We start from the raw sequence: 72,089 nt of genomic DNA, 5'->3' as shown, positions 1-72,089 counted from the left end.
TTTCAGATAAATCAATTTTTTGAGAATCTTCAATTTTTAATGTAAACACAGAAGTTGGCTCTTTTCAACCTGTTTTCTGTTGTTTAATATAACATTTCTATTCAGGCCATAGTTGATCTTAACATTACAATCATTACTTCATGGAAATGGTATGAATAATAGCTTTTTATGTGAGGAAAATACCAGGGGGAATAGTGAACTTCAGGAATGCATATTTTGGGAAAACTCATTATGGAATCTTTGCTCATTTTTCATCTTTTTATTTCTTCTTAATTTGGATTTACACAGGTTCTATAATTTTTAGAGGGGACAGATGTGGGAATTTCTCTAAAATTTATAAAAATACAATATTTTAACTTTTAAGTTGAGTATTGGGTAAGTTTATCATACAATTGTTTGCATCTATAAACAAAACAAAATTTAAAGATGTAGGTTCTAATGAATTTGATTTCCTGTGAAGTGAAGTATGTCTTTTTGGTGTTGTATTGTTCACCATTTCTGTTGGCATTATTCTGCTATCGAAACTGGCAGATACAGAGAATCAGAAAACAATACGAAATGTTTCTTTTAAATCTGAAAACTTTGAAAAACAGTTACCTTTGACAAAATACAAGGTCCACTAATTAAATTCTCTCTTCCCTTTTATTCCTTTCCTTTTTTTCCCATTTCTCCTTTTCCTTTCTTTTCTCTTTTCATCTACTATTAAAAAAAAAAAAATCAAACCAAACCCAGAGTTATCAAATTGATTCGGTCTCATAGCAACACTATAGGACAGAGTAGAACTGCCCCATAAGGTTTCCAAGGAGCAGCTGGAGGATTCAAACTGCTGACGTTTTGGTTAGCAGCCTAACGTTTAACCACTGAGCCACTAGAGCTCCTTCATCTGCTATAAAGGACTTGAAAATACCATGCAAAATGAAATAGATATGTTGAGTTATAGAATTTGTTCAACAGATGTAAAGATTATAATCTTTTTTTTTTTCCATTCAAGCAGGGATCAATCAATTTTCTTCTAATATATGTGCTTAGAGAGTGTAAGTCCTATTTAAAAATGACTTTAATTATGTTTAAAAATCTAGATTTACCCTGATAAGTTTTGATACTTGTCATGTTCATTTGTTCTAAGTTGCTCAAAGAACACAGAAATATAAGTAGAGAAATAGGGATTTCAGTTACAACTAACATCTAAATTTAATGTGAAACTTGCAGTTTATGACTTTAGGAACCATCTTATTTATCTTTTGAATGCATATTTTATATCGGGTGATTTTTAAGATTTCTTATAGCTCTTAAGCTTTAGGATCCCATGATACTGAAAAGCATTTTGTTTTGTGTTAAAAAGTGGCATTGTTTAATGTAAAATTTTCATTGAGCATCACCTGGTAATACAATTTACTCCTTTTATTCCTTCAACCTACCATGTCTGTCAGTTTGTCATACTGTCATGTGTTGCATGTTGCTATTCAGACAGGGCTAGAGCTATTTTCTTAAAATGGTTGTCTCCTCAGGTTAGCCCCTTATGCAGTCCATTTCCTGAAGCTGTTTTTCTCTTCAGAGCTTCCTTGAAAAGAAATAGCCACCAGCTAGCTGGAACTGACTGAAACGGGTTCTGCCCTCCATTTTGGCTTTCCAGATAACATTTAGCTAATTAACTATTTCACACGTAGTAAATTCTCTGCTCCTGGGTGGACAGCTGACATGCTAATGAACAAAAATGACTAACTTCATCCTGCGTGGGGAATCAAACTCAGGCCCTAGAAAGTGTTTACTCATTCTGGAATGTTCTGCCCGTGTGCTTGTAACATCTTGTAACTGATCTTACCTGTATAAGCCAGCATCAACAAGCTGCCTGCAAGCATGTCTTGGAAGACACTTAGCCCCACTGTCTCCTTGCCTGACCAATCAATAAAGTTGCCTTTCATTCTCCCCAACTCAATCTCTGTCTTTTTGGCCCCAAACGGAGTCTTGCAGCACCACTGTGACACTGGAAGCTTTGCCACTGGTATTTCAAATACCAGTAGGGTCACCTTGGTGGTCAGATTTCAGTGGAGCTTCCAAATAAAGACAGACTAGGAAGAAGGACCCAACAGGCTACTTCTGAAAAAAGTGGCTAGCGAAACCTTATAAATAGCAGCAGAACATTGTCTGATATCCTGCTGGAAGATGAACTCCTCAGGTTGTAAGACACTCAAAATACGACTGAGAAAGAGCTGCCTTCTCAAAGAAGAGTTGACCTTAATGACATGGATAGAGTCAAGCTTTTGGGACCTTCAGCTGCTGTTGTGACATGACTCAAAATGAGAAGAAATAACTGCAAACATCCATAAATAATCAGATCTTGGAATGTACGAAGTATGAATCTAGGATAATTGGAAGTCATCCAAAATGAAAGGGATGGCATAAAGCTCAATATCCTAGGTATCAGTGAGCTGAAATAGTCTGCCATTGGCCATTTTGAATCAATCATGTGGCCTATTATGCTGGGAATGACAAATTGAAGAATGGCATCACATTCATCATCAAAAAGAACATTCCAAGATCTATCCTGAAGTACAGTGCTGCCAGTGATAGGATAATAGCTATATGCCTACAAGGAAGACCAGTTAATAAGACTATTATTCAAATTTATTCATCAACCACTAAGGCCAAAGATGAAGAAATTGAAGATTTTTACTAACTTCTGCAGTCTGAAATCATTCAAACATGCAATCAAGATGCACTGACAATTATTGGTGATTGGAATGTGAAAGCTGGAAACAAAGAAGGATTGTAGTTGGAAAATATAGCCTTGGTGATAGAAATGATGCTGAAATCATTTGATAGAACTTTGCAAAACCAATGACTTCTTCATCGCAAATACTTTTTTTTACCAACATAAACAGTGACTGTACACATGGACCTTGCCAGATGGAATACACAGAAATCAAATTGACTACATCTGCAGAAACAGACTATGGAAAAGCTCAAGATCATCAGTCAGAATAAGGGCACAGGCCAACTGGGAATAGACCATAGTTTCTCACATGCAACTTCAAGTTGAAGTTGAAAATTAGAACAAGTCCACAAGACCCAAAGTACAACCTTGAGTATATCCCACTTGAATTTAGAGAACATCTCAAGAATAGATTGGATGCATTGAACACTAATGACTGAAAACTGGGTGAGTTCTAGGATGACAACAAGGACATCATTCATGAAGAAAGCAAAAGATCAATAAAAAGGAAAGAAAGAAAAGGCCAAAGTTTATGTCAGAAGAGGCTCTGAAAGCTGCTCTTGAACAACTTTAGAGTAGCTAAAATGAAAAGAAAAAACAATGAATTAAAGAACTGAACAGCAGATTTCAAAGGGTAGCTCAAGAAAACAAAGTGAGGTATTATGATAAAATGTACAAAGACCTGGAGATAGAAAACCAAAAGGGAAGAACACGTTTCACATTTCTCACTCTGAAAGAACTGAAGAAAAATTTCAAGCTTTCAGTTGCAATATTGAAGAATTCTACAGTGAAAATATTAAACTACACAGGAAGCATCAAAGGAAGATGGAAGGAATGCATAGAGTCACTCTACCTAAAAGAATTAGTTGATGTTTAACCATTTCAGAAGGTAGCATGTGACCAAGAACCACTGGTACCGAAGAAAGAGGCCCAAGCTGCACTGAAGGCATTGGCCACAACTAAGGCCCCAGGAATTGAAGGAATGCCAATTAGGATGATTCAACAAATGAAGCAGCACTGGAAGTGGTCACTCTCTATGCCAAGAAATTTGGAAGACAGCTACCTGGCCAACTGAATGGAACAGATCCATGTATATCTCTATTTCAGAGAAAGGTGATCCAACCAAATGCGGAAATTATTGAACGATGTCATTAATATCATACACAAGTAAAATTTTGCTGAAGATCATTCAAAAGCAGTTGCAGCAGTACATCAAAAGGGAACTGCTAGAAATTCAAGTCTAACTCGGAGGAGGACCTGGAACTTAGGATATCATTGCTGATGTCAGATGGATATTGACTGAAAGCAGAGAATACCAGAAAGATATTTACCTGTATTTTATTGGCTATGCAAAGGCATTCAACTGTGTGAATCATAGCAAATTATGGATAACATTATAAAGAATGGAAATTAGTTGTGCTCATGGGAAACCTGTACTTAGACCAAGAGGCAGTCACTGGAACAGAACAAGAGGATACTGGGTGGTTTAAAGTTAAGAAAGGTATATGTCAGTGTTGTATTCTTTCACTATACTTATTCAATCTGTATGCTAAGTAAATACTCTGAAAAGCTGGACTATGTGAAGAAGAATGTGGCATCAGGATTGGAGGAAAACTTATTAAAAACTTGTGTTATGCAGATGATACAACCTTGCTTACTGAAAGTGAAGAGAACTTGAAGTGCTTGCTGGAGAAGATCAAAGACCAGGGCCTTCACTATGGATTATGCCTCAACATAAAGAAAACAAGAATCCTCACAACTGAATCAATAAGCAACATTGCGATATTTGGAGAAAAGATTGAATTTGTCAAGTATTTCATTTAACTTCGATCTACAATCAACACCCATGGAAGCAGCAGTCAAGAAATCAAAAGATACATTGCACTGGTCAAGTCTACTGCAAAAGACCTCTTTAAAGTGTTAAAAAGCAAAGATATCACTATGAGGACTAAGGTGTGCCTGACCAAAGCCGTGGTATTTTCAATCACCGTGTGAAAGATGGACAATGAATAAGGAAGACTGAAGAAGAATTGATGCCTTTGAATTATGGTGTTGGCAAAGAATATTGAACATACTATGGACTGCCAGAAGAATGAACAAATCTGCCTTGGAAGAAGTACAACCAGAATGCTCATTAGAAGGAAGGATGGTAAGACTTTGTCTCACATACTTTGCATATGTTATCGAGATGGACCAATCCCTGGAGAAGAACATCATGCTTGGTGTCTTAGGCTGGGATCTCTAGAGAAGCAAAACCAGTATAGTGTATAAATGGATATATAGAAAGATTTATATCAAAGAAATGGCTCATGCAACTGTAGAGGCTGGAACATCCCAAGTCTGTGGATTTGTATAGAGGCTTCTTCTGATTCACATAATCACCAGGGCTGGTGAATCCAAGATCGGCAGGTCAGAAAGTAGGCCTCTTGATCACATGTTGTGAATATCGATGAATCCCAAGACTGGCCGGCAAGATTGCAAGGCTTCTCCTGATACATGTAGCTGCAGGGGCTGGTGAACCCAAGACTGGCAGGTCGGTGAGCAGGGCTTTACTCACAGGCTGTGAAGACTGACAAATTTCAAGATCAGCAGACAAGCTGATAGCTCAAGTCCCAAGAACCAGAGGTCAGATGAACAGGAGGCAGCTGCAGGATCCAGAGAGAGCAAAAAGCCAGAATGTATGCTTATATTCAGATGCAGGCCACATCCCCCAAGGAAACTTCATTTCAGCTGATTAGCTACTCACAGTAGATCCCATCATGGCAGTGATCACATATAAACACTGAGAATCATGGCCTAGCCAAGTTGACACACAATCTTAACTATCACACTTGGTAAAGTAGAGGTTCAGTGAAAAAAAGGAAGACCCTCAGTGAGATGGATTGACACAGTGGCAGCAACAATGGGCTCAGACATAACAATGATTATGAGGATGGTGCAGGATTTGGCAGTGATTCATTCTGTTGTACATAGGGTTGTTATGGGTCGGAGCTGGCTCCATGGCATCTAATAACAACTATATTCCTTCAACACTTCAGACAAACAAAATTTTGAAGGCCAGTGTAGTTTATATCTGTTGGTATCCTTTGCAACCACCCTTTCCTTCATCCCTATTCCAAAAAGTCATAAATTTCCATTTGGACTTCCAGTGGTGGAGCCAAAATCGCAGTCCAAGCTAATTAGAACACTCATTTGTCTAGATTTTACTGAATCCTTGAGAGTATGGTGGGCTTTACACTAAAGTAGTATGTATAACTCAAAATTCACTGTAAGAAATCCCTGTTTTCAGGAGTCTTGTTGCTATTTCTGTAAGTTAGATTCCAAGCTCCCTGGTTATGTATCTTGGGCCCCTTGTCCAAGATACACATTTTTGTTCAGGGATTGATATCCCATTCCCACATCACCTAAAACCAAAATTCCCACATCACCTAAATTTGCTTAATCAGAATGAAATTCGTGGTTTTCCTGGGAATTCTGGAGCAAAGATGATCTGTTTTGCTGCTAGATTTGAATGAGGATGTGTGTAGCCCTAGGATATTAGCAGCCACCTTGAGATTACAGAATAAGTCAATTTTAAGAAGACTTAAACATCTTGGAGGAGTCCCTGGTTGGATAAATGGTTAAGCGGTTGACTACAACTACTAGTTGAATGGTTGGAGATTCAAATCCATTCAGAAGCACCTTGGAAGACAGTCCTGGCAATTTGCTTCCAAAAGATTACAGCCTTGAAAAGTCCATGGAGCGGTTCTATTCTGCATACATGGGGTCACCATGAGTTGGAATTGACTCAACAGCCACTGCAACAACAGCGTCTTGGAAGGCAGAGTGGCGGTGCAGAAAATACATGCTCATGCACAACTTTTTGGTACAGTCGAGCCTTGACTTTTTAGATATGTGAGCTAATAAAGTTATTTTATCTTTTAAGCCAGTTTGAGGTGGGTTTTCGTTTATTGGTGACTAAAACTGGTGTTTAGTTTTTCAGAGCTTGCTAGCTAAAGAAAGTGCACGAGGTTAATCACAATTATAGGATGGTTAAAACAACTATACAGTTGAACACAACTAGAAGAGGCCCCTAAAACACCACCACGAAGCATTTTCAGCTTGATAATGTAATAGAAAATGCATGCACTTTGGAATAAGGTAAATGTCACTTTAAATTATGACTCATTTACTTATAGCAAATATTAGCTAACATTTGTTGATTATTTACTATATGCCAAGTGCTTTAAATTCATTGTCTCATGTAATACTGCTAATGACCACATTATAACCACAAAACCAAACTCACTGCCATCAAATTGATTGCAAGTCATAGTGATTCTATAGAACAGAGTAAAACTGTCCCAAAGGGCTTGCGAGGCTGTAATCTTTACAGAAGCAGACTGCCACATCTTTCTTCCAAGGAGCAGTTGGTGGGTTCAAATCACCAGCCTTTCGGTTAGCAGCTGAGGGCTTAATCACTGCACTGCCAGGGCTCCTTGACCCTATTATAGATATTACTTTTATCTTCATTTTACAAGTGAAGAAAATGATAATTAGGGAAACTAAGCCAAATTGGACATAGTATGTGGCACAGCTAGGTTTCAAACCCAGGTATGTACTATCCAGAATCTTCACTTTTACTCACTGTATCATTAAAAAACAGTGATTTACAGGTGTATTATATTTTGCCTATGCATTGTGTTTTTAAAATGCTTGAGTCAGCATTTAAAAATTGGGAGATTGCATGTAAGAATCCAGACTTGCATTTTTCCTTGAAAAATCATGTCTGGACACACTAGGCCTACATTCCCACGGGAACTATCAGCTGGGGAATCACAATGGCAGCTCCACTAGCCCAGGCACACCTTCTCTACTTTGCCATAGTTTCTGCCACTCTATATTGTTGCTCTGACTTCAAAACTGTGTCAGTAACCAGTGATCATTTCTTTTACATAGTTGCTTTTCTTATATTTGAGAAATATTCATTTGTGCAAGGAGACTGAACCATTGATCTGGAGGGTGGGAGCTTGAAAAAAAAGGAGTCTACTCTTAATTGTTGAGTCAAAGAACATTTCTTCTTGTTTAATATACAAGTGCCAAACCTTATTTGGAGCCTCTGGATGGTGCAAATGTTTAATGAACTCAGCTGCTAACCAAAAGGTTAGAAGTTCCAGTCTACCCAGAGGTGACTCTGAAGAAAGGCCTGGAGATCTACTTCCCAAAACTCAGCCATTGAAAACCCTGTGGAGCACAGTTCTACTCTGACACACTGGATCACCATGAGTTGGAATCGGCTCCACAGAAATTGGTAGTATAAGCTTTATTTAGAGCCCTGGTGGCATAGTTGTTAAGAACTCAGCTGCTAATGAAAAGGTCGGTAGTTCAAATCCAACAGTCACTCCTTGGAAACACTATGGGGCTATTCTACTCTGCCCTCTAGGGTAGCTATGAGTCAGGATCAACTCAAGGGCAACATTTTTTGGTTTAAGCCTTATTTACACATTTATATTGTATATACTTGGCATTTGTGGGCATTTGAGTTAGTTAATCTTTCACTAAACTATACATTTTTTTTTCTGTGTAATTTTGTGAAATTTACTTCGATTTTCTTAGGCTCCTTTCTTCCTTTAAAAATGCAGATTTTGGGACTGGGCTGAGATGGCAGAATAGCCAGACACTCCCTGCCATTCCCTCTTACAACAAGGACCCAAAAATAAAAATGAAACGATTATATTTATGACAACCTAGGAGCTCTGAACTTCAAAGGCAAAGATAGAAAATGGACTGAGGGGCAGGGGAAGGGAGAGATGGTTCAGAAGTGGAGAGGAGTAGTCCAACCTGAATCACTGGGAACCCTCAGGCACCATTCCAGGGAGAGGCTGCAGTGGGCTGGTAGTAGCATTTGGCAACAGTTTCTGCAGGGAGAACTAGCCAGCCACACAGCCTATTCGCACCTCCGAAACCAGAGAAGAACAGTGCTCTTGGCAAAGGCTAAGTACTTGCATATATTTTACCACACCCCCAACCCAAGCCGGCTTCAGAGGCTGTTGATTTCCCTGGGCCTGAGATAGACACTGTTGAGAGCCTAGAGCCATCCTCCTGGACTTGGAGAAGGAATAAATTCACAATTCAGGGAAAAGATAATATGCTAGCTCCACTAACCTGGGGAGTTCAGGACAGAAGCAGCTCCTGTCCAGGCGTAAATGGACCATGGACTTTGAATACATTTCCCCACTGCATGGACCAGTGTGGGCCTATTTCAGGAGAATGGGCACTTGTTGGCAGATTACAACTGTTTCAGCTGTGCGGTGGAGAAGTGGGTGTTTGATATTTGATACCACTTTGCCTGGTAAACAGGGTCCTCACCCACATCAGGGGCCTAAGGACTGGTGGCTCAACTCAGGTCACCCAGGCACCTGCAGCAGGGGTCCAAGGATAACTGGTACCTCGTAGTCCATAAAACTAAAAACATTGTGTGCCCATGGTCCAACTGCAGAACCCACCCACCTATACACTCTAGGGAAGAGGGACGTGCTTTCCTCAGAGACACTCTGGAACAATTCTCAGCCCCCTGCCTCATTAAGAGCGTGACCCCTTGCTGCAACCAGATGCGGTACCTACACCAATCACCGCTGCCCCTCTGAGACTGTAGGACAGAGCCTGTACCACACACTTGATGATCAGCTACCTGGACACCTCAGCTGAATTCATATGAGAAGAGTGAATGGACTCCTAGACTGATATGCCATCTGGTGATAGGATGTCAGAGCCCCACTGGTGAAAATAATCAAGCCAGCTCACTCAAGCAACCCATTTGGGCATATCAAAACAAAACAAAGCAAGAAGCTAGGATATAGTAAGCAAACATAAAATAAACTAATACAATAACTTACAGATAGCTTGGAGACAACAGTCAATATCAAGTCACATAAAGAAACAGACCATGATTACCTCAACAAGCTCTCAAACCAAAGAATCAATGAATCTTCTGGATGAAGGTGCTTTCCTGGAGTTACCAAATGCAGAATTCAAAAGATTAATGTACAGAATTCTTCAAGACATCAGGAATGAAATTAGGAAGTAGATCAGGCAATATGCAGAACAAGCCAAGGAACACACAGATAAAGTAGTTGAAGAAATTAAGAAGGTTATTCAAGAGTGTAATAAAAAATCTAATAAGCTGCAAGAATCCATAGACAGCAATCAGAAATTTAGATTAACAATAAAATTACAGAATTAGACAACTCAAAGCCAGAGGAGCAGAATTGAGCAAGTGGAAGGCAGAATTGGTGAACTTGAAGGTAAAGCACTCGGCACCAATATATTTGAAGAAAAATCAGGTAAAAGAATTAAAAAAAAAAAATGAAGAAACCTTAAGAATCATGTGGGACTCTAGAGAAATAACATATGAGTGGTTGGAGTACCAGAACGGGGAAGGATAACAGAAAATACGGAGAAAATTATTGAAGATTTGTGGGCAGAAAACTCTCCTGATATCGTGAAAGATGAGAAGGTATCTATCCAAGATGCTCATCGAACTCCACATGAGGTAGATTTTAAAAGAAAGACACCAAGACATATTATAACCAAACTTGCCAAAACCAAAGATAAAGAAAGAATTTTAAGAGCAGCTAGGGAAAAATGAAAAGTCACCTACAAAGGAGAGTCAATACGAATAAGCTTGTATTACTTGGTAGAAACCATGCAGGCAAGAAGGCAATGGGATTACTTATAAAAAGTATTAAAGGAAAAAAAATTGCCAGCCAAGAATCACATATCCAGCAAAACTGTCTCTCAAATATGAAGGTGAAATTAGGACATTTCCAGATAAACAGAAGTTTAGGGAATTTGTAAAAACCAAACCAAACTACAAGAAATACTAAAGGGAGTTCTTTGGTTAGAAAATCAATAATATCAGGTATCAACCCAAGACTAGAACACTGGACAGAGCAATCCGACGTCAGCCCAGTTAGGGAAATCACAGAAGTAAATCAAGATTAAAAAAGGCTCAAATCAGGGAAACTGTGATGCTATTATGTAAAAGAAGATAACATTAAAACAATAAAGAGGGACTAAGAAATGTAGTCATAGATCTTTCATATGGAGAGAAACACAAGGTGATACAAACAAATAAAAGTTAGGTTTAAATTTAGAAAAATAGGGGTAAATATTAAGGAAACCACAAAGGAGATAAACTACACATCAAAATAAAATACAAGAAAAAAATACTCAGCAGAAACAGAATCAATAACAATGATTATGAGGAAAAGGTAATATATAAAGATAAACTACTGAGCACAAAAAGTTAAATGGGAACAAGAAACTGTCAACAATACACAAGAAAAGACATCAAAATGGCAGCACTAAATCCATATCTATCCATAATTATGCTGAATGTAAATAGACTAAATGCACCAATAAAGACACAGCGAGTGGCAGAATGGATTAAAAAACAAGATCGGTCTATATGCTGCCTAAAAGAGGCACACCTTAGACTTAGAGACACAGACAAACTAAAACTCAAAGGATGGAAAAAATATATCAAGCGAACAACAATCAAAAAAGAGCAGGAGTGACAATATTGATTTCTGGCAAAATAGAATTTACAGTTAAATCCACCACAAAGGGTAAGGAAGGACACTATATAATGATTAAAGGGACAATATACCAGGAGGATATAACCTTATTAAATATTTATGTGCCCAATGACAGGGCTGGAAGGTACATAAAACAAACTCTAATAGCATTGAAAAGTGAGATAGACACCTCCACAATAATACCAGGAGACTTCAACATACCACATTCAGTGAAGGACAGGACATCCAGAAAGAAGCTCAGTAAAGACATGGAAGATCTAAATGCCTCAGTCAACCAACTTGACCTCATAGACATATACAGAACACTCAACACAACAGCTGTCGAGTATACTTTCTTTTCTAGTGCACGTGGAACATTCTCTAGAATAGACCACATATTAGGTCATAAAGCAAGCCTAAGCAGAATCCAAAACATTGAAATATTACAGAGCATCTTCTCTGATCATAAGGTTATAAAAGTAGAAATCAATAACAGAAAAAGCAGGGAAAAGAAATCAAACACTTAGAAACTGAATAGTAACCTCTCTCAAAAAAGACTGGGTTATATAAGACATTAAGGATGGAATAAAGAAATTCATAGAATCCAATGAGAATGAAAACACTTCCTTTCAGAACTGTTGGGACACAGTGAAAGTGATCAGAGGTCAATTTATATCAATAAATGTACACATCCAAAAAGAAGAAAGGGCCAAAATCAAAGAATTATCCCTACAACTTGAACAAATAGGAAGAGAGCAACAGAAGAAACTCTCAGGCACCAGAAAAAAAATGAATAATAAAAATTAGAGGAGAATTAAATGAAATAGAAAACAGAAAAACAATGGAAAGAACTAACAAGACCAAAAGCTGGTGTGTTGAAAAAATTAACAAAATTGATAAACCATTGGCCGAACTGACAGAAGAAAAACAGGAGAGGAAGCAAATAACCTGAATAAGAAATGAGATGGACAATATTAAGACAGATCCAACTGGAATTAAAAGAAACATATCAGATTACTATGAAAAATTGTACTCTAACAAATTTGAAAACCTAGAAGAAATGGATGAATTCCTAGAAAGCGCTACCTACCTTAAATAACACAAACAGAGGTAGAACAACTAAATAGACCCATAACAAATGAAGAGATTGGAAAGGTAATCAAAAAAATCCCAACAACAACAACAAAAAAAAGCCCTGGCTGGATAGCTTCACTGCAGAGTGCTACCAAACTTTCAGAAAAGAGTTAACACCACTATTACTAAAGGTATTTCAGAGCATAGAAAAGGACGGAATACTCCCAAACTCATTGTATGAAGCCACCATATCCCTGATACCGCAAGCAGGTAAAGACACCAAAAAAAAAAAAAAAGGAAAGGAAAAATTGCAGACCTATATCCCTCATGATGCAAAAATCCTCAAAAAAAAATTCTAGCCAATAGAATTCAACAACATATCAAAAAACTAATTCACCATGAACAAGTGCGATTCATACTAGGTGTGCATGGCTGGTTCAACATTAGAAAAATAATTAATGTAATCCAGCACATAAATAAAAGACAAGAATAGCATGATTTTATCAATTGATGCAGAAAAGACATTTGACAAAGTTTAACTCCCATTCATGTTAAAAACTCTCAGCAAAATAGGAATGGAAGGAAAATTCCTCTACATAATAAAGGGCATTCATACAAAGCCAATAGCCAACATCATCCTAAATGGAGAGTCTGAAAGAATTTCCCCTGATATCGTGAACCAGACAAGGATGCCCTCTATCACCACTCTTATTCAACATTGTGCTGGAGGCCCTAGCCCCAGCAATTAGGCTAGATCAAGGAGTAAAGGACATCCAGATTGTTGTGAAAGAAGTAAAATTATCTCTATTTGCAGATGACATGATCTTATACACAGAAAAACGCTAAGGAATCCTCCAGAAAACTACTGAAACTAATAGTATTAAGAAGTTCAGCAGAGTAACAGGATAAAAATGTACAAAAATCAGTTGGATTCCTCTACACCAACAAAAAGAGCATTGAAGAGGAAATCACCAAATGAGTACTATTCACAGTAGCCCCCAAGAAGATAAAATAATTAGGAATAAATCTTACCAGAGATGCAAATGACTTACACAAAGAAAACTACAAAACACTACTGCAAAAACCCAAAAAAGACCTATATAAGTGGAAAAACATACCTTGCTCATGGATAGGAAGACTTAATATTGTAAAAATGTCTTTTCTACCAAAAGTGATCAATAGATACAACACAATTCTGATCCAAATTCCAATGGCATTTCTTAATGAGATGGAGAAACAAATCACCAATTTCATATGGAAGGGAAAGAGGCCCCAGATAAGTAAAGCATTATTGAAAAAGAAGAACAAAGTGGGAGGCCTCACTCTACCTGATTTTAGAACCCATTGTACTGCCACAGTAGTCAAAACAGCCTGGTACTGGTACAACAACAGATACCTGGACCAATGGAACAGAATTGAGAATCCAGACATAAATCCATCCACATATGAGCAGTTAATATTTGACAAAGGCCCAAAGTCAGTCAAATGGGGAAAAGACAGACTTTTAGACAAATAGTGCTGGCCTATCTGGATACCCATTTGCAAAAAAAATGAAGCAAGACCCATACCTCACATCATGCATAAAAACGGACTCAAAATGGATCAAAGACCTAAATATAAAATCTAAACAATAAAGATCATGGAAGAAAAAATAGAGACAATGTTAGGAGCCCTGAAAGATGGCATAAACAGTATACAAAACATTACTAACAATGCAGAAGAAAAACTAGACAACTGGGAGCTCCTAAAAATCAAGCACCTATGCTCATCCAAAGACTTCACCAAAAGAGTAAGAAGATTACCTACAGACTGGGAAAAAGTTTTTAGCTATGACATTTCCAATCAGCTCCTTATCTCTAAAATCTACACGATACTGCAAAAACTCAACTACAAAAAAACAAATAACCCAATTAAAAAATGGGCAAAGGATATGAACAGGCACTTCTCTAAAGAAGACATTCAGGTAGCTAACAGATACATGAGAAAATGCTCAAGATCATAAGCCATTAGAGAAATGTAAATCAAAACTACAATGAGATTCTATCTCACTCCAACAAGGCTGGCATTAATCCAAAAAGCACAAAATAATGTTGGAGAGGTTGTGTAGAGACTGGAACACTTCTACACTGCTTTTGGGAATGTAAAATGGTTCAACCACTTTGGAGATCAAGTCAGTGCTTCTTTAAAAAGCTAGAAGTATAACTAGCATATGATCTAGCAAGCCTACTCCTTGGAATATATCCTAGAGAAATAAGTGCCTTTACATGGACAGATGTGTGCACACCCATGTTCATTGCAGCATTGTTTATAATAGCAAAAAGATGGAAGCAACCAAGGTGCCCATCAACAGATGAATGGATAAATAAATTATGGTATATTCACACAATGGAATAGTACACATCGATAAAGAACAGTGATGAATCTGAAACATTTCATAACATGGAGGAATATGGAAGGCATTATGCTAAGTGATATTAGTTGCAAAAGAACAAATATTGTATAAGACCACTATTATAATAACTGGAGAAGTAGTTTAAACAGACAAGAAAGTATTCTTTGATGGTTAAGAGAGAGGGAGGAAGGGAGGGAGGGAGAGGAGTATTCACTAATCAGATAGTAGATAACTATTTTAGGTGAAGGGACAGACAACACACAGTACAGGGGAGGTCAGCATAACTGGACTAAACGAAAAGCAAAGAAGTTTCTGGAATAAACTGAATGCTTCGAAGCCCAGCGTGGCAGGGGTGGAAGTTTGGGGATCATGGTTTCAGGGGACATCCAAGTCAACTGGCATAATAAAATCTTTTAAGAAAACATTCTGCATCCCACTTTGGAGAGTGGTGTTTGGGGTCTTAAACGTTCCAAGCGGACATCTAAGGTGGATCAATTGGTCTCAACACACCTGGAGCAAAGAAGAATGAAGAACATCAAAGGCACAAGGTAATTATGAGCCCAAGAGACAGAAACGGCCACATACTAGAGACTACATCAGCCTGAGACCAGAAGAACTAGATGGTGCCTGGTTACAACCAATGACTACCCTGACAGGGAACGCAACAGAGAACCCCTGAGGGAGCAGGAGAACAATGGGATGCAGACCCCAAATTCTCATAAAAAGACCAGACTTAATGCTCTGACTGAGACTAGAAGAACCCCCGTGGTCATGGTCCCCAGAACTTCTGTTTGCCCAAGAAAGGAACCATTCCCAAAGCCAACTCTTCAGACAGGGATTGGACTGTACAATGGGATAGAAAATGATACTGGTGAACAATGAGCTTCTTGGATCAAGTAGACACATGAGACTATGTTGGCATCTCCTGCCTGGCAGGGAAATGGGAGGGTGGAGGGGGTCAGAAGCTGGAGCAATGGATGGGAAAATAGAGAGTGGAAGGAAGGAGTATGCTGTCTCATTAGGTGGAGAGCAATTTGGAGTATATAGCAAGATGTATATAAATTTTCATATGAGAGACTGACTTGATTTGTAAACTTTCACTTAAAGCGCAATAAAACTTAAAAAAAAACGATACTTTTAAAGTTTAACACACACACGCAAATGGAGATTTTATTGCAAGATTAAAGGAGATAGCTTATTTATACAACCTAGCTAAATACCTGGCATCTAGTAGTCTCTCAATAGCCACAACAATGGACTGAGACATAACAATGACCATGAAGAAGGCGCATGACTGGACAGCATTTTGTCCTGTTATACGTAAGATCACCATGAAACAGAGCCAACTCAATGGTAAGTAACAAAAACAATAGTGGTTGCTCAGAAAGAGAAGCCTTAGTTCCCTTCATCATTCCTTTTCTTATATGACTGTGGCGTACGTTCTGTAGTAAAGTTGCGAACACACACTGTTATTCTTTTTACATTAATGGTTTTGTTATCTATGTCATTTGTAAACTATTATCTACTTGGTCTGGTCCTTCATTGGCTGCTGGATATGGCCTTCGAAATTTAAGGGCTGTAAAGGGAAAAGAAATTAGTATCATGTGGATGAGATTCCAGTGGGTTGAAATTTGCCATGGTATTAGGGAATCAAACAGCTGTGTCTTTTTCCTCAAACTGTCATTCAGGGGAGGGGATTTATGACAGAAAAAGGCCAAATTGCGTATCTAGAATAAAATGGGTCCTGACTGTCAGGAAGAAGACGCACTTTAATTGGTGATGGCATTGTCAAAATTTGCCAGTAGTTGTCACCATGGGAGTGACCGCTCCCAAGGAATGTTAGGTCAGATGATGGAAGAAAAATCTTTCTCAGTACCTTACCCTTTTAGGACGATGTGATATTTCAGGTAAAATGAGAGTTTTGTGATATGGAGGTCAGTCTCGATATCTTAGTTTCTTGTAAAGGAAACAGTGGTGGTGTAGTGGTTAAGTGCTTTGGGAGAAGAAACAGATTCTTTATCTCTAACCAAAGAAATCATGTTTGAACATAGTCCTTCACTGTAGAATGATATAGGTGCAGTATTAGGTAAGGGATCTAGAAAACAAAAAAGCATTTAGATTATTTTGAGAATCCCAGAAAGACAGTTTTAAAAGATGTTCCCTAAGACCATCATCCCCACAGCCCTCAGCCCAGTAATTTGGTCTTTCAGGGAGTTTGGATATGTCTGAAACTTCCATGACCTTGTTTTGGACAAGTTGTACCGGCTTCTGCAGTAGTGTATACTGTCTTACCCTTTGTCAAAGTTACCACTCACCTATTGTCTACTCAGTGTTTTTCTCTCTTAACCCTCCCCTCCTTGGTAACCATCAAAGTTTATTTCTGTGTAAAGCTTTTCATGAGTTTTTATAGTAATGATCTCATACAACGTTTGACCTTTTGTGATTGACTTATTTCATTCAACATAATGTCCTCCAGATTCATCCGTGTTGTGAGATCTTTGCAGATTCATCATTGTTCTTTATTGTTGCATAGTAGCCCGCTGTGTGTAAGTACCATAGTTTGTTTATCCATTCAACTGTTGGTGGGCACTTAGGTTGTTTTCATCTTTTTGCTGTTGTGAACAAAGCTGCAATAAACATGGGTGTGCATATGTCTGTTTCTCTAGAATATATTCCTAGGAATGGGATTGCTAGATCATATGGTATTTCTATTTCTAGCTTTTTAAAGAAGTGTCGTATCATTTTCCAAAATGTTTGTTTCATTTTGCATTCCCACTAGCAGTGTATTAGAGTTCCAGTCTCCCTGCAGCCTCTCCAATATTTGTTATTTTCTGTATTTATTTATTTATTTATCTATCTATCTATCTATCTATCTATCTATCTATCTATCTATCTATCTATCTATCTATCTATCTATCTATCTATCTATCTATCTATCTATCTATCTATCTATTTATTTATTTATGCCAGTAATGTTGGGGTGAGATTGTATCTCATTGTGGTTTTGATTTGTGTTTCTCTAATGCTTAGTGATCACCAGCATTGCCTCATGTATCTGTTAGCTTCTTAAATGTCTTTTTTGGTGAAGTATTTTTTCATATCCTTTGCCTATTTTTTAAATTGGATTATTTGTCCTTTATGCGTAGAGGTGCTGGATTTTCCTGTAGATTTTAGAGATTAGACCTTTGGTGGATTTGTCATAGCCAAATTTTTTTTTTTTTTTTACAGTCTGTAGGTTCTCTTTCGGTGAAGTCTTTTGATGAGCATAAGTGTTTAATTTTTAGAAGATTCCAGTTATCTTCTGATGTTTGTTATATTGCTGGTTATGGTTCATAACCTGTTAATGCTGTGTATTAGGGCCTTTAGCATTGACCCTATTTTTTCTTCTATGATCTTTATAGCTTTTGGTGTTATATTTAGGTCTTTGATTCATTTGGAATTAGTTTTTTTACATGGTATGAGTTATGGGTCCTGTTTTATTTTTTTGCAGATGAATGCCCAGTTTTGCCAGAACCATTTGTTAAAAAGACTGCCTTTTCCCCATTTGATGGGCTTTGGGCCCTTGTCAAAGATCAGTTGTCCGTAGGTAGATGAATTTATATCTGGGTTTTCAATTCTGTTACATTGATCAATGTGTCTATCATTGTACCAGTACCAGGCTGTTTTGAATACCTTAGCTGTATGGTAGGTTCTGGGGCCAGGTAGTGTAAGCATTTATTTTTATAAGGGGTATTATAAATGGGGCTATTATTAATGGTCTTGTTTTCCTGATTTCCTTTTTGTCATTCTCCTAAAAAAAAAAAAAATTTTTTTTTTTTTAATTGGTGTGTAGGAATCCAATTGATTTTTGTATGTTTATCTTGTATCCTGCTGCTCTGCCGAATCCATTATTTCCAGTAATTTTCTCATGGAGTCTTTTGGACTTTCTATGTATAGTATCATATCATCTGCAAATGGGGACAGTTTTAGTTCTTTATTATGAATTTGGATGCCATTTATTTCTTTTTATTGCCTTATTGCTCTAGCTAGGACTTCCAGCACAATGTTAAATAAGAGTGGTGATAAGGGCCATCCTTGTCTTGTTCCTACTCTCCAGGGGAATATTTTCAGCCTCTCTCCATTAAGAGTGGTGCTGCCCATTGGTTTTGTATAGATGCCCTTTTTTCTGTTGAGGAATTTCCCTTGTATAACTATTTTATTGGGAGTTATTATCAGAAATGGGTGTCGGACCTTGTCGAATGTCCTTTCTGCATCGATTGATATGGTCATGTGATTCTTTAATTTTATTTATGTGGTGGATTATATCGATTGATTTTTCTAATGTTGAAACATCCTTGTATACCTGTTATAAATTCCACTTGTTCATGGTGTATTATTATTTTTATGTGATGCTGAATTCTATTGGCTAGAATTTTGATGAGAACTTTTCATCTATATTCACGAGAGATTTTGGTCTGTAGTTTTTTTTGAGGTGCCTTTGCTGAGTTTTGGTATCAGGGTTATGCTGGCTTCATAAAATGAATTTGGAAGTGTCCCGTCCATTTCTATGTTCTGACATAGTTTGAGTAGTACTGGCGTAAGCTGTTCTCCAAATGTTTGGTAGAATTCTCTAGTGAAACCATCAGTTCCAGCACTTCCTTTTGCTGGGAATTTTTTTTTTTTTTTTTACCTTTTCAATCTCTTCCCTTGTTATGGATATGTTCGGATTTTCAACTTTAGTTTGTGCTAGTTTGGGTAGGAAGTGTGTTTCTAGAAATTTGTCTATTTCCTCTAGGTTTTCAAATTTGTTGGGAGTATAGTTTTTCATAATAATAATAATAATCATGATTGTCCATAATGATCTGTTATGATCATTTTTATTTCAATGGAGTCTGTTGTTATGTCCCTTATTTAATTTCTTTTTTGAGTTATTTTGTCCTCTCCTGTTTTTCTTTGGTCGATTTGACCAAAGGTTTGTCAATTTTGTTGATCCTTTCAAAGAATATAATTTTGGTTTCATTGGTTCTATTGTTTTTCTGTTCTCTATTTCATTTATTTCTGCTCTGATCTTTATTATTTCCTTTCTTCTGGTGGCCGTGGCCTTCTTTTGCTGTTCTCCTACTATTCAAATTGTGTAACTAATGTTTTGATTTTATCCCTTTCTTCTTTTTTGACATGTGTGTCTACTGCTATAAATTGACCTCTTAGCACTGCTTTTGCTGTGTCCCAAATGTTTTGGTTTGATGTATTTTCATTCTTTTTAGGTTCTAGGAATTTTTTTGTTCCACCTTTTATTTCATCTATTACCTAGTGGTTTTTAAGCAGGGAGTTAATTAGTTTCCATTTGATTTTTTTTCTTGCTCTTCAAAAAAAAAAAAAAAAATTTTTTTTCCTGTTATTAATTTCTACTGCGATTTCGTTGTGATTAGAGAAGATACTTTGCATTATCTCAGTGTTTTGGATTTTGTTGAAGATTGCCCTGTGACCTAATATTTGGTCTATTCTGAAGAACTCTCTGTGTGCATTGGAAAAGAATGTGTACTTTCCTGCTGCTGAGTGGACTGTTCTACGTATGTCTATGAGGTGAAGTTGATTGATAGTGGCCTTTATATCTTCTGTAGCTCTGTTGAGTTTCCTTCTAGATGTTTTGTCCTTTACTGACAGTGATGTGTTGAAGTCTCCTACTCTTATTGTGGAACTGCAATTTCTTTTTTCAGTGGTGTTAGTGTTTGACGTATTTTGGAACCCTGTCATTGGGTGCGTAGATATTTATTGTGGTTATGTCTTCTTGGTGGATTGTCCCTTTAATCATTGTGTAATGCCCTTCTTTGTCTTTTATGATGGATTTTGTTTTAAAATCTATTTTATCTGAGATTAGTATTGCCACTTCTGCTCTTTTTGGTAGCTGTTTGCTTGATATATTTTTTTCCATCCTTTGAGTTTTAATAAATGTATGTCATTGTTTCTAAGATGTGTTTCTTGTAGACAGCATATTGATGGGTCCTGTTTTTTTTTTTTAATTTATTTTTTAATCTGTCACTCTCTGTCCTTTATAGGTGCATTTAAACCATTTACATTTAATGTGATTATTGATAGGTGTGAGTTTATTGCTGTCATTTCATAGTGCTTTTTTTGTGGTGTTGATGTTTTCTTTGTTCCTCTTACTCTCCTGTGCTGAATTCCTCTTGTTTGTGGATTTTTTTTTTTGTTTTGTTTTTGTAGATGTTGTGTTTACTCAGACTTTATGTTTTTCTTCTTTATTTTGATGAGTAGGTTTGTTAACTTTCTTTGTGGTTACCTTGAAACTTACCCCTATCTTCCTAAGTTTAAACCAGACTTTTATTACTTGATAACACCTTGACTTTCTCTTGATTTGAAAGTTCTATACCTACACCATTTATTCCCTCTTTTACTGTTCTCATGTTGTTGTCATTTACAGATTGATACCTCTGGTTCTGTGTTGTAAATTTTTTGTTTTGTCCTTGAGAGCTCATTATCTAGGTTGGTATCTGGCTGATGCTGTCTTATGTGCTAGATTCAGGTTGTTGTCTGATGTTGTTGGTTCTCTAGCTGGAGGACTCCTTTTAATAATTCTTGGAAGTTTGATTTGGTTTTTATGTATTCCCTTAATTTCTGTTTAGCTTGAAATGTCCTAATTTTGCCAACATATTTGAATGAGAGTTTTGCAGTGTATGTTATTCTTGTTTGGCACTTTTTTTCTTTTAAGATTTTGTATATGTCATTCCATTATCTTCTTGCCTATATGGTCTTTGCCGAGAAATCAGAGCTTATTGTCATTGCTTCTGCTTTGTAAAAGGCTTTTCATTTTCCTCAGGGTTCTTCGTTTTTGGTTTTGGTAAATGTGATTACAATATGTCTTGTCATTTTTCTTTTGAGGTCTATCTTATATGGGTTTGTTCAGCTTTTTGGAAAGTCAGCTTTGTTTCTTTCATGATACTAGGGAATTTTTCTGCCAGCAAATCATCGCTGATCCTCAGTGTGTTTTATGTTTTCTCCCCTTGTTCTGGAACTGTGATCACACACACATATTTACTTTTGATTGTATCCCACATTATTCTTAGGGTTTCTTCATTTTTCTTCATTCTTTTCTCTGATTTTTCCTCAAAGTGGTATCCAAGGATTTGTCTTCAATTTTGCTGATTGTCTCCCATCATTTCAAATTTGCTCCTAAAACCTTGCACTGTCCATTTCTGAAATCTTGTTGTTTATCTTTTGGATTTCTAATTGCTGTTTTTGTATGATTTCTAGTTGTTTATTTATTTTGACATTTTGTTCCTGTATTATTTTCCTCCTTCCTTCCATTGTTTTGTCTGTATTTTCTAATTTTGTCTATTTTTTTCATTATTTTTGTGTGCATTTTCCTTTATCTGTTGCAGAACCCTGAGTCCTGAATGCTCTATCAGGCAGTTCAAGTGCCTTTTCTTCTAGTAGAAGCTCACCTGGTGTTTTATTTTGGTTGCTTTCTGGAGCCATCCTTTCCTGTTTTTTTCTTTTCTTTTTTTTATATTGTCTGCTGTGTTTGGGACATTCAGAAATTATGTTCTTTGTTTATTGACTGTAGATTTAATTGTTTCATCCTGATTTTTTGTCTTATTTGGTTATTTCTGGGCAAGTATGCTTGCTGTGGTTTTTGCTTGCTTGCCTGTGGGCACAATACTTTTCACCAACTTGTTCAGGTGTGCAGGGCTGGTCACTCAGCTATGGTGCTGCTTAGCAGGTACAGCAGGGGTGGAGGGGTGGGGACAGGCAGTTTGCAGCATGAACTGGGGATGAGGGGCAGGGTAAGGGGCAGTGCAGGGTGGGGTCCAGAGGATTGAATTGGTACCACTAGGCAGCATGGCACTAGCCACATGATGCAGATTGGCAGGATGTGATGTGCAGAGCTAAGTGAGTTGATGAAAGAAGAGAGAGAAACAAAGGAAAAAATTAAAAAAAAGAAGTAAAATAAATAAAAAGAAAAAATTAAATAAAATGATGATGTGGTACAATTCAGCAGGTGGGGGTGGGTCACACTCTGCTATGCTGTGTGTTGGTAGCTTTCTAGCCAAGCATTGTGGCTTAGGCTGTTGAGAAACATTGTGGGTGGCACATGGGGCTAGATGAGCTGGTGAAAGGAAAGGGAAGAGGGGAAAGAGAGAGAAGAAACCAACAAATAGACAAATTAAAAAATAATAATAAAAATAAAACAACAACAAAAAGATATGGTGGTCAGGGTGCCAGCCGTTTGGGATCGGGTGGCATTGGGGTGGCAGTGAGGTGATGTCTCTCTTGCTGGGTGGCATGGCACAACCCATCGGGAAGGGGCAGAGGCAGCACAGGGCCTATGGGAGGGGGAGAAGGAAAAGGAAAAGGGGAAACTAATGAAAAAAAATATTGTGCTGAGGGAGCAAGCCTGTGGGGGTGGTTCAGACCTGGGCGGCTGCCAGAGGCTCTCCAGCTGAGTGGTATGGCACATCCCACCAAGAAGTTGGGGGTGGAGAATGGGGCTGGGTGGACGAGAGAAAGGAAAGGAGGATGGAAGAGAAAGTGAAGAAACAAACAAACAAACAAACAAAAGCAGTAAGAAAAAAACAAAACAAAACAAACAATAAATAAAATGGTGCTGAAGGAACTGGTCAGTTATGGCAGTGCAGACCCAGGGAGGCCATGTGCAGTGACTCTCCAGCTGAACTGTGCAGCACGGCTCCTCCAGTAGGGGCAGTGGTACACAGGGCTGGGTGAGTAGGAGAAAGGAAAGGAAGGGAAGGAGAGAGAGAGAAGAAACAGGAAAAAAAAAAATCACAGCCTGTCAAGAAGTGAAGGAGATGGCACATGGGGCTAGCTGGGTGAGTAGGAGAAAGGAAAGGAACAAAGGGAAAGAAAGAAAGAGAGAGAACCAACAACAAAAATGTAAAAAACAAACAAAAAAAAGCCAAAAAAAAAAAAAAAAAGGAAACAAATGAAAAAAATCACAGCCTGTCAAGAAGGGAGGGGGGATCACACACAGGGCTAGCTGAGTGGGAGAAAGAAAAGGAAGGAAGGGAGAGAGAGAAAGCAACAAAAAAAGCAAAAAATAAATAGAAAACCAAACAAAATGAACCACAAAAAAGAAAAGAAAAGAAAGCATACAAACCAAAAACATCACAGCCCATCAAGAAGGGGAGAGGGATGGCACAGGGGGCTAGCTAGGTGGGAGAAAGGAAAGGAAGGAAGGGAGAGAGAGAGAAGCAGCAAAAACAAAACAAAAAGTATCAAAAGCAAACAAAAATACAAACCACAACAAGCAAAAAAATGGCACTGAAGGTGTTGGCCATTAGGAGTGGAATGGACACCAGCGGCAGTGAGCTAGTGTCTCTCAGGCCAAGCAACCATGGCTTGTTGGCAAGCAGTGGAGGTCATGTACGGGGAAAGAGGATGGGAGATGGGGTAGCATGTATCCCTAGTTACCAGGTACTCTGTCTCCTGCCGGGAGCCCCATAGAATTGCCTTCTCGTATTCCCTGTCCATAGTCTTTGGTGGTTGAGGTCCAAGATGGTGAATACAGGCAGCAGTGAGCTGATATCTCTCTGTTTGAGTGATCGTTGCCCATTGGCAAGTGATGGATGCCTCACACAGGGAAGAACGGTGTGAGTTGGGAAAGTGTGTATCCCTGGTTACTGGGTGTTCTGTCTCCTGTTGTAAGCTCCACAAATTTTTGCCTTCCCGTACTCCTTGTCTGAGTTCTTTGGTGGCTGTAGCCCACGGTGGTGTATTCAACCATGTTAGCTGGCATGTGACCTCCACTCTGTAGCTCTCCTTGTTCTTTGTTCTCTGTCAGTTTTTTTATTACTTTTGGTGCTTGACTGAGTTCTTTATATTCTTTCATTTGTTACTTAGGGCTCCAGGATTGACATTTGTATCTGTTTTACCTAGTTTTTTGGTTCTTTGCTGCAGAGAGATGGAAAGATGCTTCTATCTATAGTACCATGTTGGCTCTGCCTCCCTAATTGTAATATTTATGATTTAAAAAGGATTAATATCCTGACTGTATAGAAGATTCTTACAAATTGATAAAAAGACTAACCAATAAAAAAGATCAAGATATAAACAAGCATTTCACAGAAAATGAAGTGAGTGTCCAATAAACATTTAAAATAATGCCCTGTATTAATAGTAAGCAGGGGATGCAAATTAAAACCACAATGAGATATCATTTTACATTTACTACACTGGCAATTTTTTAAAGGCTTATGAAGTGTTGTTAAGGATGTTGAGAAAAGGAAACTTTTATACTTTATTGTGGGAGTATAAAATTGGTATGATAGATTTGGAAAACAAGTTGCATTACCTAGCAGAAATGGGAGATATCCAGATATGTACCCTAGAAAAATTCTAACGGATGTCTAAGAGGTAAAATATGAGTATTCATAGCAACATTATTATTAGAGGAACCAAACCAAAGAGGAAATAACCTAAATGCCCATCATCAGATAATTGGACAATTCAACTTGGTATGTTCATACAGTGGTTTCTTAGTGATGAAAATAATGCATGGATAGTTCTCAACATAATATTGAGGAAGAAAAGTAAGTTTCAAAAGTGCTTATTTCTCTAAACTTTCAAAACATACAAAATCAAATTTTGACTAGGAATATATACATTTGTGGGAAAAGTCTAAGAAAAGTCAAATTATTGACAGCAGTTTAGTATACTAGTAACCTCTGGGGAGCAGGGAAGAACTGTAATGAGGGAGGAGCATGCAGAGATCTTCAAAAGAGATCTGTAAGGATCTATTCCTTAAGCTGGGTGTTGGCTGCTGGGTGCTGAGTGCTGATTGCAGGGTACTGGGTGCTGGGTCCTTATTTTGTCATTTTTATATCATACGTTTCACAAACGATAAACATTTCTCATGATATATTGCTATGTATAGAAGATTTCATAACTGAAAAATAAATAATATGAGAAACTTTTTCCTGTTCCGTGGTGGTCCACTTCCAAAATTCATATAGGAGGCACTCTTCCCACAATTCAAGCTGATCTGTTTATTTCTTTCGTTGAGTATCCCCATAATCCTTTGAAAGGAAAATAATTTTTTTTCATTTACTAAGATTTTGCCACTTGATCATCTTTCTATATACTGTTTTTGAGTTTTACAATTTGATGAAAGAAATACCAATTTCATGTTTGGATATGGGTAATCAGATATGCAGCTAAGTAAGTAAAATGTAAATTGCTGATCCGGGGCCAAGATGGCAGACTAGGTGGACGCTACCGCGGATCCCTCTTGCAACAAAGACTCGGAAAAACAAGGGAATCGATCACATACATAACAATCTACGAACTCTGAACAACAAGCACAGACTTAGAGACGGAAAACGAACAAATACGGGCAGACAGCGACTGTTTTCAAAACCAGGAGCCAGCGTACCAGGCAGGTGACCTTCGGAGCCGGATCTGGGGCAGAGCCCAGGGGGGCAGACGGCACAGAAAGGGGGCCCACCCCTTCCCCCCCGAACCCATCCTGGGAGGAAGTCTAGCAGGTTGGCGTGGGCGGTGTAGAGGCGCAGCCGGAGGGAGAAGCACCTGGGAGGCAGTGACTGATCTGGGAGTGGGGAGAACAGCGTCCCAGCTGGGGTGCCGTCCTGCCGGGAGTTAGGCGAGAAGCCGACGGGGCGCGAGGGGGGGGTCAACTATATTTCCCTAAAGTGACCCCAGGGCGGGGCCCACACGTTCGTGTGGGAGGACGCACACCCAGTCCGCGCGTGTGGCGCGGCACACCAGAGGGAGAAATCCCCGGAAGTGTCTGGTCTCAAAGCAGGGAAAGCAGCATCCCAGACAGGGAGCCATTCTGCTGGGATCTGGGCACGCGCGCGGGCGGGGCGTGAGCACGGGGTCCATTTTTATTACCCTGAATTGACCCAGGGGGCAGGACCACCTGGCCGTGCAGGTGACGCCCTCCCAGTTTGCGCGAGAGGTGTGGCACACCGGAAGGAGAAGTCCCCAGGAGGAAGTGATTGGTCCTGAAGCGGGGAAAGTAGCATCCCAGACGGGGTGCCGTCCTGCTGGGACTTGGGCGCGCGCACTAGCGGGGCGTGAGCGCGGGGCCCATTTTTATTACCCTGAATTGACCCAGGGGGTGGGCCCACCTGGTCGTGCAGGTGACGCCAACCCAGTTCGCGCGCGAGGTGTGGCGCACCGGAAGGAGAAGTCCCCGAGAGGAAGTGACTGGTTCCGGAACGGGGAAAGCAGCGTCTCAACCCGGAAGTCATCCTGCTGGGATTTGGGTGCGTGCATGGGCGGGGCGTGACCCAATTATAATCACCTGAATAGACCCTGGGGGCGGGCCCACCCGTTTGTGCGGGAAACGCCCACCCAGTGCCCACGAGCGGTGCCGCACACTGGAGGAAGTCCCCAGGAGGAAGTGACTGGTTTCCAAGCAAGGAAAGCAGTGTCCTAGACAGGGACCCGTCCAGCCCGGATTTTGGCGAACGGGGGCGAAGCGTGAACGTGGTGTTCGGCTCTATATTCTGTGGTGCTACACTCCTAGCTCTCAGATCCCTCCCCCACCCTCCCCAGGCAGCCCCATTAACATCCGAATATGCGGAGCCAGAGGGGGAATTCAGATAGGGATCTGACTGCATTTTTTTTTAGCCGAGCACTTGGAAAATCTAGTTTCCCAGTGATGGCTCGGAGACAGCAGTCCATATCAAACCACATAAAGAAACAGACCATGACAGCTTCTCCAACCCCCCAAACAAAAGAATCAAAATCTTTCCCAAATGAAGATACAATCCTGGAATTATCAGATACAGAATATAAAAAACTAATTTACAGAATGCTTAAAGATATCACAAATGAAATTAGGATAAATGCAGAAAAAGCCAAGGAACACACTGATAAAACTGTTGAAGAACTCAAAAAGATTATTCAAGAACATAGTGGAAAAATTAACAAGTTGCAAAAATCCACAGAGAGACAGCATGTAGAAATCCAAAAGATTAACAATAAAATTACAGAATTTGACAACGCAATAGAAAGTAAGAGGAGCAGACTTGAGCAATTAGAATGTAGACTGGGACTTCTGGAGGACCAGGGAAACAACACCAACATAGCTGAAAAAAAATCAGATAAAAGAATTAAAAAAAATGAAGAAACCCTAAGAATCATGTGGGACTCTATCAAGAAGGATAACTTGCGAGTGATTGGAGTCCCAGAACAGGGAGGGGGGACAGAAAACACAGAGAAAATAGTTGAAGAACTCCTGACACAAAACGTCCCTGACATCATGAAAGACGAAAGGATATCTATCCAAGATGCTCATCGAACCCCATTTAAGATTGATCCAAAAAGAAAAACACCAAGACACATTATCATCAAACTTGCCAAAACCAAAGACAAACAGAAAATTTTAAAAGCAGCCAGGGAGAAAAGAAAGGTTTCCTTCAAGGGAGAATCAATAAGAATAAGTTCAGACTACTCAGCAGAAACCATGCAGGCAAGAAGGGAATGGGACGACGTATACAGAGCACTGAACGAGAAAAACTGCCAGCCAAGGATCATATATCCAGCAAAACTCTCTCTGAAATATGAAGGAGAAATTAAGATATTTACAGATAAACACAAGTTTAGAGAATTTGCAAAAACTAAACCAAGGCTGCAAGAAATGCTAAAGGAGATTTTTTGGCCGGATGACCAATAATATCAGGTACCAGCACAATACAAGGTCACAAAACAGAACGTCCTGATATCAACGCAACTCAAATAGGGAAAGCACAAAAACAAACAAATTAAGACTAATTCTAAAAAATAAATAAATAAACAAAATAATACACACAACAGGAAATCATGGAACTCAATAGATAAACGATCAAAATAATAAAAAAGAGGGACTAAATATAGGAGGCATTGAACTGCCAGATGGAGAGTGATACAAGGCGAAATAGAAGGATGCAAGTTAGGTTTTTACTTAGAAAAATAGGGGTAAATAAAAAGGTAACCGCAAAAAGGAATATCAATCCCATAACTCAAGAAAAAAGCCAAGAAAAACGTAACGATTCAATAAACACAAAGTTAAACATTATGAAAATGAGGATCTCACAAGCTACTAAGAAAAACGTCTCAGCACAAAAAAGCATGTGGAAAAATGAAATGGCCAACAACACACATGAAAAGGCATCAAAATGACAGCACTAAAAACTTACTTATCTATAATTACGCTGAATGTAAATGGACTAAATGCACCAATAAAGAGACAGAGAGTCACAGACTGGATGAAAAAACACGATCCATCTATATGCTGCCTACAAGAGACACACCTTAGACTTAGGGACACAAACAAACTAAAACTCAAAGGATGGAAAAAAATATATCAAGCAAACAATAAGCAAAAAAGAAGAGGAGTAGCAATATTAATTTCTGACAAAATAGACTTTAGACTTAAATCTGCCACAAAGGATAAAGAAGGACACTATATAATGATAAAAGGGACAATTGATCAGGAAGACATAACCATATTAAATATTTACGCACCTAATGACAGGGCTGCAAGATACATAAATCAAATTTTAACAGAATTGAAAAGTGAGATAGACACCGCCACATATATAGTAGGAGACTTCAACACACCACTTTCGGAGAAGGACAGGACATCCAGTAAGAAGCTCAATAGAGACACGGAAGACCTACTTACAACAATCAACCAACTTGACCTCACTGACTTATACAGAACTCTCCACCCAACTGCTACAAAATATACTTTTTTTTCTAGTGCACATGGAACATTCTCTAGAATAGACCACATATTAGGTCATAAAACAAATCTTTCCAGAATCCAAAACATCGAAATATTACAAAGCATCTTCTCAGACCACAAGGCAATGAAGCTAGAAATCAATAACAGAAAAACTAGGGAAAAGAAATCAAATACTTGGAAAATGAACAATACCCTCCTGAAAAAAGACTGGGTTATAGAAAACATCAAGGAGGGAATAAGGAAATTCTTAGAAAGCAACGAGAATGAAAATACTTCCTATCAAAACCTCTGGGACACAGCAAAAGCAGTGCTCAGAGGCCAATTTATATCGATAAATGCACACATACAAAAAGAAGAAACAGCCCAAATCAGAGAACTGTCCCTACAACTTGAACAAATAGAAAGTGAGCAACAAAAGAATCCATCAGGCACCCGAAGAAAACAAATAATAAAAATTAGAGCTGAACTAAATGAATTAGAGAACAGGAAAACAATCTAAAGAATTAACAAAGCTAAAAGCTGGTTCTTTGAAAAAATTAAGAAAATTGATAAACCATTGGCTAGACTGACTAAAGAAAAACAGGAAAGGAAACAAATAACCCGAATAAGAAACGAGAAGGACCACATCACAACAGAACCAAATGAAATCAAAAGAATCATATCAGATTACTACATAAAATTGTGCTCTAACAAATTTGAAAACCTAGAAGAAATGGATAAATTCTTGGAACAATACTACTTACCTAAACTAACACATTCAGAAGTAGAACAACTAAATAGACCCATAACAAAAAAAGAGATTGAAATGGTAATCAAAAAACTCCCAACAAAAAAAAGTCCTGGCCCAGATGGCTTCACTGCAGAGTTCTACCAAACCTTCAGAGAAGACTTAACACCATTACTATTGAAGGTATTTCCAAGTATAGAAAAAGACGGAATACTACCCAACTCATTCTATGAAGCTACCATCTCCCTGATACCAAAACCAGGTAAAGACATTACAAAAAAAGAAAATTTTAGACCTATATCCCTCATGAACATAGATGCAAAAATCCTCAACAAAATTCTAGCCAATAGAATCCAACAACACATCAAAAAAATAATTCACCCTGATCAAGTGGGATTTATACCAGGTATGCAAGGCTGGTTTAATATCAGAAAAACCATTAATGTAATCCATCACATAAATAAAACAAAAGATAAAAACCACATGATCTTATCAATAGATGCAGAAAAGGCATTTGACAAAGTTCAACACCCATTTATGATAAAAACTCTAACCAAAATAGGAATTGAAGGAAAATTCCTCAACATAATAAAGGGCATATATGCAAAGCCAACAGCCAATATCACTCTAAATGGAGAGAACCTGAAAGCATTTCCCTTGAGAACGGGAACCAGACAAGGATGCCCTTTATCACCGCTCTTATTCAACATCGTACTTGAAGTCCTAGCCAGGGCAATTAGGCTAGACAAAGAAATAAAGGGTATCCAGATTGGTAAGGAGGAAGTAAAGCTATCACTATTTGCAGATGACATGATCGTATACATGGAAAACCCTAAGAAATCCTCCAGAAAACTACTGAAACTAATAGAAGAGTTTGGAAGAGTATCAGGATATAAAATAAACATACAAAAATCACTTGGATTCCTCTACATCAACAAAAAGAACACCGAAGAGGAAATAACCAAATCAATACCATTCACAGTAGCCCCGAAGAAGATAAAATACTTAGGAATAAATCTTACCAAGGATGTAAAAGACCTATACAAAGAAAACTATAAAACTCTGCTACAAGAAATTCAAAAGGACACACTTAAGTGGAAAAACATACCCTGCTCATGGATAGGAAGACTTAACATAGTAAAACTGTCTATTCTACCAAAAGCCATTTATACATATAACGCACTTCCAATCCAAATACCAATGTCATACTTTAAGGGGATAGAGAAACAAATCACTAATTTCATATGGAAAGGAAAGAACCCCCGGATAAGCAAAACATTACTGAAAAAGAAGAAGAAAGTGGGAGGCCTCACCCTACCTGATTTCAGAACCTATTATATAGCTACAGTAGTCAAAACAGCCTGGTACTGGTACAACAACAGGCACATAGACCAATGGAACAGAATTGAGAACCCAGATATAAATCCATCCACATATGAGCAGCTGATATTTGACAAAGGACCAGTGTCAGTCAATTGGGGAAATAATAGCCTTTTTAACAAATGGTGCTGGCATACCTGGATATCCATTTGCAAAAGAATGAAACAGGACCCATACCTCACACCATGCACAAAAACTAACTCCAAGTGGATCAAAGACCTAAACATAAAGACTAAAACGATAAAAATCATGGAAGAAAAAATAGGATCTACCCTAGGAGCCCTAATACAGGGCATAAACAGAATACAAAACGTTACCAAAAATGATGAAGAGAAACCAGATAACTGGGAGCTCCTAAAAATCAAACACCTATGCTCATCTAAAGACTTCACCAAAAGAGTAAAAAGACCACCTACAGACTGGGAAAGAATATTCAGCTATGACATCTCCGACCAGCGCCTGATCTCTAAAATCTACATGACTCTGTCAAAACTCAACCACAAAAAGACAAACAACCCAATCAAGAAGTGGGCAAAGGATATGAACACACATTTCACTAAGGAAGATATTCAGGCAGCCAACAGATACATGAGAAAATGCTCTCGATCATTAGCCATTAGAGAAATGCAAATTAAAACTACGATGAGATTCCATCTGACACCATCTAGACTGGCATTAATCCAAAAAACACAAAATAATAAATTTTGGAGAGGCTGCGGAGAGATTGGAACTCTCATACACTGCTGGTGGGATAGTAAAATGGTACAACCACTTTGGAAATCCATCTGGCGTTATCTTAAACAGTTAGAAATAGAACTACCATACAACCCAGAAATCCCACTCCTCGGAATATACCCTAAAGATACAAGAGCCTTCATACAAACGGATATATGCACACCCATGTTTATTGCAGCTCTGTTTACAATAGCAAAAAGCTGGAAGCAACCAAGATGTCCATCAACGGATGAATGGGTAAATAAATTGTGGTATATTCACACAATGGAATACTACACATCGATAAAGAACAGTGACGAATCTCTGAAGCATTTCATAACATGGAGGAATCTGGAAGGCATTATGCTGAGCGAAATGAGTCAGTTGCAAAAGGACAAATATTGTATAAGACCACTATTATAAGATCTTGAGAAATAGAAAAAACGGAGAAGAACACATACTTATGTGGTTACAAAGGGGGGAGGGAGGGAGGGAGGGAGAGGGCTTTTTATTGATCAATCTGTAGATGGGAACTGCTTTGGGTGAAGGGAAAGACAACACTCAAAACAAGGAAGGTCAGCCTAATTGGACTGGATTAAAAGTAAAGAGGTTTCCGAGATAAAATGAAAGCTTCAAAGGTCAGCGAAGCAGGGGCTGGGGTGTGGGGAACTTGGTTTGCGGGGACTTCTAAGTCAATGGGCAAAACAATTCTATTATGAAAACACTCTGCATCCCACTTTGAATTGTGGCGCCTGGGGTCCTAAATGCCAACAAGCAGCCATCTAAAATACATTAATTGGTCTCAACCCACCGGGAGCAAAGGCAAAGGAAGAACACCAAGGTCACACGACAACTAAGAACCCAAGAGACAGAAAGGGCCACATGAACCAGAGACCTACATTATCCTGAGACCAGAAGAACTAGTTGGTGCCCGGCCACAATCGATGTCTGCCCTGTCAGGGAACACAACAGACAACTCCTGAGGGAGCAGGAGACCAATGGGATACAGACCCCAAATTCTCATTAAAAGACCACACCTAATGGTATGATTGCGACTAGAGGAATCCCAGAGACAAGGCTCCCCAGAACTTCTGATGGCACAGGACAGGAACCATCTCCAAAGACAAATCATCAGGCATGAAAAGGACTGGTCAGTGGGGGGGAGAGAGATACTGATGAAGAGTGAGCTAATTAAATCAGGTGGACACGGGAGAGTGTGTTGGCAACTCTTGACTGGAGGGGGGATGGGAAGATAGAGAGAGAGGGAAGATGGCAAAATTGGCACGAAACGAGAGACTGTAAGGGCTGACTCAATAGGGGGAGAGCAAGTGGGAGAAGGGAGTAAGATGTATGTAAACCTACATGTGACAGACTGATTGGAATGGTAAATGTTCACTTGAAGCTTAATAAAAATTAAAAAAAAAAAAAAGACTTATAACAATTAAAAAAAAATGTAAATTGCTATCATCAAATACGATTACAAACTTCTTTATTTACCAAAGAAACATTTTTGTCTTATCAGAAGCTTTAAAAACCCTTTAGAACACTGATAAATGGCAACCTGTAAAGACCATTTGGAGCTTTTAATTTTTTTCTATAGAGATGATCTAGGGAAAAAATTATTGCAAGTGTATAAAATTAAAAGTTTGGGGAGGAAGTATGGAGTAAGGGAAAACAATAGAAATTACATGCATAACATTCTACTTTTTCCTGTATATTTTCCCCCTGGTTTTTATGGCTGACTGCTTCTTATTCTTTAATAATTATTTGAAATTCCAAAAAAATTTTGATCTATCAAGTAAGAATGAAGAACTTCTAGCTCCATTTACTCAAAGGGAGTGCTTTTATCTTCTCAGTAATTATAATTTTAAGTTGACAGAGGTAGAAGAGCAAAGATGAGGGCCAGTTAGGAAAAGGCTTATTTTTCTGTCTCTCTGCAAAGTGTCAAATGTAATATAAGGAATGGTAAAATTTGAAGCTATTTTGGAACAATATTACTTATACTAAATATCTTTTCTCCCTCTTATTTCTCATTGCGATTCTTAGGTCAGAATATGTAATTCTTTTCAACACTAAAATCCATTATTTAAAAAGAAGAAATTGTAGTTCAGAAACAATGGTAGAAAGATTCTAAGCTTTAAATTTTATTACATATAAAAGACAACTTCCTGGATTAACTCATTCAAGATATCTGTATGCTAAGATAGGAGTTATAAGTGAAGATTTTAGAGATATGTAGCATTTTCTCTGCAGAGACACCCTATATTTTGCTTTCAGGCATCAGAAAGGATTATCTTCCACTACTCAGAGATATAAAGAGACTTTGGAGGATGCCCTTTATCAGCACTCCTATTTAACATTGTGCTGTAAAACCTAGCTGGAGGAATAAGGCAAGAAAAAGAAATAAAGTGCCTCCAAATTGGTAAGGAAGATGTAAAATTATCCGTATTTGTGGATGATATGATACTATACATAGAGAACCCAAAGGACTCCATAAGAAAACTACTGGAACTAGTAGAAAGATTCAGCAGAGGAGCAGGATATGAGATAAACATACAAAAATCAGTTGGATTCCTATACACCAATAAAGAGAATGACAAAAAGGAAGTCAGCAAAATAATACCATTTATAAAAGCCTTTAAAAAAATAAACCCCCACATTTCTGTCAGTTTGTCATACTATGGGGGCTTGTATGTTTCTGTGATGCTAAAAGCTATGCCAGCTGTGTTCAAATACCAGAAGGATCACCCATGGTGGACAGATTTCAGCTGAGCTTCCAGACTAAGACAGATTAGGAAGAAAGACCCGGTGATCTACTTCTGAAAAGAATTAGCCAGTGAAAACCTTATGAATAGCAGCAGAACATTGTCTAATAAAGGGCTAGAAGATGAGCCCCTCAGGTTAGAAGGTACTCAAAATACGTCTGGGGAAGAGTTGCCTCCTCAAAGTGGGGTCAACCTTAATGATGTGGGTGGAGTCAAGCTTTCGGGACCTTCATTTGCTGATTTGGCATGACTCAAACTGAGAAGAAACAGCTGCAAACATCCATTAATAACGGGAATGTACAAAGTATGAATCTAGGAAAATTGGAAATCATCAAAAATGAAATGGAACACATACAGATCAATATCCTAGGCATTAGTGAGTTGAAATAGGCTGGTATTGGCCATTTTGAATTGGACAATCATGTGGACTACTATGCCAGGAATGACAACCTGAAGAGGAATGGCATTGCATTCATCATCAAAAAGAACATTTCAAGATCTGTCCTGAAGTACAACGCTGTCAATGATAGGATAATAGCCATACATCTACAAGGAAGACCAGTTAATATGGCCATTATTCAAATTTACGAACCAACTGCTAAGGCCAAAGATGAAGAAATTGAAGATTTTTACCAACTTCTGTAGTCTGAAATTGATTACCCATGCAATCAGGATGTATTGATGATTACAGTCGATTGGGATGTGAAAGTTGGGAACAAAGAAGGATCAGTAGTTGGAAAATATGGCTTTGGTGACAGAAACTGCCAGAGATCACATGACTGAATTTTGCAAGACCAACAACTTTTTCATTGCAAATACCTTTTCTCACGAACATAAATGGCAACTATATACATGGACTTCATCAGATGGAATACACTAGAATCAAATCGGCTATACCTGTGGAAAGAGACTATGGAAAAGCTCAATATCATCAGTCAGAACAAGGCCAGAGGCCGACTTCGGATCAGACCATAAATTGCTCCTATAGAAGTTCAAGTTGAAACTGAAGAAAATTAGAACAAGTCCATAAGGACCAAAGTATGACCTTCAGTGTATCCCACCTGAATTTAAAGAACATCTCAGGAATAGATTTGATGTGTTGAACACTAAAGACCAGAGAGAAGATGAGTTGTGGAATGACATCAAGAACATCATACATGAAGGAAGCAAGAGGTCATTAAAAAGACAGGAGAGAAAGAAAGACCTAAATGGATGTCAAAAGAGACTCTGAAACTTGTTCTTGATGTCCAGTAGCTAAAGCAAAGGGAAAAAAATGATGAAGTAAAAGAGCTGAACGGAAGATCTCAAAGGGTGGCTCAGTGAGACAAGGTAAAGTATTATGATGACAAGTGCAAAGATCTGAAGGTAGAAAACCAAAAGGGAAGAACATGCTAAGCATTTCTCAATCTGAAAGAACTGAAGAAAACATTCAAATCTTGAGTTACAATACTGAAGTATTCTATGAAGAAAATATTAAATGAGGCAGGAAGCATCAAAAGAAGACGGAAGGAATATACAGAGTCACTATACCAAAAAGAATTGGTCGATGTTCAACCATTTCAGTAGGTAACATATGATCAGGAACTGATTGTACTAAAGGAAGAAGTCCAAGCTGTACTGAAGGCACTGACAAAAAACAAGGCTCCAGGAATTGACGAAATACCAGTTGAGATGTTTCAACAAACGGATGCAGTGCTGGAAGTGATCGCTCGTGTATGCTAAGATATTTGGAAGACAGCTACCTGGCCAAGCTACTGGAAGAGATCCATATTTATGCCTATTCCCAAGAAAGGTGGTCCACCCGAACGCAGATATTATCAAACAATATCAGTAATATCACATGCAAGCAAAATTTTGCTGAAAATCATTCAAATGCAGCTGCAGCAGTATATAGACAGAGAAAAAAAAAAAAAAAAGGACAGAGAGCAGCTAGAAATTCAAGCCAGATTTAGAAGAGGAAGTGGAACCAGGGATATCATTGCTGATGTCAGATGGATCCTGGCTGAAACCAGAAAATACCAGAAAGATGTTTACCTTTGTTTTATTGACTGTGCAAAGACATGTAACTGTGTGGACCATAACAAATTATGGATAACATTGCGGAGAAGGGGAATTCTGGAACACTTAGTTGTGCTCAAGAGGAAACTTTACATGCATCAAGAGGCAGTCGTTCAAACAGAACAAGGGGATACTGCATGGTTTAAAGTTAGAAAAGATGTGCATCAGGGCTGTATCCTTTCACTATACTTATTCAATCTGTATGTTCAGCAAACAATCCGAGAAGCTGGATTATATGAAGAAGAGTGGGACAGCAGAATTGGAGGAACACTAGTTAACAACCTGCATTATGCTGATAACACAACCTTCCTTGCTGAAAGTGAAGAGGACTTGAAGCACTTACTGATGAAAATCAAAGGCCACAGCCTTCAGGATGGATTACATCCCAACATAAAGAAAACAAAAATCCTCACAACAGGACCAATAACGAACAATGGGATAAATGGAGAGAAGATTGAGGCTGTCAAGAATTTCATTTTACTGGGATCCACAATCAGCACCCATGGAACCAATAGTTAAGAAATAAAAGATGCATTGCACTGGTCTTATTGGCTGAAAAAGACCTCATTAAAGTGTTGAAAAGCAAAGATGCCACCTTGAGGACTAAGGTGCACCTGACCCAAGCCATGGTTGTTTTCAATTGCCTCATATGCATGCAAAAGCTGTACAATGAATAAGGAAGATCAAAGAAGGATTGACACCTTTGAATTGTGTTCGTGAAGAATATTAAATACACCATGGACTGCCAAAGGAATAAACAAATCTCTCTTGGAAGAAGTACAAGCAGAATGCTCCTTAGAAGCAAGGATGTTGAGACTATATCTCACATACTTTAGACATGTCATCAGGAGGGATCAGTTCCCTGGAGAAGGGCATCATGCTTGGTTGAATGGAGGTTTAGTGAAAAAGAGGAAGACCCTCCATGAGATGGATTGACACAGTGGCTGCAACAATTGTCTCAAGCATAGCAACAATTGTAAGGATGGTGCAGGACCAGGAAGTGTTTCATTCTGTTGTTCATAGGGTTGCCATGAGTGGGAATCAACTCTGTGGCACCTAACAACAACAACAAAATAAAATACTTAGGAATAAATCTAACTAGGGATGTAAAAGACCTATACAAAAAAAATAAAAAAAAAACTATGAAACCAAAGAAGACCTACGTAAATGGAAAAACATCCCATACTCTTGACTAGGTAGACTCACCATTGGGAAAATGTCAATTCTACTCAAAGCCATCTATGAATAAATACAATGCAATCTCGATCCAAATACCATGAAGATTATATGGAAAGATAAGAGGGCCTGGATAAATAAAGTACTATTGAAGAAAAAGAAAAAAGTAGGAGGACTCACTACCTGACCTCTGAACCTATTATACAGTTATGGTAGTAAAAACAGCCTGGTACTGGTACAAAACAACAGACACATTGACCAATGGAACAGAATTGAAAACCCAGATGTAAATCCATCCACCTATGGTCACCTGATCTTTGACAAAGCCCCAAAGCCCATCAACTGCGGAAGAGACAGTCTTCTTAACAAATAGTGCTGGCAAAACTGGGTGTCCATCTGTAAAAAAAATCACACAGGACTCACACCTCACACCATACACAAAAACTAATTCAAAGTGGATCAAAGACCTTAATATAAAACTAAAAACTGTAAAGATCATAGGAGAAAAAATAGGGTCAATGCTATAGGATCTAATATTGACATAAATAGAATACAAAACATAACTAACAACACACAAACATTTGAAGATAAGCTAGTAACTGGAATCTTCTAAAAATTAAACACTTATGCTCATCAAAAGACTTCACCAAAAGAGTAAAAAGAGAACCTACAGCCTGGGAAAAAATTTTTTGGCTATGACAAATCTGACAATGGTCTAATCTCTAAAATCTATAGGAAAACCTCTCACCTCTATAACAAAAAGACAAATAATCTAATTAAAAAATAGTCAAACATTATGAACAGACACTTTACCAAAGAGGACATTCAGGTGGCTAAGAGACACATGAAGAAATGCTCATGATCATTAACCATTAGAGAAAGGCAAATCAAAACCACAATTTGATACCATTTTACCCCAACGTTACTGGCACAAATCAAAGAAAACAGGAAATAAATGTTGGAGAGGCTACAGGGAGCTTAGAACTCTTATGCACTGCTCATGGGAATGTAAAATGGTACAACCATTTTGGAAAATGATATAGCACTCCCTTAAAAAGCTGGAAATAGAAATATCATATGATCCAGCAATGCCACTCATAGGTATATATCCCAGAGAAATAAGAGCTGTCACATGAATAGATATATGTTCATTGAAGCATTTTTCACAATAGCAAAATGATGGAAACAACCTAAGTGCCCGTCAACAGATAAATGGATAAACAAATTATGGCACATGCACACAATGCAATACTATGCAACAATAAAGAACAATGGTGAATCTGCAAAACATAGCATGGATGAATCTGGAGGGAATTATGCTGAGTGAAGTGAGTCAATCATAAGAGGACAAATACCGTATGAGACCACTATCAAAACTCATGAAAATATTTGCCCTCTGAAAGAAACAATCTTTGATGATTGCTAGGGAGAGAAGGGGTGGGAGGGAAAAATGCTAAATAGATAAGTGGTAACTTTGGTGAAGGGTAAGATAGTCCACAATATTGGGGTAGTCAGCACAACTTGACCAAGGCAAGGTCATGGAGTCTTCATGGATACATCCAAACTCCCTGAGGGGCCAAATTACTGGGCTGAAGGCTGGGAACCATGATCTTGGGAGCTATCTAGCTCTATTGGCATAACATAGTTTATAAACAAAAAGTTTAACATGCTACTTTGGTGAGTAGCATCTGGGGTCTTAAAAGCTTGTGAGTGGTCATCTAAGATACTTCACTGGTCCCACCCCATCTGGAACAAGGGAGAATGAAGAAAACCAAAGATTCAAAGGAAAGATTAATCCAAAGGACTAATGGACCACAACTACCATAGCCTCCACCAGACTAAGTCCAGCACAACTAGATGATGTCTAGCTACCACCACCGACTGCTCTGACAGGGATCACAATAGAGGGACTTGGGCAGAGCTGGAGGTAAATGTAGAACAAAATTCTAACTCCCAAAAAAAGACTAGACTTACTGGTCTGATAGAGGCTGGAGAAACCCTGAAAGTATGGTTCTCAGTCATCCTTTTAACTCAGTACTGAAGTCACTCCTGAGGTTCACCCTTCAGCCTAAGATTAGATGGGCCCATAAAACAAAACAAGACTAAATGGGCACACCAGCCCAGGAGCATGGACAAGAAGGCAGGAGGGGACAGGAAAGCTAGTAATGGGGAGCCCAGGGTCAATAAGGGGAGATTGTTGACAAGTACTGGAATTGGCAACCAATGTCACAAAACAGTATGTATATTGTTTACATGGGGCAAATGTGCTTTAAAAGACCTCTCCAAAATCTTAAAAAGCAAAGGTATCACTTTGAGGACTAAGGTGCGCCTGACCCAAGACGTGGTATTTTCAATCGCCTCATATGCATGTGAAAGATGGTCAGTGAATAAGGAAGACAAGAGAAGAATTGATGCCTTTGAATTATGGTGTTGGTGAAGAATATTGAAAATACCACAGACTGCCAGAAGGATGAACAAATCTTTCTTGGAAGAAATACAGCCAGAATTCTCCTTAGAAGTGAGGATGGTGAGACTTTGTCTCATATGCTTTGAACATGTTATCAGAAGAGATCAGTCCCTGGAGAAGGACGTTATGCTTGGTAAAGTACAGGGTCAGTGAAAAAGAGGAAGACAGACAGCAAGATAGATTAACACAGTGACAACGACAGTATCTCAAACATATCGATGATTGTGAGAATGGTGCAGGACTGGGCAGTGTTTTGTTCTGTTGTACATAGGTTTGCTATGAATCATTACCAACTTGACAATGCCTAACTACAACAAGCTGTTGGATAAGTGAACTTGAACCCCTTTTAATCTGTGGGTCCTTCTGTTCAAGATTCAAATTCCAGGAAGAGAGTATCTGACCTCTTGCTGTACCTTGGCCAGGGGTTGAGGGAGACCTTGATTTACTGTCCCATTGAATCTGTATACAAAACAAGATTAGGCTCCTGTGACTCAAAACTGAAGGAATTGATGCTGGGATGGCAATAAACAACATACTACAAACAAACAGATGAAGCATATATTTCCACAGCACTTTTATTATGGGAGTGAATTGCATAGCAGAACTATTCAGAAGCGAATGTTCTCCTGATGCTTTCTTATTTTTAAAATGTCAATATTTCTGTAGACATCCCATTAAAAATTAAGTATGGGGAATGTTGGTAACGTTCCAATTAAAATAGGCTAAAAAGAATGCAAAAGTAGAAGAACCGTGGTGGATCTGCAAAGCATTAGTGAATACAGCAGTCTGGAGTAGAGGGATTCTTAGAATGAAATAAATGAGGCTATGGTTTGTTCTTTATTAAATGGATTCTTCTGCCCAGGAAATGGCTGCTTCACCATATTTTATTTTGCTCCACTCTTCACTCAAATTAATAAGAAGTTCCTTTGTCTCTGTCGAGCACTAAACGCACAAGTAAATTGATGGACTCAGGCAAAGAAAGCATCCTAAGATTCAGTGGGGTAAAATTAATAGCAGGTTAGGGAACTGAGGTAGACATATTATTGTGTAATAAATGGCTTCCTCACATTTCTCATCTAGTAGCAGAGACCTAAGTTTCATAGTTTCCAATAATAAGACAACATTGCCTCTCTGTAGGGGACTTGGGCTAAGAAACCTTTCCCCTCCAGAAACTGAGAATGTGTGTTATGCATTTGCTGTTCAGTGGCTTTATTTTTTTGGTACCATTATCTCCTAAAATATTGGTACTTTTATTCATTAAATTATTTCCTAATGTTTATTATCTAATCAAAGCTGGATGAGATTACAACCAAATTGATCTTCATTTTAATTTGTGGGTGGCTTATTAAGCTTTTTCCTGGAAAGTTCCTTAAAGGGAAAATGAATTGTCCTAGGGTTTGAGTTTTAACTTTGTAGAATCTTAAGAATCCATGGGTAATATAACAGGTGAGTCTCATCATTTAGGCATTTAATTTATGCAAATCCAACTGGAGCAAGAGAATGAGAGAGTGAAGGAGGGAGAAAAAGATGGGGAGGGGAAGAGAGAAATGCCACTGTTGGAAGAAAAATTGGCTTATTGGACTTTTTAAGAGAAGATATTTTCATCTACAATTTACCTAGAGAATGAAAAGTTTTGCTTCATGTGCAGATTTTACACAGCAATATAATTTATGTGAAAAGATCAAATAACCTTCTCTGTGTCCCCTTAAGTTTTTAAGAATTGGAAGATACCTTAGAAGTGTTTTAAACATGTAATCTCCTGACAAGTATCAAAATCACCTGCGGATCCTTGGTAAAATGCAAATTCTTTAGCCCACTGCAGACTTGCTGCATTGAAACCTTTGAGGATGAGACTCAGGAATCTCATTTTTAGCAGGTTTTCCAGGGGAGTGTGATATATTTAAATTTAAGAAGTGTTGTCTGGTCTTTAATCCAAAACACCCTTATATAAGTTTCCTGGGTCTACCATACCAAAATACTAGAAATTCGGTGGCTTATAAGAACACAAATGTATTGACTCACAGATCTGGTGTCAAGAAGTCTGAAGTCAGAGTATTGACATGTGGATTCCTTATGAGGACTTTGAGGGAGAATCTGTTTCATACCTCTCTCCTAGCTTCTGGTGACAGCCAGCAAGACTTGGCTTGTAGATCACTTTAATCTCTGCCTCTATCTATGCGTAACCTTCTTCCCTCTGTATATGTTTGCATCACTTTTCCTCTTTTATAAGGACACAATTTATGTTGGATTAGGACTCATGCTACTCTAGTGTGACCTCATGTTAACTGATAACATCTTCAAAAACCGTATTTCCAAACAAGGTCATATTCACAACTACCAGAGTGTTAGAATTTCAGCATATCTTTTTGAGGGAAAGAAATCAATCCATAACATTCCCTTTTATTCTTTAAAGAGAGTCTCTGGAGGACAGAAAGGTGAAGCGACTTGCTCAGGGTAGCACAGTCTGTTAATGGATATTTATTTGTGTAGTAATTTCAAAACTTGTGCTTTTTTCCTACACATGATTTAAACTCTCATGTGTCACCCCTAAATAAGGAAAATCATATGTTTGTTATACACTATTTAATCACTATAATGAATAATGAAACAATTGAGGTAAATGTGGTTTTCAGCGGGCATTGTAGAACCAAGAAGAAGAGTTAACGTATGAAGGTGATATAACCTGGATTCTAACTCTGTGGTTACCCTCTTGTATGACTTAACCAAATAACTCACCCTCATATATTTCATGGGTTCTCTGTGTTTGTTTTTTCATGTTTATCAAAATAACATAAGCTTGTTGCAAAATTCAAACATCGAAGAAATATAGAGCGTAGGAAATGTCTTTTGTAATCCCACTCCTTAGATCACCTCTTGCAGTAGAAATTGTAAGTTGTCTACTCAATACCCATTCTGGTTTTCTCCCTTAATAACATACCCCTGAATTGTAGAGGTGGGGAAGGGAAGCAGTGTGTGCTGCTAAATACAGGCAGTCCTCCACTTTCGCTGGGGTTGCATTCTGAGGACTCCATTGTAAGTCAGTTCTGACATAAGTTGAATACCTCATCTTTTTTTTTTTTTTTAGTTTTTATTATTATTACCTTTTATTATCAGTATCTTTATAAATCTAATCGTTATTTGTCTTTGGGGGTTGGAAGCATTACATATAAACTTAGATATATTTGAAAACATTCAGTTAAAAAAACCTATTGCTGTTGAGTTGATTCTAACTCATAGCGACGCTATATACATACATTAAAAAAATATACAAATCATAAAAAAGGCAGTCATAAATATGTTTCTTTGTAACTTGAATACGTTGTAAGTTGGGGACTACCTGTGTCTACAATTTTCAGCCTCTTGTAGATAATAATGACTAATGAAATGTAAGCAGAAGTCATTTGGTAGTGATACTAGGAAGACTTTTTAAAGAGGGATGCTCCCTTCCCCTTCTTCCCTTCTTCCTGCCTAGAGGATATGATGACTAAAGCAGCAGCTCCCATATTGTGATTGAGACAACCTTGAGAAGGGAAGCCACATGTTAAAGAGGGTGAAACAGAAAGATGGAAGAAGTGTAGAGTAACAATAATAATACCGTAGATCTTCCATATGAGCCTTGGTCTCCCTACCTCTACTGGACTCCCATAATGAGAGAAAATACACCTCTAACTTGCTTAAGCAACTGCTTTATCAGGTCTGTGTCTTAGCAGCCGAGTGCAATTTCAAATGTAAATGACACTCTTCATTCTTCATTGTATATATGCATTCAGATTTTGACTCAATCATCCTAAGCCCTTGGGAAGATGTGGAAAGGTCAGACTATATAGGGCAAAAAAAAAAAAAAAAAAAAAAAGAGTTGGTGTGGTGTAGAAATAAATGAGATAAAGAAATGCAGAGCAATGATGAGATTGTAAGAACAATTAAGAATTTTGAGAGTACTTCCTGTGAGCTTCTACTTTCATTCGTATAAGTAAATGAACATATATAGAATATTTTGTAAAAGCCATTTCTTGTTTTTGTCTGGCTGGTATCCATTTTTCATCTCCTAGGTTGCCATGAACTGGACCTATAAGCAACATCATGATATTCAGCGAAAATATTGAAATGTCAAGGATTTCATTTTACTTGGATCAATGCACATGGAAGCAGCAGTCAAGAAATCAAACTACACATTGCATTGGGCAAATCAGCTGCAAAAGACCTCTTTAAAGCATTGAAAAGCAAACATGTTACTTTGAGGAATAAGGTTCACCTGGCCCAAGCCATGGTATTTTCAATTGCCTTATACACATAAGAAAGCTGGCCAATGAATAAGACATAAGAATTGATGCCTTTAAACTACTGTGTTGGCAAAGAATATCGAATACACCGTGGGTTGCCCAGAAGAATGAACAAGTCTGTCTTAGAAGAAGTGCACAGTCAGAGTGTTCCTTGGAAGCAAGGATGGCGAGACTTTGTCTCGTGTACTTTGGACATGTTATCAGGAGGGACCAGTCCCTGGAGAAAGACATCATGCTTGGTAAAGTAGAGAGCAAAAAAGAGGAAGACCCTGGGTGAGATGAATTGACACAGTGGCTGCAACAATGGGCTCAAACATAGCAACGATTGTGAGAATGGTGCACAATTGGGCACTGTTTCGTTTTGTTGTACATAGTGTTGCCGTGAGTCACGGTGGACTTGATGGCACCTAACAACATCAGCAAGGTTGTCATAAGTCAAAACTGACTTGAGAGCAAAAGGAGTTTTTGTTTTGCTTTGTTTTGGGGTGGGAGGAAACCTCTCCCATACTCTCAGTTCCAACAGTTTGGATGGGACTGACATCATTCTCTAGCACAACAGTTAGGCAAATGACTCAGGCTGGTCCAACCAGCATATTCCATCCCCTTCACATGTGTGGTCTAGGAATCAGCAATGTGGCACAAGCCAGACTGATAGAGCCTCAGTAAAGATGGGGAAAGAAGAGCTCACATTCTTCTAGTTGTGAGGAGCATGAAAACTGGAACCTGCCTGTGGATGCTTCAGGAGAAAGTCAGCTTGAAAAAGATGCAGGGAAAACAGATTTGAGAGACAAAGAGGAATAGATTTCTGACAACATAATTTTAAACAAGTTCCCTAAGTGATTTTGTGTAGGTGGTTCAAGGCTCTACTTTGAAAATCATTGTTTTATATTTCAACTTTAGTAAAGAGGCTGAAATACCCTAAAAGGATCAGACCTATTGTATTAACTCCTCTTGTAATATTTGCTTATTTCTTGTGTATTTTAACCTTCTATTCCCATTGATTGAGGTTTTTTTGTGCTTAGACACCCTCTATTTCACACTATTTGAGATGTTTAATAACCTCATTTGTCTTCTCCTTCTACCTGTGAGGAAAGGGCCCATACTGGTAAGACTGGGATCTGGTGCTAGTGATTGGGTAAGAAAGTCTAAGGGTTCACCCTTCCATCCAATCTGTTTCCTTGGTTACTGCATCTAAAAGTAAGCTTTTGTTCCTAGAAGTCACAGAAAAAGCTTTTGCCACATTCATAGAAGCTTCAAATTCCAAAACACCATTCAGCAATTCCCCAAAGTATTATAACCAATATGTTCAACTAACATGCAAAAACAATCTCTTTTTTCTCTAGCTGAACCTTCTGCAGCAATATTTTCTCAAAAACTGTACCTTGGGGGGCCATTCTGCTCTGCTATTGAGCCTGCAATATGACTTTATTAGAGCCAAAATACATCTTTATATCACAATCATTGCTGTAATAAATGGGATAACAGAGAATATTTATTGAGTAAGGCTATGAGTTACTCAAGAGAGTTGTATATTATATTAAAAAAAAAAAACAAAAATAAATTTGAGACTGAAAAAAAAAATCCTTCCCAGCAGCGATACGCCAGCCTGTAGAACACAATCTTAGATGTTTCCACAATCAAAAGGCTAACACTAGTCCCTGTCATTATTTCAACTTGCTAAGTAAAAGTGTTCTGTTTAGGTTGATTGCAAAAGATAACGGCTTGTCTTGTAGGGGAATATCAATATCTCATGCTTTCTGTAGAAGAGAATGAAACTTATTCTTTAAGATAACTTATTTGAAGTATCAAATGTGTACCCTGTTTTATGTCCTTATTTTAAAGGACACATATGGCTTTCTTTAAGATGCCCTCATTTTTTAAGAGTATATATTTTACTAAGTTATTTTGCATTCTGCTTGAGCAGGCTGGTAAAGTATTGGGGACTTAACTGCCACTTGTTTTTAATTTACCCAACTCTGAAAAACAGCAGCATTTGCTATTACCTTCTATAAAATGACATATAAGGCAAAATTTAATATTTCTACATAAAATTATTTGAACTTCTTCAGATGTGTTTTATTAGGAAAAGCAACATGATAAGTTAAGAGAATGGGTAAATTCAACCACAAACATTCTTCTTTCTGCCTTCTTTCTTAGATTCAAGGAAATGCTCAGAGTACAGGATAACTCCCGAACCACTGCCTAAGACTCCTTTATCTTCTGTTTATTCAGGCAGTCAATCCTCCAGTTAGGCAGCAAAAACTTGGAGATTACTTAAGAGTGCTTCAGAATAACCCAAAATGCATGTTATGAATGCAGATTCTCAGGTCTCACTATCTCGGTAGGTTAAGGATAAACCAAATCAAACCCATTGACACTGAGTCAATTCTGACTCATAGCAACTGTATAGGACAGAGTAGAATTTCCCCAAAGTGTTTCCAAGGAGCAGCTGGTGGATTCAAACTGCCGAACTTTTGGTTAGCAGCTATAGCTCTTAACCACTATGCCACCAAGGATAGTATATATAAATCACTATTTTACCAGGTTTTTGCAGGTAGTTCTGATTTAGGTGGACTAAAGTTAGGAAAATACTCTCTATGTGCTGTGAATTCTAATATTAAATGTGATTGAAATTATCAGAACACTTCAAATAGGTTGTGTGCAGCAAGTGTGGCACTCAAGGTGCAAAATTTAAGGAGGCGCTCACTGTCAGTAATTAGCCCTGCTCTTCCAGAAGTCTTGGAGAACTGTATTACTTTTGTTGTTGTTGTTAGGTACCTTCGAGGTGGTTCTGACTTATAGAGACCCTACGTACAACAGAAGTAAGCACTGCCCATACTGTGCCATTCTCACAATCATTGTTATGCTTGAGCCCATTATTCAATCACTGTGTCAATACATCTCCTTGAGGGCCTTCCTCTTTTTCGATGACCCTCTACTTTTTCAAGCATGATGTCCTTCTCCAGGGACTGATCCCTCCTGATAACATGTCCAAAGTATGTGAGATGTAGTCTCGTCATCCTTGCTTCTAAGGAGCGTTCTGGTTGTACTTCTTCCAAGACAAATTTGTTCATTCTTTTGGCAGTCCATGGTATATTCAGTATTCTTCACCAGCACCGCAATTCAAAGGTGTCAATTCTTCTTTGGTCTTTGTTACCCATTGTCAAGCTTTCTAATGTATATAAGGCAATCGAAAACACCATGGCTTGGGTCAGGTGCTCCTTAGTCTTCAAGGTGACATCTTTGCTTTTCAACACTTTAAAGAGATCTTTTGCAGCAGATTTGCCCAATGCCATGTGTCTTTTGATTACTCGATTGCTGTTTCTGTGGGTGTTGACAGCGAATCCAAATTCAACGAAATCCTTTACGATTTCAGCCTTTTCTCGGTTTATTGCCTTATGTCTGAAATACCTATGATGTCAGCCAACCCGACCGTTCTGTGAAATTTTTTAGCTTCTCCCTACTCCCCACCTTTCAAGGCCTGTAGTTCATCATGGCTTTGGCTTCCTGGGTTCTCAGAGACTGGGAAGACAGCTCAGCTGTTTGTCACATGGGTGAATGTAATGTAAGTTTCTCTCCTTAATACCAGCATTACTTTCAGATCATCAGTGAGTTAATTGAACAAATGGCAGAGATCTTGCCAAAATCTGAGAGCTCGTCCTCTGAACTTGCAAGTCATTTTAAGTGTAAGCTCATTTAAATAGCCCAAAAGCTTTTAGATAAATAGAATTTGGCAGATAAGTAGCACTTAGGGAGGGTAAGAACAGATACAATGAAAGAGCCAAGTGAAGTGAATAATTTCTTTTTCCTCTCGTAGAAGTAAATTACATTACAGTCATGCATTGTTTTACATCCATGACACATTTTGCGAAATAGGGCATTATGTGATTTGGACATTGTGTGAACCTAGTATTATCTGCAGGCATTCCCCGTGTTACCAACATCTGAGATATATAACCTGTAGTTACAAACCAACCCCAGTAAAGCCTATTATATTAAAAATGCAAGGTACTTAACAATGGTTCATAATAACAAACAGGGGTTGCTTTGCATTATTGTTATTATTACTTTATTATTATGTTAAAGATGTTTTAATGTGTCTACGTCTCATTCTCTGATTGGGTTTCTGAACTTAGGGGACCAAATGTATATGTGATTGGACATTGCCCAAATGAATGTTAAATGGTACATGACTGTATAAGAAATAAGCCAGTGACAATGGAAAGAGTTTTATTAAAGCAGCTTCACTCACATTTTTGACCTCTTCTGATTATATGCCAAAAATCAAAAGGATTATTATCCGATTATTAGAAGCTTTCACGTTGTCAGCACCATTTTAAATTGTTCCATTCAGAGCAATCTGAACAAGGTAAAAGGAACTTCTCCTGCCAAGTGGGAGGTGAGAAGAGGATTTTACACCACGACCATAGACTTCTTCCACGTGGAGGGCACATAGTTATTTTTGTTGTTGTTGTTGTGTGCTGTCAAGTCAATTCTGACTTATTGCTATCCTATATGACAGAGTAGAACTGCTCCATAGGGTTTCTTAGGCTATAATCTTTAACGAAGCAGATCACCAGGTCTTTTCTCCAGTAGAGTGACTGGTGGTTATAATCTCCAAGCTTTTGGTTAGCAGCCAAGTGTATAACCATTGCATCACCAGGGCTCCTTGAGGATCTGGAGAAGATATTTCCCTAAATTCTGAATTAATTGGCAAGGGATGGGGCTGGGCATTGGTTCTTCTACAAGCTCCCCAGTCAATCCTCATGTGCAAGCAGACTGAAAACCAGAGACCTAAGCCTTATAGATTAGATGGGTTGGAAAGTCATAAACAGGTATTCCCAGACTTATGACGCATTTGAGTTATGATGAACCTCACTTTTTTTAAAATTAATTTTCATCGTGCTTTATGTGAAAGTTTACAAATCAAGTCATTCTCTCATACAAAAATTTATATGCACCTTGCTATATACTCCTAATTGCTCCCCCCCAATGAGACAGCACACTCCTTCCCTCCACTTTCTTTCCTGGTATCCATTCGGGCAGCATCTGATCCCCTCTGCCTTCTCATCTCCCCTTCAGATGGGAGATGCCAACATAGTCTTATGTGCCTACTTGATCCAAGAAGCTTGTTCTTCACCAGTATCATTTTCCATCCCATATTCCAGTCCAATCTCTGTCTGAAGAGTTGGCTTTGGGAATGGTTCCTGTCTTGGGCTAACAGAAGGTCTGGGGACTGTGACCTCTGGGGTTCTTTTAGTCCCAGTCTGACAATTAAGGCTGGTCTTTTCATGAGAATTTGGGGTCTGCATCCCACTGCTCTCCTGCCCCCTCAGGGATTCTTTGTTTTGTTCCCTGTCAGGGCAGTCATCGGTTGTGGCCAGGCACCATCTAGCTGTTCTGGTCTCAGGCTAATGTAGTCTCTGGTTTCTGTGGTCCTTTCTGTCTCTTAGACTCATAATTACCTTGTGTCTTTGGTGTTCTTATTCTTCCTTGCTCCAGGTGGGTTGAGACCAATTGATTCATCTTAGATGGCCACTTGCTAGCATTTAAGACACCAGACGCCGCTTTCCAAAGTGGGATGCAGAATGTTTTCTTAATAGATTTTATTATGCCAATTGACTTAGATGTCCCCTGAAACCATGGTCCCGAAGCCCCCGCCCCTGCTATGCTGGCCTTGGAAGCATTCAGTTTATTCAGGAAACTTCTTTGATTTTGGTTTAGCCCAGCTGTGTTGACCTCTCCTGTATTGTGTGTTGTCTTTCCCTTCACCTAAAATAAAACTTATCTACTACCTAATTAGTGAAAACCCCTCTCTCCCAGTCCCACTTAGCATAATGTCTTCCAGATTTCTCCATGTTATGAAATGTTTCGTGGATTCATCACTGTTCTTTATCAATGTGTCGTATTCCATTGTGTGAATATACCATAATTTATTTATCCATTCATCTGTTGATGGGCACCTTGGTTGCTTCCATCTTTTTGCTATTATAAACAATGCTGCAAAGAACATGGGTGTGCATATATCTGTTTGTGTAAAGGCCCTTATTTCTCTAGGATATATTTCAAGGAGTGGGATTGCTGGATCGTATGGTAGTTCTATTTCTAGTTTTTTAAGGAAGCTCCAAATCGATTTCCAGAGTGTTTGTACCATTTTACATTCCCACCAGCAGTGTATAAGTGCTCCAATCTCTCCACAACCTCTCTAACATTTATTATTTTGTGTTTTTTGGATTAATGCCAGGCTTGTTGGAGTGAGATAGAATCTCATTGTAATTTTGATTTGCATTTCTCTAATGGCTAATGATGGTGAGCATTTCCTCATGTGTCTGTTAGCTACCTTAAAGTCTTCTTTAGTGAAGTGCCTGTTCATATCCTTTGCCCAGTTTTTAATTAGCTTATTTGTCTTTTTGTAGTTGAGTTTTTGCACTCTCATGTAGATTTTAGAGATCAGGTGCTGATTGGAAATGTCATAGATAAAAACTTTTTCCCAGTCTGTAGGTAGTCTTTTTACTCTTTTGGTGAAGTCTTTGGATGAGCATAGGTGTATGATTTTTAGGAGCTTCCAGTTATCTAGTTTTTCTTCTGCACTGTTAGTAGTGTTTTGTATTCTGTTTATGCCATGTATTAGGGCTCCTAATGTTGTCCTTATTTTTTCTTCCACGGTCTTTATCATTTTAGATTTTATATTTAGGTCTTTGATCCATTTTGAGTTAATTTTTGTGCTTGGTGTGAGGTATGGGTCTTGTTTCATTTTTTTGCAGATGTATATGCAGTTATGCCAACGCCGTTTTGAACCTCACTTATGACAGTCCATTTTTGTTGTTGTTGTTTTTGGTACGTTTTATTGTTAGTAATATGCACTACATACAATGTTGCAGCACACAATTTGCTGATGTTATCATTCTCATGCCAACCGCCAAAGACAAATAAATATTGGATTTATAAAGATATTGATAATAAAAGGCAATAATAAAGAGAATTAAATGAGTAAATAACAAGGTATTCAGCTAAAGTCAGAACCAATTTACAATGGATTCATCAGAATGGAACCCTGTCATAAGCTGGGGACTACCGATACTAAAACATTTTGTATGGGAAGCAGGAGTTGGGCTAACTCTTTGAGACTGAACTAATATAATCACTAGAGGTATTATATGGAGGGTGAGAGTCTGCATCATTCTACATCGTTCTACCTCACATGGTGTCACTGACCATGAGTTCAGAAACCAGTGAATTACAGGTAGTCCTTGACTTACAAACTATTTGAGTTACAAGTTACGATGAACCACACTTAGGACTGTTTTTTAGTACAGTGTTGCAACACATATTTGCTGATGTTATATTCTCAGATGTTGGCTTGCAGACATTTATACGCAAAGTTTCCAACCCCAAAAGACAAAGATTGGATTTATAAAGATATTGGTAATAAAAGGCAATACTAATGAAAAAAATAAAAGAGATATTCAACTGAAATATCAGAATTGACTTATGATGGAATTGTCACAATGGAGCCTTATAAATTGTAAGTAGGGGATTGCCTCTATAAAACTGATATCTCCATTAAACCAGAGGTTTGCTAAGTGGCAATGCACAGGTCAGATTCACATATCAAAAATCAAACCAAACCTGTTGCTGTCCAGCTGATCCCTACTCATGGCAACACCATGTGTTACACAGCTGAACTGCTACATAGGGTTTTCTTGACTGTAAACTTTACAGAAGTAGATTGTCAGGCCTGTTTTCTGTGGCATCACTGGGTGGGTTCCAAACATCAACCTTGAAATTAGTGGTTGAGCTCAAGTCATTTGTCCCACCTATGGACACACAGATGTGTCTTATTTGACTTCATCATGCTTTAAAACTTTAAAAGTTACTTACTAATGATTTAAATGAATGACAGTGATATCAGTGATAGGATAATATGCATACACCTACAAGGAAGACCAGTTAATATGGCTATTATTCAAACTTATGCATCAACCACTAAAGACATAGATGAGGAAACTGAAGTTTTTACTAACCTTTGCAGTCTGAAATTGATCAAACATTCGATCAAGATGCATTGATAGTTACTGGTGATGGGAATATAAAAGGTGGAAACAAAGAAGAAGGATCAGAAGTTGGAAAATATGGCTTTGGTGATAGAAACAATGCTGGAGATCACATGACAGAATTTTGCAAGACCAATGACTTATTTGTTGCAAATACCGTTTTTCAACAACAAAAACAGTGACTATCCACGTGGACCTCACTACATGGAACACACAAGAATTAAAGTGAATACATCTGTGGAAAGAGAAGATGAAGGTGCTCAATATCATCAGTTAGAATAAGCCAGGGGCTAACTGCAGAGCAGACCATCAATTGCTAATATGCAAGTTCAAGTTGAAGCTGAAGGAAATTAAAATAAGTCCACTACAGACAAAGTACTGTGTTGAGTACATCCCACCTGATTTTACAGACCATCACCAGAAAGATTTGACTCATTGAACACTAATGAATGAAGACCAGATGAGTTGTGGGATGACAACAAGGACATCGTATATGAAGAAAGCAAAGGGTCATTAAAAAGACAGGAAACAATGAAAAGACCAAAATGAATGTCAGAGAGACTCTGAAAGTTGGTCTTGAATGTAGATCAGCTAAAGTGAACAGAAGAAATGATGAAGTAAAAGAATTGAACAGAAGATTTTGAAAGGGCAGCATGAGAAGACAAAGTAAAATATTATAATGAAATGTGCAAAGACCTGGAGTTAGGGAATCGAAAGGGAAGAACACACTTGGCATTTCTCAAGCTGAAAACCTGAAGAAAATATTTAAGCCTCGAGTTGCAATATGGAAAGATTCTATGGACAAAATATTGAAAGACATAGGAAGCATTAAAAGAAGATGGAAAGAACACAGAGAGTCACTGTACCAAAAAGAATTGGTCAATGTTCAACCATTTCATGAGGTAGCATAAGGTTAAGAACCGATGGTATTGAAGGAAGAAGTCCAAGCAGCACTAAAGACATTGGCAAAAAACAAGTCTCCAGGAGTTAAGGAATACCAATTGAGATGTTTCAACAAATGGATGCAACTCTGAAAGCTCTCACTCATCTATGCCAAGAAATTTTGAAGACAGCTACTTGGCCAAACAACTAGAAGAAATCCATATGTGTGCCCATTCCTAAGAAATATGATCCAACAGAATGAGGAAATTATCAAACAATATCATTAATATCACACTCAAGTAAATTTTTGCTGAAGATAATTCAAATGTGATTGCAGCAGTAGACTGATGGGGAATTGCCAGTAATTCAAGCCAGATTCAGAAGAAGATGTGTAGTGAGGGATATCATTGCTGATTTCAGATGGACCGTGGCTGAAAGCAGAGAATACCAGAAAGATGTTTACCTGTGTTTTACTGACTATACAAAAGCATTCGACTGTGTGGATCATAACAAATTAGGGGTGATATTGAAAAGAATGGTAATTGCAGAACACTTAATTGTGGTCATGTAGAACCTGTACATAGGCCAAGAGGCAGTAATTTGAACAGCCTAAGAGTCCATACAGAAAGTGCTGAGAAGGAAGTAAAGGGGAGCTCTGAGGGGGAAGGGAGAGTGTGAGAGGAGATAAGAGCAAGCCAGGATGTGACTTTAGGTTAGGGAATTGGTGTAAGAAGGGAATGGGCTGCTGCCTAGGAAAAGCAGATGGGTTTAAGTGTGAAGACCCACAGTGAGAGCCTTGTTTGAGCACCAGGAATCCCTTGGGAGGGGAGTCTTCAAGGGCAAACCCACTGCCATCTTGGGAGAGAGACCCACTTCTTCCTGCCTGGGGGACATGGGCAGGTTGTCATTTTCTAAGCTGGAGTGATCTGTGAGTGCTTCCCTGCATCTGGGAAGATTTCTGTTACATGGTGCGGTGTTTAAGCACACAACTGCTAACTGAAAGGTCAGCAATTCAAACCCACCAGCCGCTCTGTGGTAGAAAGCTGTGGCTGTGTGCTTTCTTAAAGATTACAGCCTAGGAAACCCTACAGGATAGTTCTGCTCTGTGCTATAGGGTCCCTATGAGTTGGAATCGACTCAACGGCAATGAATTTGATTTTTTTGGAGGGGGTGGGGTATATTTTAGAAGCAAATCTTACTGTCTTAAAGAGTGTGTGTGATATTAAGAGGAGGTGGATGAGACGCGTAGGTGCAAAATTTAGGGAGGCACTTACTCTGAGTTGTACACCTGTGCCTCCTCAAATCTTGCTTTCTGGGTGCCTCACTTACCACACTCTAGTCTGGGCTCTGCAACAGCACATGTTGAACAGTTAGTTTGCATTCAGAGACTGCAAGCTGGAGAGAGAAATTCAGAATCATCAGTGAATAGATGCTGAAGACACAGAGCTGGATGAGAATCTAAGAGAGTGAGAGCCTGTGCTGTAGCAGACATGGTATGTGTAATTTACAAGTGTTCCTTTCTTGGTGACTTCCTCTTAACAATATTAGTGTTTTGAAGAGCAGAGACCACAATCTGTAACTCATAGCTACAGCTCTGGAATCAGATACACTGAGGTCTTAACCCTGACTCAACTTCCTGCTTTACCAGTTGTCATCGTCACGTTGACCCCAACTTATGGAGACCCCATGTGTGTTGCAGAGAACAGTGCTTCATATAGTTTTCATTCGTTGAATTTTTGAAAATTGATTGCCAGAACTTTCTTCCCAAGATGTCTCTGTGTGACTTGGAAAATGGCAGCTCTCTTCTTGCATGAGGAAGAACAAGAGCCGGAACCACAGAAGAGTGTAAAAGAATCCAACATGGGGGCTGTTATGATAAAGACGCTCAACAAATTTTCATTGAGGTGGATCATGTAAGCAAAGATAATGAAATTCACTTTTTCAGGGTGGTTTCAAATACAAAACCAGTCATTTTGAAAAGAGCCACCCAGAGTCCTCACTAAAAAAGAAAGGCCACCTCAGTCAAGGTATTGCTCATGCATTGCTGACTGAAAATTATGGACTTTTATATCAAAAGAGGTGGCCATCTGGCCAGTTTCTCAACCTGAATCAAGATCTACAGATGATCCCATTACTGATTGTTCCTCCACACCTGGTTACAAAAGGAAATCACCTAACATTTTGTCTCATAATTCCTCAGATTGGCTCTCATCATGGACTCAGCGTGTAGTTGGTGCCATTCATTCTTTCTGCAGGTGGTACAGATAAAAGTCCTCATGACTCAAAGAAACTTTCCACTTACGATATGAACACTAGAAATCCCAAAAGGCTTAAACTCAATCCCAGGGGGATATTCTTCAGGTACTCCTTCGGGTATCTCCTCTACAGTGGACACATAGTACACCCTCAAAAGGTCGAGTCATGGTCAAAATGAAGCACTGTTTCCTCGGGCTTGTGCAAATGATGAAACACATTTTAATCTTAGGAATCCAGTTATAAAAAATAGCTTTGAAGAATTAGTGGAAACAGACTTTCAAGAATAGCAAATCAAGGTAAGACCTTTGATTCCAAGAAAGGAATCCTTATTGTGTTTCTTCATGACTGCTACTATGGAAATTTGGAACATGAAGGAGATTGACAGCCCGAACAGAAGACTCACACAACCTTCAAATGCCTCAGCTGCCAGAAAGTACTAAAGAATGTAAAGTTTATGAACTACATGAAACACCATTTGGAACTCTAGAGGCAGAGGGGTGACAGTTGGGATAGCCACACCACCTGCCAACACTGCCATCAGCAGTTTCCCACTCCCTTCCAGATGCAGGATCACATTGAAAATGTGCACATTGCCCAGGAACCCTCCACTATTTGTAAAATTTGTGAGTTGTTGTTCAAAACAGACCAGGTTCTCTTACAACACATGAAGGAAACGCATAAGTATGTTGAAATACCCTATGTGTGTCAGGTTTGCAATTACAAATCGCTGGCCTTCACTGATGTGGAAACCCATTTTAGAACCTGCCATGAAAACACTAAGAATTTGCTTTGTCCATTTTGTCCCAAAATTTTCCAAAACTTCAACACCATACATGAATCATTGTTGGAAGCATTGGGACAATATAGTCTTTCAGTGTTCCAAATGTAGCCTGTAGTTTTTGACCTCAAAGGAAAATACTGAACACAAAACCAAGAACCATCAAACATTAAAAAGTCAGAACAACTGGAAGGGTTGCTTCCTGAAATGAAGGTTACTATTCAAACTTCATTTCAATGAGGATCAAGAGGCTCAGCATCAATTGCAACACTGACGCTTGGCTGTCACCTGCAAGAACTAAAAAGAGAGTAGCTGTGACTCATTTGCAGCTAGAGTCCTGGCTGAAAATTATGTTCTATATGCTTCCGGGAACTCTAAAAATCAGAAGTGAGCTAGGCAATCTGTACATCTTGGCTGTAGATTCTGACAAGCAATATCATCCAGTGTGGGGTTTTCCAGTGACAATTTTCAGCTCCCTAGTGTCAAGAAGTAGCCCAAAATTCTCCTTTATGCCCCCTCCTAGTCAAGCCCCCTTACTATCCTGACTTACATGAGGATAGAACACTTTTGCCTGTTTTTGAACTTTAAATAAATGGAATCACAGCATAGATTCTTTTTTCTGACTTCTTTTAAATAATGTCTGTGAGATGAATCCTTGTGCGTAGGAGCCGAGCATTCTTTTTCATTGTTGGATAGAATCCCTTTAAATAAATATGGCACCATTTTATACATCCGTTTTAATTTGAGGCTGATTCTTTTTCTATTTTGAATAAAACTGCTATGGACATTTTTGTACGTCTTTTGATGGATGTATGTACTAATTTCTCTTGGATATATATAGCTATGGGGAGAAGTGCTAGAACTGAACATATTTAACTTTAGTGTTTATACCGCCTATCACTTTTACAAAGTGAAACAATTTGTGTTCTCACCAGCAATATTGATAGTTCCATTGCTACAGATCATTTCCAGCACTTAGTACTGTCTAATTAAAGGGTTACTTAGAACCATTCTGTTGAAGTTGTAGTGGTATCTCTTGATGGTTTTAATTTATTTCCCTAATGAGGAACATAAGTCTTTTCATACGGTTATTAGCCATTTGGATATTATTCTCTCTCATGAATTGTCTGTTCAAATTTGATATATGTAACGGTTAAATACTCAACTACTAGCCTAAATGTTGGCCGTTTGACCCGCCCAAAAAGTGCCTCAGAAGACAGGCCTGGCAATCTGCTTCCAAAAGGTTACATTCTTGAAAACCCTATGCAACAGTTCTACTCTGCACACATGGGGTCGGCCTGCATCAGAATCGACTCAACAGTAACAAACAACAGCAGTGCTTAGCACAGTTTCTGGCTCATAAAAAGTATTCAATAAATGGTTGCTACCATGGGTTTCCATATATATATATATATTTTTTTTTACACTGGGTTTTCTGTTAATTGAAAGGGGCACGAGGGAACTGTCGGGCACTGAAAATGTCCCGTATCTTGATGTGCATTGTAGTTTCATGTGTATGTACATTAAGGTTAGTGTTTCATGTGTCTTATTTAAGAAACCTTTGGTAGTACCTCAAAAGAATGGCCTGACAATCTACTTCCAAAAAATCAGCTGTTGATCACCCTGTGGAGGGTAGTGTATCTAAGTCAATGGTGGTATAACAATATGGGTAGAGATAGATAATGGTGATACAACATGAATAATGTAACCAATGTCATTGAATTGTATGTGTAAAAATTGTTGGATGGGTGTATGTTCTGCTGTGTAAATTTTCACCAAAAATAAAATAAAACTGAAAAAAAAAGTAAATCCTGTGGAGCACAGTTCTACCATGACACACACGGTTTTCTGGACCCCAGATGGTGGTGATGGTGGTGTCTACCAAAGACAGAAATATATTTCTCATATTTTCTACTAGAACCTTTACTGTTTAACCTTTCAAACTTTGGTCTCTGAGCCACCTGAAATTGATTTTTTGTTTATGTATGAGAGGAATCAAGGTTAATTTTTTCCATATGCATATCCAAATACATCAGCACTATTTACTAGTAAGAGCAATCTTTACCTCATGGTATTGTGTAAATCAGGTGGGTGACTTTATATGTATTTCTGGGCTCTATTCTCTTCTATTTGTCCGGTGCCATGCATCTTAATTATTGTAGCTTTAAATAAGTCTGTATATTTAGAAGTTTAAGTGATCCAACTTTGGTCTTCAAAATTACCTTGATCATTCAGGGTGCTTTGTTGAATTGAAGCAGTTATAGTAGGCATACTTCTGTTGTTCTCAAACTCATGCTTAATGGAAATGTGGCCTTCATCTCAAGAAGTAAAGAGGAGCAACAGAGCAAACTCAGGAACTAAAGAAATTCCTAAAGAATGGAAGACATAAATGAAATCATAATTCATTATTAATTATGATATTAGTTGTACAGCTTTTTATAGTCCCCAGTGACTGCAGTGCAGTTTAACTAGAAGTCAGTCATAGAAAGATAGTTGAGAAAAATTCCAAAATTTAGAAATTAAGCTGTACAGTTCTAAACAGGTCTGGGACTAGGGAGAGGCAAGCAACGAGTCTAAATAGTAAAAGTGGTATCTGCATTTTCACCAACTGAGAGTGAGTACTTCCTTAATTTTGTGCCCTAGGCTCCTTGCTTGCCTCACCCTAGTCCTGGTCCTGGTTCTAAATCACCCATAGGTCCAGTAAGAAATCACTGTGGAAATAAATATTTGGAACTGAATGATATTGAAAACAACAAAATATATGAGTGAGAGTTTAAGTAGTTCTTGGAAACCTGTATCTTTAAATTCATATACAGTCAGTTATGTACCGCATAATGCCTATTTGGGCAACATCTGACCGCATACACATCTGTGGTCCCAACAGCCCTTGGCCAGCATTCCCCGGCACTACTGCCACCGCCATGTTGCCACCACCACTGCAAAAGTGTCATTGCTCTGCTGTGCTTCTGTGTTTCGCACTGCCAGCAACTTGGGAGACTGAGCCCCTGGCAGAGGAGTGGGGCACGGGTACATGAGCCATGGAGAGGGAGCTGAGAAGGCGGTAGGGGCCAGAGGAGGGAGGATCAGGGAGAGAGAAAAAGGGGAAGGGAGGGAGGAGAGCGAGGAAGAGCTTAGCTGTGGTCCCATAAGGTCCAATAAGATATATAATATGGTGTTCATACAACATCCAAATCACATAATGCCCTATTTCACAGAATGTATCGTGGATGTTACATGTACTGTCATGCGTTACATGATGTCCACAATATGTTCTGTGAAATTGGACATTATGTGATTTGGATGTTGTCATAGATTCAGTTGTGCCCCCCCCAAAAAATATGTGTCAACTTGGATAGGCCATGAGTCCCAACATTGTGTGGTTGTCCTCCGTTTTGTGATCTGATATAATTACCCTCCATTTTGTGCTATGTTGTAAATCCTAACCTGTATTCGTTAATGAGTCCAGATTAGGTTATGTAAATGAGGATTAGGTTATATTTGCTATGTTAATGAGGCAGGATTAAGGTATATCTTGAGTAAATCTCTTCTGAGATATAAAAGAGATTAAACAAGCAAGCAAGCATGCAGAGATGGGGAAAGAGAGACACGAAGCCCCATGAAGATCACCCAGGAGAAGTTGCTCAGAGACAAAGACCTGTTTCCTCCAGACCCGACAGAGAACGAAAGCCTTCCCCTAGAGCCAGCATCCTGAATTCAGACTTCTAGCCTCCTAAACTGTCAGAAAATAAATTTCAATTTGTTAAAACCACCTACTTGTGGTATTTCTGTTATAGTAGCACTAAATAACTAAGGCAGACACTGTGCGGGCACCATATTACGTATAGGCAGTCCCCACGTTATGAATGTTCTTACAATCTGTAGTAATGAACCAATCCCTGTAAACCCTATTATATTAAAAATTTGTGGTACATACAATAGTTTGTAATAATAAACGGGCACTACTTTGTTGCGAATCAAAACATTAGTGTTACTACTGTATTATTATGTTAAAGATGTTTTAGTGTATCTACATTCCATTCACCAATCAGGATTATTGACTTTATGGGACCACAGACCTATATACTGTAGGACCTTGCCCAAATGAATGTTATGTGGTACATAACTGTAAATTGTATTTTTCAAAGGTGTTATCTTTCATACCAGCTTTTAAATATCTGTGAAGTTGTTTAAATTTATCTGAAGTTGTTTAAATTTATCTGATTTAGAAACCCTGGTGGCATAGTGGTTAAGAGCTACGGCTGCTAACAAAAAAGGTCCACCAGGCGCTCCTTGGAAACCCTATGGGGCAGTTCTACTCTGTCTTATAGGGTTGCTATGCATCAAAATCGACTTGACAGCAGCGGGTTTGGTTTGGTTTTATGCTTTTCTTCACGGTATGTTGCTCCTCATCGTCATAGTCTTTGTGTGCTGTCAAACTGATTCTGACTCTTAGCAACCCTACATGACAGAGTAGAATTGTCCCATAGTGTTTCTTAGGCTGTACACTTCACTGGAGCAGACCACTAGGTCTTTTCTTCCAAGGAGGCAATGGTGAGTTTGAACCACTGAACTTTCTGTTAGCAGCCAAGTGCTTTAACCATTGTGCCACCTGGGCTCCTTACGTTGGTCCTAGATCTATGCAAAACTTCACAGTGAGGGGACTTATAAGGAGAGGAGCCCTGAATGTGACATAAATGGAATAGTGACGTATTCTTTCTACAGGTGACATTGTTATATTAATTATTGAGTATATTAAGATATGTGTGAACCTTGCCCCTCAGAGGTGCTTGTTTTTTACCCTTAAAGTTTCTCAGTTAAAACAAGGGTTAAAGATCTATACTTTAACAGTGAGAGTCAACCACCTTCAGGTTTTCTCTCTAGCATGTACTAAATTTTAATTTTCCTGTTTTAATAAGCTCATTCAGAAGAGAGTTAGAATCTTAAATTTCTGATGCCAAGACTTTCCTTAACCCTGTTTTTGCTGTTGTCTGCTTCTTTGCATTTTTCTTACCAGGCTTATTCTGGCATCCCACATAATTAGAATTGCTACAAATTCTAACTGTTCCATCATCTCCTCCTTCTTTGTATGAAATGTTCTAACAGCATGTGAAATGAAGGTAGGCTCCCTGTGTTCTTGCTTTGAGTCTAAAGGAAATTAAATATAAAACTCAGGAAATGTCTGAATACACCTCCATTTCAATGTGATCGTCAGTATATTTTCCTTGAGGTAAGCAGAGAAATGTGAATAGAGTTTTTGTAGAGGGATGGAGAGTTTAAAAAAAAAAAAAAAAACTTGGTTGAATCATTTGCTGTCTTGTCACATTTCATATCACGTGATGCTAGTCTCACCAGAAATACATGTAAATTCAAATATCCTAATTAAAGAAGGGGGTCATGAAATGGTACCAACTAAATTAGTTTGAAAGCATATACAGTTATGTTGAACTTTGGAACGCATCTGGACTTTGAAATATTGCCCCAAATAGCCTGCTTCCAGAGGTGTGATGAAGAAAATTCCACAGGTGTGATAAAGAAAAATTTTCTTGTGATTTTCATTATTTCAAATTCAGAAAGGAATAGAGTTCATTGCCCAGTCTAACTTAAACCTGGGCATTTGGCTCTAAAATGTAGCCCAACTGCAGAACACTTAACAGTGCTCATGTGCAACCTGTACATGGATCATTAGGCAGTCTTTCAAACAGGAAAAGGGGGTGCCGAGTGGTTCAAAATTAGAAAATGTGTGTGGCAGGGTTGTATTTTTTTTACCTTACTTATTCAATCTGTATGATGAAGAAATAATCTGAGAAAGCAGACTTTATGAGGAGGAAACAGCATTAGAGTTGGAAGAAGACTCATAGACAACCTTTGATATGCAGATGACACAACTCTGCTTGCTGAAAATGAAGATGCCTTGAAGCATTTATTGATGAAGGTCAAAGACTACAGCCTTCAGCATGGACCACACCTGAATGTGAAAATATATATACATCTCACAACCTGACTGATAAAAAAATCATCAGGCTAAATCGAGAAAAAAATTGAAGTTGTTAGCAATTTTATTTTACTTGGCTCAGAAATCAATCTCTATGGAAGCAGCAGTCAAGACATCAAACAACATATTGCATTGGGAAAATCTGCTGCAAAAAACCTCTTTAAAGTTTTAATAAGCAAAGATAACACTTTGATGACTAAGGTGCACCTGACCCGTCATGATCTTTTCAGTCACCTCATATACACATGGAAGTTGGACATTGTAAAAGGAAGACCAAAGATGAATTGATGCCTTTGAAATGTGATGTCGGCAAAGAATACTGAACATACTGTGGATTGACAAAAGAACAAACAAATTGGTCTAAGAAGAAATACAAGAAGAATATTGCTTAGAAGTGAGGATGATGAGACTTCAACTCACTTATTTTGGACATGATAGTCGGTAGGAAAGATCAATCATTGAAAAAGGACACCATGTTTGGTAGAGGGCCAACAAAAATGAGGGAAACCCTCAATGAGATGGGCTGACAGAATAGCCATGGTAATAGACTCAGACATACCAATGATCATGAAGATGGCACAGGACCTGGCAACCTTTGCTTCTGTTACACACAGGTCCTCATATGTTGGACTCAACTCCACAGCAACTAACAACAACATGAACTTGATCTTTTCTAGGTTCTTTGGGAGCACAGGTAAACAGAAAAGCTTGAGTTGCTGGACTCCCGGTTGTAAATGGTTTCTTCTTTATGTAACTCACACACTTTTTGTAATCAGTTGAGATGCTGCATAAAGTTTTTGTGCAAATGCAAATCACTTTCTAGTGAGGCATTGAACATCAAAATAATTATCAACTCTCTGTCCTTTAATCAGAAACCTGGTTCTAATAGAGTATTAGTATAAGTCTTAACATTTGAGAACTGCCAAGGAGGAGAATTGCTGTCTAGTGGAATCCTGGGTAACTTAACCACGAGGCAGAATAAAAGCATCTAGCTCAGAAGAGGAGAACTGCTTCAACGGTGTCTATTTCAGTTTTTCTTAGGGCTGCCCAAGGAAAGTTTTCAGCCAGTGACTTATCAAATTCCTTTCTCCTAAATGTGATGCTGTTTTAGTCCATCTTATGAAGTTAAACAAGACTTTTTGCCATTGAATATATTTCCTGTGAGCAGAGGTTTTCAAAAATTTTTGTACTGTGGACCTCTGTGTCGTCTGATGAAGCTTAAAGACCACTTCTCTGAATAATGTTATTTTTTTGCATAAAGTGAAATACCTGAGATTAAATGAAACTTTTGTTTAAATGCAATTCTCAAGAATTATAAAAACAAATTTGTGATACAGTAGTAGGTACACTTTTTCTGCACATTTAATAATAAAAAATATTATTTCCTAATTATTACCATAATTTTGAAGTAGTGGTGAATATAAATGATATTTCAAACTATTCACAGTAACTGCAACATGGTATGAAAATATCTGTGATTTCTCCTGGGGATAGAATCACAGATTCTGCTAGCTATACTGAAGCTTTTTGCCTATGTTCATAAATGAAGAAAAAAAAAGAATTTTTTTTTTTTTTAGGGAAACACTAAATCAGTTACAGGTTAGTGGAGGAAAAAGGATATATTTATCCAAGTTCATGGATCTCCTGAATTCTATCCATGATCTCCTTGGTGACCTGTTACCCAAGTTAAAAATTCCTGTTATATAAATTAAGTTAGATACAATTAGATTTCTTTTTTAAATGACAAAGAATGGTTTTGATATATTTCTTATGACGGGAGTTATAACGTATGAAAAATTATCTTTGAGATGACATTTTTGGAGAGAAATTAGGACCAGATTTATTATTTTTTTCTTTTTTTGCTATCTTTATGAAACAAAGTGTTCCCTTGGCATGCTTACTTCAGTTAAATGCATTTAATAAAATCCCTATGCTATTGGTATACTCTGACATTGCTGGGAAAGGTATCTATTTAGGAAAGGAATATTGTTAGACTGAAAAACTGAATAAGGCCATATTATGAGTCAGAAACACCAAATTTCTATAGGAATAGAGCTTTTTCTTTCTTTTTTTAAGAGTAGATTGATCAAAGTATTTTGCCTTAGATGTCACTGACCACAATCAGTCATGACCCAAAACAGCAAGCCATTTGAAGTTGATCACAGGACAAAAATTGGCACTAAGTTCCCTTGGCTTCATCTTGAGCACGCTATAACAATTCATTTCAGGAGTAATGACGATAATGATGGTAATGACGACTGTGAGAATACTGGCTCTTACTTGTAGTAATTTCCAAAGTAGAGAAAGAAATCAAACGTGGGGAAATGATCAAAATTATTACTAGTATTGTGTTTAAAATCTTAGAATTTAGAATCTCATAGTTGCAAAAAAGCCATTTTCAATAGCAAATAACGCATAACATCCAAGTCATTTTCTTTTTTATCTTCTACAAAGTTACTTCTCCAAGGAACATGATGAGAGGAAACCAGTGGAAGTCACAACTCCAGACCAGGGTTTCTGACTTAAATGTTCACACCGATTGGGCCAGAAACATATAGGCTTTAAGTAGGTCAGGTGTAAAACAGGACTAGAGACTTGTAAGGTGACTGCTGGTCACAAGGAGTGAGTATAAGTACAAAATAAAATTGTGTACCCAATAAGAATATCACAAAGCCCATCTAACTGTGAGAAAAATGACAATGTTTGGATTCATATCCACCTTGTACTTGCCAGTTGCCACGAGTCGGCTCTGAACTGTTCTCCATAGGATTTTTAGTGGTTGATTTTTCAGAAGTAGATTGCCAGGCCATTCTTCTGAGGCACTTCTGAGTGGACTCAAACCTTCAACCTTTCAGTTAGTAGCTGGACATGTTAACCGTTTGCACAACCCAGGGACTCTTGGGAATTAACATAGATAAAAAGCAATGCCCTTGGTTCTTTGTTTCTTGGGATAATTCTTGGAAGGAGCCAAACACACTGGTCATTATTTGATTTTTTTTTCCCCCAAAAAAACCAAAATTCAGTTTTGCCATTCCCATTCTACTGATTTGTCCCCTGTCATCTGCCAATATTGACCTAATTATCTTTTCTTTTAGTACATTCTTACCACTGTAACTTCTACCTTGAATTATCATTTAACAGCAGGATTTCATGTAATTATTTCCTATATACCCCCAAGCAACTGTCAGTTTTTTGTACTATTGGGGCTAGTGTGTTGTTGTGATGCTGGAAGTTATGACACTGGTGTTCAAATACCAACAGGGTCACCCATAGCTGAAAGGTTTCAGCTGAGCTTCCACACTAAGACGGACTAAGAAGAAGGACCTGATAGTCAACTTCTGAAAAAAATTAGCCAGTGAAAACCTTATGAATAGCAGTGGAACATTGTCGGATATAGTGCCAGAAGATGAGCCCCTCAGGTTGGAAGGCACTTAAAAGATGACTGAGGAAGAGCTGCCTCCTCAAAGCAGAGGCGACCTTAACTATGTGGATGGAGTCAAGTTTTTGGAATCTTCATTTGCTAACGTGGCATGACTCAAACTGAGTAGAAACAGCTGCAAACATCTATTAATAATTGGAATGTGAAATTTATGAAGTATGACTACGAAAATTGAAATCGTCAAAAAGGAATGGCATGCATAAACATCAATAATCCTAGGCATTAGTGAGCTGAGGTGGACGGTATTGGCCATTTTGAATTGGAAAATCATATGGCCTACTACGTTGGGAATGACAAATTGAAGAGGAATGGCATTGCATTCATTGTCAAAATGAACATTTCAAGATCTATCCTGAAGTATGACACTGTCAATGATAGGATAATATCCATACACCTACAAGGAAGACCAATTAATATGACTATTATTCGGATTTATACACCAACTTTCAAGGCTAAAGATGAAGAAATTGAAGATTTTTACCAACTTTTGCAATCTGAAATTATTCAAACATGCAATCACGGTGCATTGATAATTACTAGTGATTGGACTGTAAAAGTTGGAAACAGAAGAATTGGTAGTTGGAAAATATGGCCTTGGTGATAGAAATAATGCCAGAGATTGCATGATAGAATTCTGCAAGACCATATGATAAGGAACCAGTGATAACTCAAGGGGGAGGTCCAAGGTACACTGAAGGTATTGGCAAAAAACAAAGATCCAGGAATTGATGAAATACAAATTGAGATGTTTCAAAAAATTGATGCAGCAAGGGAAGTGCTCAGTCATCTATGCCAAGAATTTTGGAAGACAGCTACCTAGCTGGGAGAGATCCATATTTATGCCTATCCCAAAGAGAAATGATCCAACCAAATGTGGAAATTATTGAATAATATCATTAACATCACAAACAAGTAAAATTTTCTTGAAGATCATTCAAAAGTTGTTGCAGCAGTACATCAACAGGGAACTGCCAAAAATTCAAGCCCAATTCAGAAGAAGAGTTGGAATGAGGGATGTCATTGCTGATGTCAGATGGATCCTGGCTGAAAGCGGAGAATACCATAAAGATTTTTCCTGTGTTTTATTGACTATGCAATGGGCATTTGACTGTGTGGATCATAACAAATTATGTATAACAATTCAAAGAATGAGAATTGCAGAACACTTAATTGTGCTCATGAGGAAACTGTACATAGACCAAGAGGCAGTCGTTCAAACAGAACAAGAGGATACTGCATGATTTCAAGTCAGGAAAGGTGTGTGTGAGGGTTATATCTTTCACCATACTTATTCAATCTGTATGCTGAGCAAATTAGCCAAGAAGTGAGACAATACATGGCATCAGGATTAGAGGAAGACTCATTGACAACCTGCATTATGCAGATGACACAACCTTGCTTGCTGAAAGTGAAGAGGACTTGAAGCACTTACTGAAGAAGATCAAAGACTACAGGCTTCAGTGTGGATTGCACCTCAACATAAATAAAACAAAAAGTCCTCACAACTGGACCAAAGGCACCATCATGATAAACAGAGAGAAGATTGAAGTTGCAAGGGTTTCATTTTGCTTAGATCTACAATCAATGTCCTTGGAAGCAGCAGTCAATAAATTAAATGACATATTACATTAGGCAAATCTGCTGCAAAAGACCTCTTTAAAGTGTTAAAAAGCAAAGATGTCACTTTCAGGACTAAGGGGCACCTGACCTAAACCAAGGTGCTTTCATGCACCTCATATGCATGCTAAAGCTGGGGAATGAATAAAAAAGACCAGACAAGAATTGATGCCTTTGAATTATGGTGTTGGCAAAGAATATTGAATATACTATGGACTGCCAAAAGAACTAGCAAATCTGCCTTAGAAGGAGTATGGTCAGAATGCTCCTTAGAAGCAAGGATGGTGAGATTTTGTCCCGTATTCTTTGGAGATGTTATCAGGAGGGATCAGTTCCTGGAGAAGGACATCATGCTTGGTAAAGTAGAGGGCCAGCAAAAAAGAGGAAGACCCTCAAGGAGATGGGTTGACACAGCGGCTGTAACAATGGGCTCAAGCATAACAACGGTCATGAGGACAGCACAGGACCAGGCAGTGTTTTGTTCTATTGTAATTAGGGTCAGTATGAGTTGGAACACAACAACTTTTAATGTTTGGACTTCCCTCAACATATTGTATATTTGTTATCCATTTTTCATAATAATGCTGCCAAAAAAATGAAAAATAACTATTTAGCTTTGAATCAGTGGAGTTTAGCTGATTTTATCTGGGCTTGTCTGATTTGGCTAAATTTGCTTTATCTCAGCTAAGCTCACTAGTGCATCTGCTGTCAGTGTGGATCCACTTGGCGGCTCTGCTCATCTGGGCTGACCTCAGTCACATGTTTGAAGCTCACCTGCTTGTGTCCCAGTCTAGGATAACCTTATCTGGGACAACTTGGCAAACTTGGTTCAGCTCCTCATGTCTCCTCCTCTGATAGGCAAGCCTGAGCATTTTCTTTTCATGGAATTGGCAGAGGACAAAAAATGAATACAAGCACTTTTTCAGAAGCATTCTTGTGTTACTTTGCTATTATTACATTGACCCAATTTAGTCACAAAGCCCACCAACTTCAAAGGTAAGGGCATAGACTCCATTATTAGAAAATGTGTCCCTGAGCAGTGCAAATGATTACCACACTTGGCTGCTAACCAGAAGATTGGAAGTTCAGTATACCCCAAAGTGCCTAGGGAGGAAGGCCTGGCAATCTACTTCCACTGGACCGTAACTGGTGTTAGTAAATATTACTGCAAAGACTGTTGGCAAAATAGTTGTGGGTACATGGAGAGGCAAATAATTGGGGATGTTAATGCAATCAGCCTACCACAAAGGGTATCTTCAAAGGCAGTAACATTTTTTTGCAAAGCATAATGAATCCTTGGAAAGTTTTTCAAAATCATTTTGAATTATACGATGAAATTTATAATAGATTGAAAAATTGTGGTGAATTGTTAAACCATTCATAGCATAGCACTCTGTATGTGATAGGGGCTTGCATTTTGGAAGTGAGTTCAAGAATACCAGGGACAGCACACCTAACCCCTTTACCACACAAAGTACCAGTTAGCATGACAAACTTGAGAAATACGGAAAAAGGTGAACTCCATTTATTAGATTTTGCTTGGAAGCAATGATGCATATAGTAAAGAATTAGTCTTCTGTTTCAACATTAAAAAATCTGGAAAAACCTAGTGCTGAATATTTTATTCAATTATTTGACTTATTTTCAGTCTTAGTAAAAGAAATACAGAGTTGCTGCTGTAGCATTATTACATGTTACTGTGATTTAAACTTACAGAGTACTTCAATACTAATAAAATTCTGAACGGTTTTTATAACTTCCTTCTTAATCTGTGCTGTGTCAATTCTTGTGGTACTCGTACCCAAGGCATGTGCCCAATATTTATACAAAATCATCATTAAATATTTCTAATAGTAAAAATTTCTGTGCATGTTCCTTTTGAAATATCAGCTAAAGATTCCATTCATAAGGAAACTTCTGTGAGTACTGATTTCACTTTAAAGAAAATTTAACATCACACAGTAAATTTTTTGAAGCCATCATAATGGAACTCATCGTACTAATAGTTGTTGTTGTTTGTTGTTAAGTGCCTTCGAGTCAGTTCTGACACATAATGACCCTACGTACAACAGAAGGGAATACTGCCCATTCCTGTGCCATCCTCACAATCCTTGTTATGCTTGAGCCCATTGTTGCTGCCACTGTTTCAAGCCATTTCATTGAGGGTCTTCTTCTTGTTAGCTGATCTTCTACTTTACTAAGTGTGATGTCCTTCTCCAGGGACTGGTCCCTCCTAATGTCCAAAGTGCGTGAAATGAATTCTCGCCATCTTCCCTTCTAAGGAACATTCTGGCTGTACTTCTTCCGAGATAGTTTTATTTGTTCTTCTGACTGTCGATGGTATATTCAATATTCTTTGCCAGCACCATAATTCAAATGCTTCAATTTTTCTTTGGCCTTCCTTACTTGTTGTTCAGCTTTTGCAAGGCAATTGAAAATACCATGGCTTGAGTCAGGTGCAGCTTAGCCCTCAAAGTGACATCTTTTCTTTTTAACACTTTAAAAGGGTCTTTTGAAGCAGGTTTGCCCAATGCAATATGTTGTTTGATTTCTTGACTGCTGCTTCCATGGGCATTGATTGTGGATCCAAGTAAAATGAAATCCTTGACAACTTTTATTCTTTCTCTATTTATCATGATGTGTATCTGCCCAGTTATGAGGACCTCTGTTTTCTTTGTGTTAAGGTGCAATCCATACTGAAGGGTGTGGTCTTTGATCTTCATTAATAAGTGCTTCAAGTCCTCCTCACTTTCAGCAAGCAAGGTTTCAGTGGAGCTTCGAGTTTAAGATGGACTAGAAAGAAAGGACTGACAATCTACTTCTGAAAATCAGGCAATGAAAACCGTATGGATCACAACAGTCCAATCAACGACTGATCATGGGGCATGGTGCAGGACCAGGAAGCATTTGGCTCTGTTGTGCATGGGGTTGCCATGAGTTGGGGGCCTGCCCAACAGCAGCTAACAACAACAATGTAAGTAAAACTCTGTTTCAAATATGCTGTGGCTCTGCTCAATACTTTGACTATTTGGCCCGTTCCTAACTTTCCATGGTCATTTTCAAATGTTGGCTCTATATGAACTGATGCACTTTGCCATCCCTCCAATATCATGCTCTTCCTGAAGCTTGCACTATGTTTTTCTCTACTTATTATTTTTTTCTTCTCTTACTCACAACTGGAAATACTGTCATACTTTATGTCCTTGTGCACATCATGTGTTCTCTCCCAAATTTTGTCATTCTCTCTACTATCATAAGTGATCAGTGGGGTGTAATGGCTGGAGTTGCTGCCAGCATTTGAACACATAATAAACTCCCCTCAGCGTGTCCTCATCTGCAAAATAGGCTTAACAATAACTGCTTTATAGAGTTGCATTGTATGTATTCAATAAGACCTGTAAAACATTTAGCATTCTTGTGTAGCAAGAAATACTATGATTTTTTTTTCTCTTTTGAACTCAAAAGCTACATTGATTGTTTCTTATATGATTTTGTGTACATATTCTTGTATTCTGAATGCATTTTTAGAACCTTGGCAACAGGGACCATGCTTTCCAACTTTTCTAGAGCATCTGCCACATGCCTTGCAAATAGGAAGTGATGGAAAAAATAGCTGATAAAAAATAAAATTGAAGAAACACTCATTTGGGCATTGAGAAAACAGTCCTTGTCTCAGTTCTGCCAACATTTTGTGTCATATTAGTTAGCTTTTTTGAGCTTCACTGTCCTCATTCCAAACAGAGATGGGACTATTAGGTAATACCAAAGGCTTTTTCTAACATCAGTATATAATTATCTAGCATGTGATTTAAGTCCACTGATGTAAATTTAGCTCATTTGTTATGACTGACTTTTTAAAAAAAATTATGTTTTAGGTAAAAGTTTACAGGTCAAGTTAGTTTCTCATTAAAAAATTTATATGCATATTGTTTTGTGACATCAGTTACAATCCCCACAATGTGACAGCACTCTCCCCCTTTCCAGTTTTTGGGATCTCCATGTCCATTTGTCCAGTTTTCCCACCCCTCCCTACCTTCTTATCTTGCTTTTGGGCGAG

At 38.3% G+C, this 72,089-nt stretch overlaps 1 pseudogene; it reads left to right on the top strand.

Moving 5' to 3' along the window:
- Positions 1 to 16,008: 16,008 nt before the first annotated feature.
- On the top strand, positions 16,009 to 57,296 carry LOC126067246 (zinc finger protein 280A-like; annotated as a pseudogene).
- The last annotated feature ends 14,793 nt before the right edge of the window (positions 57,297 to 72,089 follow it).

This window comes from Elephas maximus, chromosome 2 (assembly GCF_024166365.1).
Source record: "Elephas maximus indicus isolate mEleMax1 chromosome 2, mEleMax1 primary haplotype, whole genome shotgun sequence".
NCBI classification, from domain to species: Eukaryota; Metazoa; Chordata; class Mammalia; order Proboscidea; family Elephantidae; genus Elephas; species Elephas maximus.
Note: the sequence above shows the minus strand (reverse complement) of the source record. Positions and strands in the feature narration are given on the sequence as shown.